General features: G+C 39.0%; 4 protein-coding genes across 4 annotated transcripts; 2 read left to right on the top strand and 2 right to left on the bottom strand.

The window, feature by feature from the left end:
• Positions 1–29768: 29768 nt before the first annotated feature.
• Positions 29769–30430, bottom strand: LOC141595042 (uncharacterized). Its single transcript, XM_074415015.1, has 2 exons — positions 30144–30430; positions 29769–30006 (listed from the first exon to the last, which is right to left on the bottom strand). Exons 1-2 carry the CDS (start codon positions 30428–30430, stop codon positions 29769–29771), a joined length of 525 nt encoding a protein of 174 aa, XP_074271116.1.
• Positions 30431–30502: 72 nt separating this feature from the next.
• Positions 30503–31171, bottom strand: LOC141595041 (uncharacterized). Its single transcript, XM_074415014.1, has one exon. The coding sequence runs from the start codon at positions 31169–31171 to the stop codon at positions 30503–30505; it is 669 nt and encodes a 222-aa protein (XP_074271115.1).
• Positions 31172–42614: 11443 nt separating this feature from the next.
• Positions 42615–44415, top strand: LOC141595040 (uncharacterized). The gene is made up of 2 exons (XM_074415012.1): positions 42615–43014; positions 43085–44415. Exons 1-2 carry the CDS (start codon positions 42615–42617, stop codon positions 44413–44415), a joined length of 1731 nt encoding a protein of 576 aa, XP_074271113.1.
• Positions 44416–56866: 12451 nt separating this feature from the next.
• Positions 56867–57202, top strand: LOC141595039 (indole-3-acetic acid-amido synthetase GH3.2-like). The gene has a single exon (XM_074415011.1). The coding sequence runs from the start codon at positions 56867–56869 to the stop codon at positions 57200–57202; it is 336 nt and encodes a 111-aa protein (XP_074271112.1).
• The last annotated feature ends 14887 nt before the right edge of the window (positions 57203–72089 follow it).

The following is a 72089-nucleotide window of genomic DNA, read 5'->3' as shown; positions in this document are numbered from 1 at the left end:
AACTTTGGTATTCTGCAACCGCCACGGGAAGGGAACCGTGATTGGTATCTCGAGTCCCTTGTTTCTCGCTTCCAAAGTGTCTTCCGGTGCAAGTTCAATATCCTTTGGACGCTTCTTACCTCTCGAACGAGGTCTTTCTGGTAATTCTTCGCTTAAACGAGCACTAGCAGGCTCTCGTATAAGCTTTCCATCATCAGTACTACTCGATCGACCAAGAATTCCACTCGATCGAGCAGTTCTTCCATCAACACCAGTCGATCGAGTAACATTTCCACTCGATCGACCAACCTCAGTTTCCTGTTCACTCGATCGAGCAGGATTTCCACTCGATCGAGGGCTTTCTTCACCGATTCCACTCGATCGAGCACTAGAAACTACTCGATCGACCTGATTCTTAGCTGACAGCTCGTTATCTTTACTAGAGTACTGTTCATCATCAGTTACAGCTTCCCTAGGGTCTGATTCCTTCACTTCTGGTCCCTCATAAGAAAGACCGCTTCTCAATTCTATCAGGGTTACCGTCTCGTGTGGATTCTTCTCATTTTGAGTCGGTAATTGACCCGGCTTTCTCGAGGATTGATTCGCAGCTAGTTGGGCAACTTGAGTCTCAAGTGCCTTATATGACGCGTTTTGCTATTGATTTTGTTGATCATTCAGCTGCAATTGCTTTGAGATGGACTGCATCATAGTCTCCAACTCGCTCAATTCACTCACTCCACCAGAAGATGAACCGTGGTTAGGAGGATTGAAAGACGGAGGCTTCTGATAGCCTTGTTGATTCTTATGTGGTGGGATATACGGTTGCTGCTGCTGATTCGGAGGAGGAGTAGGATTGAGCACGTTTTGGCTTGTCCACCTCAAATTGGGATGGACATTTGGCTCGTAATGAGTGTTGTTCTGCCTGTAATGTTGAAAGGCAGCACATTGCTCATAAGGACTAGGACAATAATCTGAAACATGTCCCTCTCCCCCACATCTTGTACAAACGAAAGGACCGTCTGTCATAGCATTAACCTGGTACATCCCTCCTTTGAGAGCTCCTCCTAACTCATATTTATCGAATCTTGCAGTGAGAGCTTCAAGTGCGGCGACAGAAGAAGATTCAGCAGCTCTTCTTTGATTTCCTCGCGAGTTCCCATATTCGGCCTTATGAGTGGCCAAATCGTCTATGATCTTCCACCCCTTGGTTGCTCCCAAGTTGTCAGCAAATCGGCCATTGGCTGCAGCATCTAAAATAGCCCTCTGATCATCATATAAACCATTGTAAAAATGGTTGCACAAGCTCCACTTTTCGAAACCGTGGTGCGGTATGGTCTGAACTAGCTTCTTAAATCGAAGCCATGCCTCGTGAAAGTTCTCGTCAGGTCCTTGTTTAAAATTCGTTATCTGAGCTCTAATGGCTATAGTTCTCGATGCAGAAAAATACTTCTTATAGAATGCTAAAGCCAGTGAATTCCAGTCAGTTATACCGTGAGCAGCTCGGTCCAAATCCCTATACCACTCCCTTGCAGCATCGCGGAGTGAGAAGATGAACATGGTCTCTTTTATCTGATCTGGTGTCACGCCAGTGGGAGGAGGTATGAAGCAGCAGTAATCAATAAAGGTCTCCATATGCTGAGCTGCATCTTCCTTTGCAGCTCCCCCGAAATGATTTCTCTTGATCATGCTGATATAAGCAGGTTTGGGTTCGAATTTTCTTGCCTCCCCTGGCAAGACAAATCCCTTATAGAGATTCTCAGCCGTAGGCTCAGAGTGACTAGCAATGGTTGCTTCTTCGGCCATTTCGGGAAAATCTGGGAAAGTAACTGTTTCAACTGATGAATTGGAAACTTGAGAAAACGGCGGGTTTTCCTCGAAAAGCTCGTTCTCGTAAAAACTAGAACGAGAACTAGACTCTTCCTCGAACGGTTGGTCTTGGAATAATCTCCTCTTTGCGTGCAGGGATCTTTCAATCTCGGGATTGAATGGTAGTAGTGGACCACCCTGCGACCTGCGCATAAGAAGAAACTACAGACAAAATATAAGAATAGTCTAAGGAACGATGTTCCTTAAACTGAGAAGGAGTAAAAATAAAACAGCTAATAAATTGAACAATTGCCTCCCCGGCAACGACGCCAAAATTTGACACGGCTATCGCAACCCTATCAAAGATAAAACCTAACGGTCTCAACTAAAATGTAGCAGAGGCAGTCGAGTATCGAATCCACAGGGAGGTAATGTAATTATAACTGTCTATTTCTAATCCTACGGTAACAATTGGGGTTTATTTGAATTTTGGTTTCTAAACTACGAGATTAAAGGGAAGAGAAATAAAGTAGAGAGCAGTAAAGACAGGAAAAACGATTTTAACTATCAAGAAGAGAGGGACATGTCGGGAATTCGGTTCACTACGGTAGTCCTGTGACTCAGCTGTAAATGATTCAGACGAACTAGGTGTGAGACGGATGTTAAAAGGTCCTTTCGGTCCACTTTCTATCCTAAAATACCACTAACTTAACTTTCGTCCTCATTAGGGTAGTCTACTGTTTATAGTAGGCTATTTAGTCCAATCTTTCGATCCAGGATTAATTTTAGCCAGATTAAAGGTGACATAGAAGCATGCACTCAACTAGGTCGGTAATTACAGTTAAATTGCTATAGTGACAGAGTCTCATAATTAATTCGTCTAATTCATTCACTACATCGTCACATTTCTACCGCAGATCCCCTAATCCCAACATGAAAGGGGTTTAGCTACTCATATCGGTGATTAAACTAACAGCAGACAAATTTCCAGCAGAAAACATAATGAATAAACAATAAAACGCAATAATGAAAATTAGGGCAAAGGGAAAATAAGAACACAATTGAGAAATTAAAGCAACAAATGATTATTATTAAGTAAGGGAGAGAAAGGATTACAATCAGAGCGATTCCGGCGTAAAGAACAACCGAATCCGAGCAATAATAATCCGAAATAAAAGTAACAGTGGAGAAAGCAAAGTACGTAATAGGAGTTTCTACTGTGAAAGATAAAAGTCAGTTCTGATGATAGTAAAAAGGATGATTAATAACCTAGTAAATCATAGGTTAAATAGCAAAACAAACAAAGAGTTTGTGCGGAAATAAATAAAACATGGACTGATTAAAGCCTACAATGACGAACCCACTCGATCGAGTGGATTAAACCACTCGAACGAGCAACTTCTCAGCAAAGGTTACTCGATCGACCATCAGGTTACTCGATCGAGGACTTGTCTTGGTGCAGCTTACTCGATCGACTGGGAAACCTCTCGATCGAGCAACAGGGGGTATAGAAACCACTCGATCGACTGGTAAACTCCTCGATCGAGTGACTATGCCTTCATTCCAGCTCACGTCTTCACCTAAGTGCCTCGTAATGCGTGCCACGACGCTTCCAAATGCAGTATCTCTCTGGAACAATCCCGTCTCCTCTAAATGCATGCAAAAAGGACAGAAAGGAGTATGGTTCCACTACTTTCGCAATCATTCCTACAAAAAGGACAAAATACACCAAAGTAGCCAATTCGGGGCAAAATACCATAAAAACAGTATAGAAATGCATAGAAATACGTGCTGAAATAGGCTAAAAAGACTATACATTAGGCACGTATCAAAAGCTTCGTTTATTTTATTAGTTTGCTGGGTTAAACGGGTTAAATGGGGTAAAAATGACCTGCTAAAAGAAAAAATTGGTTAAACAAGTCGGGTTGTGTTATAGAATATTTAAATGGGTTGGGTTATGGTTGAGACAAATGACCCATTTATGTAATCTGGTCGGGTTGGGGTTGGGGTAGTGGTGACACGTTTGTAGTTGACACGAACATGACACGACCCTATCTGTTTTCCAGGTCTAATATTATTCCTTAATGAGGGTATGTAATAGATTCGGGAGGTGAATAATTACTCCCATACAAAACATGGAAAACGCACACCCCCCCACCCAAGAAAGCTCTAAGTTGTATGTTATGCTATCATACACCTTTAATCCCCCTTCCCCTTACTAATAAGAGACTAAAAATTCTCAATAATTTTCCCTTCAAAAGGAATCATATACCTTTAATCCCCCTCCCCGTTACTAGTAAAAGAATATCCCTCCAAAAGAAATCAACTAAATAAGGAAACAAGACCGTGTTTATAAGAAAATTGAATATGTCAATCTCCATTTTATTCCTCGATCAACTACTTATTGGTCTCTTTATAAGGTAAACATTTTATTATTTGTTATTATGGTTTTACTTAGGGAATATATACGTTAATAAACTAATTAAAGAAAGACTGGTGAAAATCATTATCATTATCATTATATATATTAATCTTCTAAGATCTACTGTCACATGACATTCTAATATTTCAGCGATGCTTATAGGCATTTTGTAATTTTGAGTAATTTGAACATTGCACATATCACGGAAAAATAAAGGAAAATTTAACATAACACTTAGATCAATTATAGAAGCAATATAAAGCATATCATTATATACCAAAATTAAATTATGATTATCAATCAATCCCTAAATTCACGAATATTTCAAGTTCAGATAACCAATTGAAAAAATAGACTATAAACTACTTTACTATACGTCTATAGGTATATGATATTCTTTTAAGCAAAATTATGGAATATATTTATATAAGTAAAATTACAGAATATATGATTCTAAAATTAATTTATAACCGAAATTACGGAATATATTTTAAATTCCTATATTGATGGTACTCTTCCCAAAAACAAACATACTCTTTTTTTTTGAAAGAAAAGATCAATTCATTAATAAATAGTTATACGACATCTACAACATGTGTCAAATTTGACCAGATACAATTCGACTAAAACCAAATAAAATAAAATCTCGTTCAAAGAAAGATCTGTAAACTTGGACTGCTCCAAAGCACGTCTTCTATCATATCGTCGCAAACAGCTTTTCACAAAAGGATCATAGAATCTTAAGCCGTGATGAAAGGCGATTTCATCTGAACAAATTGAGTGCTACCAACAAATCGACATACAACATATGTAATACCATATAACAATCCATTACGAAAATGATCTTCTGCATCTTCACCATATGAGGAACGACCAAGGCGCTCTTATCTATATTTCCAATAGAACTAAAACCTAGAAATACAAAGACTGAAAAAATTCCGAAAATTAAGGCGGACAAACGGATCTCACCAAAAGGGAGACTTTTATTAATTAGTTCATAAAGTCTCATACTAAGAATTGATAAATAAAGCTATTTTGGGGGCTTATTATTGGTCAATAGTCGATAGAAGCCCCATATTTATGGAGGCTAAGTTTTTTTTAGAGAGAAGAGATGAAGAAAGAGAGCTTAGTAGATGGTGTATTGATGATGCCCAATTTCACAAATCCAAAAAAAAAAAAACGTACTCTTAACCATGTTAAATCAAAAACTACAGTAATCGTAAAAAAAAAAATACCTCATCAGCTATTGTGGTTGTCAGTAAATATTAAGTTAAGACGGTCTTATACTGTAAGACGACTCTATAATGTGGAAAGACAACTTATTTGTTAGCATTAAATGAATAGTTTTTTTTATTAAAAATGGACATTCTCATGGTGTGAGACCCTCTTATTTTATATTTTTTTTAACTCATTAAATAAAAAGACAATTTTTTTATTATTTAGTAATAAAACTGAACGTTTTTTATTAACAAAAATGGACAGTTTCATAGTTGAGGTTGTCTTAACCTATAATTTATGAATACATATTATTATTATTATTATTATTATTATTATTATTATTATTATTATTATTATTATTATTATTATTATTATTATTATTATTATTATTATTATTATTATTATTATTATTATTATTATTGTTATTGTTATTGTTATTGTTATTGTTATTGTTATTGTTATTGTTATTGTTATTGTTATTGTTATTGTTATTGTTATTGTTATTGTTATTGTTATTGTTATTGTTATTGTTATTGTTATTGTTATTGTTATTGTTATTGTTATTATTATTATTGTTGTTGTTGTTGTTGTTATTGTTATTGTTATTGTTATTGTTATTGTTACTACTACTACTACTACTACTACTACTACTACTACTACTACTACTACTATTATTATTTTCCGATGATTTTCCCGATAATTATTTACACCACTTAAGTGTGGTTATATATCCTTTATGTTGTCTATATATATATCTGATCTCAAATAGGTTGGGTGGGTCGGATCATACAGGTCGGGTATAGTGGATTCGAATACGAGTCTAGTAATACAGGTTATGGGTCGGGTTGTTAGGGGCAAAGTGCGGGTCAACAATTAGTATCTACGCCTTTTATAGATCGGAAAATATTTTTTAAAAATAAAGTATAATTAATATTAATATTTTAATTATATTCAATGTTTAGTTTTTTAATTACTTTTTCAAATATATTATATATAATAAATATTAATATTTTGATAAAAACTATTTTTATTTATCTTTAACTTAACGGGTCGACGTGTTCGTATCGGGTTTCATTTAAATTAACGGGTCATTTCGGGCTCTAGATCGAACGGGTTACTGCTCGAGATTTTCGGGTATAACCCTGGAAAAAATGGATGAGATCGGACCGGGTCGAAATTTGACAAGTCTATATCTTAGTCATGTCTTAAACTCATAACTTATTATTTAGCTAAAATAATATGGATACGAATTGTACAAATAATCAACTCTAATTTGTTGTGTTTCTAATATCGACTTTCGTATAACTTTAACTTTACTAACAATATATGGAGTATTAGCTTAAAGATAATCATCTAACCACAGATTATTGTTTTGGTAAAAATTTACCGATTATTGATTTAATTTAGTGAGTTATAGTGAGTAATCTACGGCCAACGATGATATGAATAAAACGGATTTAGCGATCGTATGAACGACGAATAAAAAGATTGACACACAAGGTTTTGGTGACGCGGAAAACCCGATGTGGGAACAACCGCGGGGGGAGTCGAAATCCCACCAATTTGGCACTATAATCGAGGAAATATTAGGCAAGTAAGGAAATACAATGATTAATTTGTTAGAGAAATATTGCTAAATGGAGATGGGTTGTCGATTGAGAGTATGTTGAAGTATGGAATAATCCTCTTCAATATGACGTTCCCCTCTTTATATAGTTGTTGTTGCTAGGGTTGAATTCCCATTTTTTCCTGCCTCTGCTCCTTGATTCCTGCGTCTGCTCCTGTAAAGTAGGGGGTAGTTGCTTGATAATAGGAGGTGGTTGGTTGACTTCTTCTTACGTACGTGGGCTTTTTTTATAAAATATCTTATATGTGTTTGTTTGCTCTGACTAATCCAACGGCCCCTATGCTTACACGTAATCAGTCCACTTACTTTTGTCTTGTCCATTCGTGTGTTGCCACGTCGCCTTTGATAAAAAGTGTATTTTTTTATCCCTAACAATTGCCCCCAAATTTCCGTCTCAATATATTTTAGGCGGGAATTTCTTCTTCGAGGCGCTAAAAACGGACGGGATTTGGCAGTGCTGTCGACTTTAAACTTCCCCTCAATTAATCTTCTCTTACCGTAACTTTATGTCCCCAACTACCTATAATTGCTGCTAGGAATTCCTGCCTCTGAACAAGCTTTTGCCCCCAGATTTTTTCAAACCCAAGGCTACACTTGCTGTGGTTCTGGCTCTGACGGAGAAGAAACGTGCTGAAGATGCTTCCAAGCCAGCCGGGAAGAGAAAAAGTTGTCCATGCCTCTTCTTCTGGTATCCGTGCAAAAAGGAGATTTGCCTCTGGTTCAACCAAGGAGCAAGTTCCCATTGAGGTCACTCCTCTTGATACGAAGCCTCTTATTCCTGGATATGTTCCACCTCGTGGCTTTACCTATGCTTCTACGCATCCCCTGCTTCTGAATCCAACCCTGCTTCTGAGTCTTCTGTCTCTGGGTCCCCTGCTCATGGGGGTCCCTCCGAAGTAGCACTCATATTCCCAGGAGATTTTGGCTGGTCGAGAGCTACACGAGACCTGAGTCTGCTTGGTCGGTTGTTGTTTCCTTCTCCTAGGTCTGCTGAGAAAAGAAAGGCAGATTCTGGTTCTGCATATGGATCCAACGCCAGAAAGAGGGCATACTCCTGATTCGACCACATAGTCTATTCCCATTGGGATTACTCCATTTGCAGTCATGCCCCCAAACCCTGGGTCTGCTCCACCATTTGGCTCTGTTTCTGCTTCTAGGACGTTTCCTGTTTCTGGGTCTAACACTGTACCTGGATCCTCCGCTGTTGGTGAATGATGGATCCAGCTGGTGGATGCTAGGTCCATCCTCCCCCTGACTCTATTGTTCTGCGTCTGGTCGGCATATGTACTTCTAGTGCTGAGAACCTCTGTCAAAACTTGCTTACGCAGTTTATATGCAGCTGGTACCTGAGAAATGTTAGTAATGCAACCTAGGTGTATGCGATGACCTTCTAATGCATGATCTAGTGATCTAACCAATGTAGACACGTTATGAACTAATATGTCGGGAATGCAATGTTTATCAATGTGTCGTGAGAATGATCACGTTTGAGCGTGTGTTGCGAGTGTCGCAGGTGTTCTATCATTTGCTTTGTATCTTGCCGTTTCTGGCGTACTTTTGATTTGTGCATGCACGTTTTACGATGTATGTTTGGCCGTCGCTGTTTGATTGCTGGTTAAGGGGTCTAGTACGCCCACTCGTTCAGAGAAGCCAGGCTTGCGTGGGTGCTAATGCAGCGCGGGAGACTGGTTGTCCCGGTTGTACGTGCTTAGCCACGGACACACGCCTTCTGTAGTAAATGCAAGTTCCACCAGATTTATTTAAAAGAGCATTTTAAATAGACATAATTTTTACACTAATTTTGTGAAAGATAATTCATATACTTTGTTAGGCCTGGAAATCCGCAGACCTTCCTGATCAGTATCTCATGTGACACCCTCATTTTTAGCGTTAAATAAACACGTAAATTCTACAGAAAAACTGACAGGATATGTTTGTAATTGGTTCAACTAGACAAAACCTGTAATTTTAAAAACTTTTCAAAACCATTCACAAACACTTCCAAATGAAGAGTGCCAAAACCTGCAAATGCTAACCAACTAATTTACATAACCCAACTAAAGTTGCGAGAATATAGAGATACAAACCCAAGTAAAAGAGGGAGACATATGTCCCTTCAAAATATATACACAACAAAATGTCAATCGCATTTTATACAAACACGAAAGCCACAATTCAGTGGGGACTAACTTCGAGTCCTCCCAGCCACGAAATGTCATATTTAATGTAACATGTAATGTAACATGTAAACAACATCATAAATTAATTAACTATCGAGTATTCTAACATGTGAACACTAAACTGACCAAATTAAACTATCATGTGAAACATATAACAAGCAGTAATCCAAACTTTATCAATTGTAACCGGCTTACATCTCACCTATTACAATTCATAAAATCACCATACAAGAAAGGGCAATATATCAAAGACAGGCATAAGTTCTTAGTACGGTCAATAGTCACTCTGTAACTCGAGTCTATACCACGAGGTAGGGAAGGTAATCGAACCGGTATCTTGGCTCAGAGGTTCTATCAAAACATGGCCAAGACACAACACAACCCTAGCCTAAAATCAAGAGACCTAGACATGCGGATACACACCACCGAACCCAAGACCCACAATTTTTCTAAAACAAAGTGAGTACCCTAAGGAGTCCACCAAAGGGTTGGCTAGTACTTAAGCTGACCACTTACTCTCAAAATAAGTAACGAGGTCATGCCCCAACTTGGATATAAACCCACCAAGTTAGGAACACAAAGGCTATTAAGCAGTGAACATATACTCGTCAAAGACTATAAAGACCTATCTATGACAAACACAACAACCTGCAAGAAGTATTCAATACCAATTCCATTTCTAGCAATATTAACAATATTAAAGGTTTTAGGGAATCTAGGGCCGTTTCTACAATATAAGAAACTACTCAAATCAACCCATATGTGAAATAAAAACATAATAAATGGCCTAAAACAAGAATAAGGCCGATTATCCAATTCATACAAAATTTCATCCAACCGAATTTTTACCCGCAAGTCTGCGACAGTGCACGGGTTAAATTGCGGTGACCAATCACACAATTGATCGACATCGATTGATCAAAGGGACTAAGGCTCAGTTTTCGGCATAATCATCCAAACATTACAATTATCGCTATAAAATTCATTTTGAGCCTATTCATTACAATTTCATTTTATAACCTATCCTAACATGTGTCAACTACCAAAATAAGCATAACTTCACCATCAAAATTTTATTTACTACTACCACTATTCATTTCATAAGATTACCCATATGTTACTTATACTAACTAATACATTAATGAACCCGAAACGACAAATAATGCATGAAAAACCGCGAATCAAGCAACGGGCCAACCCGGGCCAACCCCAAGGCAGCCGTGGGCCTGCCTGGGCCTGCTGGCCGCCACCCCCACAACCTCCGTTTCTCCATTTTTATTCATTTTAACACCGGTTTAAGCATTACTTAATCGTACCCAATTCATTTCCATTCTAATATGTGAACTTAAACTAACATAAGACATGAATTAGACATGAAATTAACCCATATTATCATGTGAAATAAACCACTCAATTAACAATCACAAAATCACACAAAAAGCAAAGAATGTGACGATTATTCGTCGAGTAACTCGAAATATGTTACCTTTAGCAACAAAATGAGCAATTAGCACCATGAACACCAAACCCTAATCTGCCAACTAACCACTATCTTCAACTATATACGACTCTCCAAACTCGTCTTCTAAATCTTCACCTAAATAAACAATAAAAACACAACAATAAGCACAAAAATCGAAATTATACCCAAAATCAGCCAAAATCGACATAATTAAAACTGAAATTAAAACATACTAGGATGTAGATCTTAAAGAGAGGATTCCGAAAATATAAATTTTGCGAAAATCGGATTAGAAATGAGGAAGTTATGATGAAATTACGATTGTAAGATAATTTTCTTTTTTTTTCTTTGTGGATGTCGGTCAAGGGATCAAAAGAAGAACAAAGAAGTGCTAGGAAGAAAATGGAAAGGAGGAAAGGGGAGGGTGCCGTGGGAAAGGAAAAGAAAGGAGCGGGTTTTAGGCGGGATTTCATGAGTCGGTTTTGCCTCGTTACGACGATAATTAAAACCGTTTGTCAAATGCAAATTCCGACAAGACCAAAGTTCTTAAACACGAGATTACAAGAAGATTGAGTACTCATACGACCCATTTCCAAAATCGTTTGCCCAATTTTCAAAAGAGTTGTCATTTTTCCCGATATGCCCTTATTTCGAAATAAAAAGTTTTTACACGGTTTAAACTATTTTTAAACATTTCGAAACTATCAAAATAAATACTTTTCTTCAAAATATAATAAAATTATATTTCTTTGAATTATTATTACTTCAAATACATTAATATTAAATTCAACTTGATTAATAAATTACTTCCGCGATATAATAATGGTCCGAAATTACGGGGTGTTACAATCACCCCTCCTTTTAAAAAGTTTCGTCCTCGAAACTTAGAGGGAGAAATTATAGTAAACAACATCTTAATAATATAATCACAAGAAAAATATAGGTATCTTTTCAATGAAACGGTGATACTTTCGTTGATCAGACAAGAACATCCACATTCATATCAAGATATAAAAATATTTCTACACCAATAAATGAGAAAACCCATTATTGGGACGTCTCCAATAACGAGATTTAATACTCATTAATGTTAAAACCATTAAAAAATCCTAAAAGCATTTTCAAAATTTTAGTTTAAAGTTCTATAATAAGAATAATATCTTTACTAATTATGATTAAATACGGCTTAGTAACGCGGAAAAAGAGTAAGAAAAAGGAATACCTTACGAGAATGATTCAGGATATTTAGCTAACATAGAAGCTTCAGTCTCCCAAGTCTCTTCTTCGACATTTCCACAACGCCAAAGAACACGGACTAAAGGTACAACTTTGCTCCTATGTTGCTTGTTGGCTTTTTCAAGAATCTGAATTGGCCTTTCTTCAACCGCCAAGTTAGGCTCCAATTCAAGAATCTCTTCTTGGATGATATGGCTAGGGTCACTAATGTACTTCCTCAACTGAGAAACATGGAAGACATTGTGAACCTTGCTCAGATTTGGGGGCAATTCTAAACGATAAGCAGCAGGACCAATCTTTTCAATCACCCGGAAAGGTCCAATATATTTAGGGCTCAGCTTCCCTTTTACGCCAAACCGTTTCACCCCTTTCATAGGTGACACTTTAAGGAATACTTGATCATCAACCTCAAAAGAAAGTGGTCGACGACGGACATCAGCATATGATTTTTGACGGTCATGAGCGGCTTTCATCCGCTCCCGAATGATTTTAACCTGTTCAATGGATTCGGTCACCAAATCAGGTCCTAACGTTGGAACATTTTGGGTTTGATCCCAACAGACTGGAGTACGGCATTTTCTACCGTACAGAGCTTCATATGGTGCCATTTTAATGGAGGCTTGATAGCTGTTGTTGTAAGAGAACTCAACCTGAGGTAAACATTTCTCCCAGGAAGTTTGGAAATCTAAGGCACAGGCACGAAGAAGATCCTCTAAAGTTTGAATTGTTCTCTCAGTTTTACCATCAGTGGCGGCGTGAAAAGCAGTGCTCATCAATAGTTTACTACCCAAGGCCTCCTGTAATGCAGTCCAGAAACGAGAACAAAACCGAGGATCTCGATCTGAAACTATATCTTTAGGAACCCCATGATAGCGCACTACTTCATTCACATAGGCACCAGCTAGAACTTCTAATCTCCAGGTCTCTTTGATGGGAATAAACCGAGCACACTTAGTCAATCGGTCAACAACCACCCAAACAGCATTCTTCCCAGTGGAAGTCCTGGGTAAAGCCATCACAAAATCCATGGAAATAGACTCCCATTTCCAAAGAGGAACATCCAAGGGTTGAAGCAAACCCCTGGGCTTTTGATGCTCTATCTTTACTTTCTGGCAGGTGAGGCATTTAATGACATACTCCATAACTTCAATCTTCATCCTAGGCCACCAGAATTGTAATATCAAATCTTTGTACATTTTGGTAGCTCCCGGATGAACGGAGTAAGGAGAGAGGTGTGCTTCATCAAGAATTCTTTTTCTCAAATCGGCTGCACTCGGAACATAGATTCTACCATGCTAACGAAGATACCCATCATCATAAATCTTACAATCCTTAGCTTGCCCAAGTTGAATTTTAGCTCGAATGGATTTGAAAGTAGGATCATCAGGAAGACAAGCACGGATCTCACGGTAGAAGTCAGGTTCGGCTGACATGGCATCAAGATGATTAGAGCCCCTTTTTACAAGGCTTATTCCTAATTTTTGAAGTTCTAAAGCAAGTTCAGGAGGTAATTCCTGAAAAGAATTCAAATAATGACAGGATTTTCTGCTAAGAGCATCAGCCACCACATTAGCTTTTCCTTCGTGATAAATTAGATCGGCATCATAGTCATTCACCAATTCTAACCATCTTCTTTGTCTCATGTTCAGCTCATTTTGGGTAAAGAGATATTTCAGGCTTTTGTGGTCGGTGTAGATGTTGCAATGGACTCTAATGGGGTAGTGTCTCCAAATCTTCAAAGCATGCACCACCGCAGCTAATTCAAGATCATGAGTCGGGTAGTTAACTTCATGAACTCTAAGCTGTCCAGAGGCATACGCAATGACTTTCCCTTTTTGCATCAAGACACAACCTATACCATGCCTAGAAGCATCACAGTAAACATCAAAGTCCACTCCTTCTTCAGGTAAGGTCAACACCGGAGCGGTAGTCAACCTCTTTTTCAATTTCTGGAAAGCATTTTCACACTCCTCAGACCACACAAATTTAGACTCTTTCTTCAGCAACTGAGTCATCGGCCTGGCAATCTTTGAAAAATCCTTCACAAACCGCCGATAATAACCCGCCAAGCCAAGGAAACTACGGATTTCAGAAACATTGGTCGGACTTTTCCAATTAACAACGGCTTCAATTTTGGCAGGATCTACCATAACGCCCTCTTTCGAAACGACGTGCCCAAGGAAAGTCACTTTAGGTAACCAGAATTCACATTTAGAGAATTTAGCATACCATTTTTCACGGCGCAGAATCTCTAAAATAACACGAAGGTGTTTGGCATGATTTTTTTCAGATTTAGAATAGATCAGGATGTCATCAATGAACACTACAACGCACTTGTCAGGTGTTCTCTGAAAGTACGGTTCATCTGATCCATGAATACTGCTGGAGCATTGGTCAATCCGAATGGCATCACCGTAAACTCGAAATGACCATATCTCGTACTGAAAGCGGTTTTAAGAATGTCAGCTTCTCGGACTGGAATTTGATGATAGCGCGAACGAAGGTCAATTTTAGAAAAAGTAGAAGCACCTCGGAGTTGGTCGAAAAGATCATCAATTCTAGGAAGAGGATATTTATTCTTGATAGTAACCCGGTTAAGTTCACGATAATCTATGCATAACCGCATAGATCCATCCTTCTTTCTTAAAAAGAGAACAGGAGCACCCCAAGGTGAAGAGCTAGGTCGGATAAAACCTTTGGCAATCAAATCATCCATTGAGCCTTGACTCTTTCATTTCAGACGGTGCCACCTATAAGGAGCTTTAGCAATAGGGCGGTACTTAAATAAGATCAATAGTAAACTCAACTTCCCTTTCGGGAGGAATTCCGGTAGCTCATCGGGAAAAACATTGGGAAATTCACATACTACAGGAACATTCTCTTTAGGAGGCAGAGAGGAAGAATTTGAAGGAGTCACCATACACAAAAAGGCTTGATGACCCTTTTTCATCGCATTGACAAACTTCATAGCAGAAATTAATTTAGTACCGGTTTGTCTTTTAACCACTTGATAAGACACACGGTGACCTGAAGGGCTTGTAAGAATTATTTTTCGATCCCGACATTCAAAACAACGAGCATGATAAGTATGTAACCAATCCATGCCCAAAATGACATCAAATTCTTCAAGCGGAAATTGGAAAAGATTTGCTGGAAATATAGATCCCACAATAGAAATAGGGACTTCCGGATAGATCTTAGAACAGGAAAAGACATCACCAGAGGGTAAGGATATAGATGTGCTTTCTTCATGTGATGATTCAAGTGATAACTTATCGGAGAGTTTCATTGAAATAAAAGATAAAGAGGCACCCGTATCAAATAGTACCAAACAGGGAACATCAAAAATAGAAAATGTACCAAGAATGATATCGGGGTGTGCCTCACCGCTCGGCTCATGACATAAATCCGGCCTTTCGGCCTCACTGGGGCAGCAGGAGTAGTAAGAGCCGTCACCTTCTTCTCCGGGAAAACATTGGCCTTGTGGCCCGGTTTGTTGCAAGAAAAACATATGATAGGATCAACGAAGCATCTACCAGGATGTGCTGGTTTCTTGCAGTTATAGCACACTCGGTCTTTAGCACCTTTATTGTTGTTAAAAGCTGAAGATTGACCACCCCGGTTAACTTGCACAGTAGAAACAAATCTCCTCTTGTTCGGGTCAGAGGGAGAGGAGATGAACCTGGGTGAAGGAGTATAGGGCCTAGAAGATGGATATAAAGGCCTCTTGCCAAGATTGGAACTGGTTGCACGAGCTTCATTTTCAATGTCTTTCAGGGAATTCTCAGCCCATAAAGCATCATTGTAAATTGAAACAAAGCTGGTGGAGTCCCGTCGGACCATACTTTTGATTTTAGGAGAGAGCTTTTCAAGATAAAAGAAGGCTTTTTCATTGTCATCCTTCACCAATCTAGTTGCATAATGAGCCAACTCGTTGTATTTATCGGTGAAGGCCTGAACAGGAAGGCTTCCTTGCTTTAATTCCATGAACCCCTTCAACTTCTGCTGATTAAGTTCTTGCGGATAGAATCGGGCCTCCACTAATTCCTTGAAACGTTCCCAATCAAATCCCGGTTCAGATGAAACGGTAGGCCCAGTCATGGACCACCATCGATCTGCTTCTCGTACTAGGAAGTGAGATGCCAGCTTCACTTTATGTTCTTTCTTAACATCATACAATGTAAAGCTTTTCTCTAACTCCCGAAACCACCCCGTAAGAGCAACTGGATCAATCTCTCCACCATAAGTGGGAGTGTTGATTCGGGTTAATTGATTAGCCACCCAAGTATAGGTGTCTGGAGTACCCTCAGGAGGCGGGGGAGGAGGAGGAGCTTGTTGATTCTGCTGATTTTGTTGGTTTTGGAGAATTTGAGTAAGAACTAGTAAAATAGCATCATCAACTCTTCTTGGCGGAGCCATCTTTCAAAAAAGAAAATTTAATTAGTACCTAACAATTAGCAATCACAAACAGACTACCACATAAAATCCTAGATCTACCTATCCTACCCATCTCTCAAATTTATTATTTAAAGGTCAAGTGATTTTAAGTGGGGTGCACAAACGTGCGTCGGGAGTAACAAGCTCTGATACCAACTGTGACACCCTCATTTTTAGCGTTAAATAAACACGTAAATTCTACAGAAAAACTGACAGGATATGTTTGTAATTGGTTCAACTAGACAAAACCTGTAATTTTAAAAACTTTTCTAAACCATTCACAAACACTTCCAAATGAAGAGTGCCAAAACCTGCAAATGCTAACCAACTAATTTACATAACCCAACTAAAGTTGCGAGAATATAGAGATACAAACCCAAGTAAAAGAGGGAGACATATGTCCCTTCAAAATATATACACAACAAAATGTTTAAAGGTTTACTACAAAATATAGTCAAACTAAGTCCAAGGTTCTTTTGCTCACTAGCTCGTCTGTGTACCCCATCTAAACATCTTCAACCTGTCAATCGCATTTTATACAAACACAAAAGCCACAATTCAGTGGGGAGTAACTTCGAGTCCTCCCAGCCACGAAATGTCATATTTAATGTAACATGTAATGTAACATGTAAACGCCATCATAAATTAATTAACTATCGAGTATTCTAACATGTGAACACTAAACTGACCAAATTAAACTATCATGTGAAACATATAACAAGCAGTAATCCAAACTTTATCAATTGTAACCGGCTTACATCTCACCTATTACAATTCATAAAATCACCATACAAGAAAGGGCAATATATCAAAGACAGGCATAAGTTCTTAGTACGGTCAATAGTCACTCTGTAACTCGAGTCTATACCACGAGGTAGGGAAGGTAATCGAACCGGTATCTTGGCTCAGAGGTTATATCAAAACATGGCCAAGACACAACACAACCCTAGCCTAAAATCTGCGCAGACCTAGACATGCGGATACACACCACCGCACCCAAGACCCACAATTTTTCTAAAACAAAGTGAGTACCCTAAGGAGTCCACCAAAGGGTTGGCTAGTACTTAAGCTGACCACTTACTCTCAAAATAAGTAACGAGGTCATGCCCCAACTTGGATATAAACCCACCAAGTCAGGAAAACAAAGGCTATTAAGCAGTGAACATATACTCGTCAAAGACTATAAAGACCTATCTATGACAAACACAACAACCTGCAAGAAGTATTCAATACCAATTCCATTTCTAGCAATATTAACAATATTAAAGGTTTCAGGGAATCTAGGGCCGTTTCTACAATATAAGAAACTACTCAAATCAACCCATATGTGAAATAAAAACATAATAAATGGCCTAAAACAAGAATAAGGCCGATTATCCAATTCATACAAAATTTCATCCAACCGAATTTTTACCCGCAACCCCAGTCCTGCGACAGGTACGGGTTAAATTGCGGCTGACCAATCATACAATTGACTGACATCGATTCAGTCAAAGGGACTAAGGCTCAGTTTTCGGCATAATCATCCAAACATTACAATTATCGCTATAAAATTCATTTTGAGCCTATTCATTACAATTTCATTTTATAACCTATCCTAACATGTGTCAACTACCAAAATAAGCATAACTTCACCATCAAAATTTTATTTACTACTACCACTATTCATTTCATAAGATTACCCATATGTTACTTATACTAACTAATACATTAATGAACCCGAAACGACAAATAATGCATGAAAAACCGCGAATCAAGCAACGGGCCAACCCGGGCCAACCCCAAGGCAGCCGTGGGCCTGCCTGGGCCTGCCGGGCCTACTGGCCGCCACCCCCACAACCTCCGTTTCTCCATTTTTATTCATTTTAACACCGGTTTAAGCATTACTTAATCGTACCCAATTCATTTCCATTCTAATATGTGAACTTAAACTAACATAAGACATGAATTAGACATGAAATTAACCCATATTATCATGTGAAATAAACCAGTCAATTAACAATCACAAAATCACACAAAAAGCAAAGAATGTGACGATTATTCGTCGAGTAACTCGAAATATGTTACCTTTAGCAACAAAATGAGCAATTAGCACCTTGAACACCAAACCCTAATCTGCCAACTAACCACTATCTTCAACTATATACGAGTCTCCAAACTCGTCTTCTAAATCTTCACCTAAATAAACAATAAAAACACAACAATAAGCACAAAAATCGAAATTATACCCAAAATCAGCCAAAATCGACATAATTAAAACTGAAATTAAAACATACTAGGATTTAGATCTTGAAGAGAGGATTCCGAAAATATAAATTTTGCGAAAATCGGACTAGAAATGAGGAAGTTATGATGAAATTACGATTGTAAGATAATTTTCTTTTTTTTTCTTTGTGGATGTCGGTCAAGGGATCAAAAGAAGAACAAAGAAGTGCTAGGAAGAAAATGGAAAGGAGGAAAGGGGAGGGTGCCGTGGGAAAGGAAAAGAAAGGAGCGGGTTTTAGGCGGGATTTCATGAGTCGGTTTTGGCTCGTTACGACGATAATTAAAACCGTTTGTCAAATGCAAATTCCGACAAGACCAAAGTTCTTAAACACGAGATTACAAGAAGATTGAGTACTCATACGACCCATTTCCAAAATCGTTTGCCCAATTTTCAAAAGAGTTGTCATTTTTCCCGATATGCCCTTATTTTGAAATAAAAAGTTTTTACACGGTTTAAACTATTTTTAAACATTTCGAAACTATCAAAATAAATACTTTTCTTCAAAATATAATAAAATTATATTTCTTTGAATTATTATTACTTCAAATACATTAATATTAAATTCAACTTGATTAATAAATTACTTCCGCGATATAATAATGGTCCGAAATTACGGGGTGTTACATCTCATCTAAACCTTACTGCCAGGCTGTCAGGATGTCAGGCTATCAGGGCACACGAAGATAGGCGCCAAGCCATGGAGAGGACAACGGTCAAAATATCATGACGATATTGGACCATAAACGCGTATTATAAAAGGATTATATACGCAACATTGAATGAGAAGATCTCGTAGTAAATGCAGTAATTAAGGGAGGAATATTAGCAATTATTACAAGCAATAATGGAGAATAATCCGCATTCAATACCATATCAGGCAACCGTTGAAGATTAGAGCTTATATAAGGAACACTTTGAAGACAATCACATACACAAGAAGAAGCATACACTAGCATACGCAATACATAGAGAAATATAAGCATTGTTATTATCATACAATTATTCTCCCAAATTACATAGTGAAATCCTGTCCTGGCTTGGTGCCCGTGGTTTTTTCCCATTCAAGGGTTTTCCACGTACAAAATTTTTTGTTTCATTGTCGTTATTGTTATTTACAGCTTTATATTTAACCCTGACGACCTGACCGATAGACCACCTAGAGCTAGTTAACCTTACACAACTCTACCCTGACCTGATTTCGTCTTGCGCAAAATCTACACAAAATAATTAGCGCCCACCGTGGGGGCATCTAGCTCTTTAAATCCTTTTTTCTTATCCTACAAAAATTCAAAAATCCTACAAAAATGGCCCCACCCACCATTGAAGAACGATTGAATGCAGCTCTCCAAAAAATCGTTGAGTTGGAAAGCCTGAAAGAAAAAGTAGCCAAACTGAAGCAGAAATCCTGCAATTAAAAGAATCTAAATCAGCTCTAAAGCAAAAATTAGAAAAAACTCAAGGGGCAGGCTCTAGATTCCAACCAGGAACCCCATTTGCATCAATCATTAAAAATATTGATTTTTCCAGTTTTGGGAGCCCAAGTATTCCTAAACCCATTAATGTTGATGGTGATGATGAACCAAAAGATGATAAAGAGAAACCTGATGAATCTGCAGCAGCCATCATGATGGTAGTGGTTCAGGAGATCAAGAAACTCAATAAAAAATTCGATAAGATACCTGGAGTACCCGCCAGCATGAAAGAAGCTGCCCCTGACAGCTATGTTGATTCGCCTTTCATAGACGAAATAGCAAAAGTAGACCTACCAAAGAAGTTCACAATTCCATCCATGAGGGTCTATGATGGAACCACGGATCCACAAAATCACGTGGCTCCTTACAAGCAGAAAATGCTGGCTGCATCTATTCCCAGCGAATTTAGACAAGTTTGCATATGCAAGGGATTTGGAACGGCCCTGACTGGCCCTGCTCTGCAATGGTACATCAACCTGCCAACTGGGAGCAACCATTCCTTTGCCAACCCGATCAACAGATTTCAACAGCGATTCAAGTAGCGGGGAGTTGGAGAAATGATCCAGTGACCTTTACCGAGTCACACAGAAGCCTGATGAAACTCTCAGGACATTTCTTGCAATATTCAATAACGAAAAAGTATCCATACCCAGGTGTGACGTTGGAACAGCAGTGGAGGCATTCAGACAGGGGTTACTACCATATAACGACTTGTATAGCGAGCTCACTAAGTATCCCTGCCACACCTTCGAGGACGTTCCGGCCAAGACTCTTGCTTTCATCAGGCTAGAAGAAGATAAAAGCTATAAACTTGGATCACCCAGTAGACCAAAGGATCATGAAAGAAGCAGTAGGAAGAGCAACAAAGGAAACAACTATAGACCTACTCCATATTCCAGGCCAGATCAGTCAGAAGTTAACCTGGCTCATGAGTATCAAGGTAAGGTTAAAGTTTATTCACCTATTTCCGAACATAACTTCAGTGTTGATATTGCAGGATTAATCCAGAGACTTGACAACATAGGATCAGCTGTCAGATGGCCCAGGAAGTCAGAAAATCCAAATCCCAGAAGAGATAATTCTAAATGGTGCGAATTTCACATGGATATTGGACACACCACGGATGATTGTTTCACCCTGAGGAAGGAAGTGGCCTACCTGCTAAAATCTGGATACTTGAAAGACCTGATCAAGACAAAAGGCAGGAACGTAAACCAGAATAAAGAGAATCAGGAGCATAAGCAGGATCGTAGTCTCCCTCCACCACCACCAATCTATGAAGTAAAATTCATATCCGGCGGATCAGAAATTTGTGGCCTGACAAGTTCAGCGGCAAAGAAGATAGCCAGGACACCAAGGACTGTATCACCCTGCAAGCCGGATCATATCCCAACAATCACTTTCAATGATTGTGACTTGGTGGGCATCCCTGATGTTCATCATGATGGCCTGGTAATTTCTATGCAGATTGGAACAGCCACAGTAAGAAGGATCCTGGTAGACGGAGGCAGCTCAGTGAACCTGATCATGCTTGACGTAATGAAAGTTATGAAGATCAACGAGGACCAAATCATTAAGAAATCCAGCGTCCTAGTAGGATTCAGTAGCGAAACCAGGAGCACCCTAGGAGAAATCCACCTACCAACGAACCTACGTGGAAGGAGTCGCATCTTATGAGAAATTTGGAGTCCTTGACTGCATGTCATCCTACAACGCTATCTTGGGCAGACCCTGGATTCATAATGTCAAGGTCGTACCATCAACCTATCACCAGTGTATCAAGATACCAACAGACTGGGGCATAGCCACAATCAAAGGGGATCACAAGATAGCCCAGGAATGCTACACAGTAGCCTTGAAGCCTTCCAAGGCAGGTAAGTCCCTGGCATAGCAATTATAGTACCCTGTCAGGAGTACCTATGTGGCACCTCCCAAAATGGAAACAGATCAGGTAATCCTAGACCCTGAGTACCCTGACATGTATGTTTTAATAGGATCTGACGCACCAGATAGTCTGCACAGGATCTGACGCACCAGATAGGATCTTTTAAGCCAGTACAACAGAAAAGGCGGAAATTTGCAGCCGAAAGAAATACCATTATTAACGAGGAATTAGAAAAACTCTTGGATATGGGGATGATCAGGGAAGTAATGTACCCTGAGTGGCTGGCTAACGTAGTTTTTGTGCAGAAAAAGAATGGAAAGTGGCGAGTCTGTGCAGACTACACTGACCTGAATAAAGCCTGTCCTAAAGATCCATTCCTCATGCCTCATATTGATGCCATGGTAGATGCCACAGCAGGCCGCGAGATGCTGACATTCATGGATGCTTCCAGTAGATTCAATCAAATAAAGATGCACCATGCTGACCAGGAGAGTACTGCATTCATTACAGACCGAGGCATATACTATTACACTACCATGCCTTTCGGCCTGAAGAATGCAGGGGCAACGTACCAGCGCCTGCTCAACATGATGTTTAAAGACCAAATAGGTGAAATCATGGAAGTATACATAGACGACATGGTGGTGAAATCCAAAAATGCAGAAGATCATGTGAAACATCTAGAAATAGCATTTGAGATATTGGAAAAATACAACATGAAGCTAAACCCTGCAAAATGCCACTTTGGAGTCTCTGCAGGCAAATTCCTTGGATATATGGTCACAAAAAGAGGCATAGAAGCTAGCCCTGAACAGATAAAGGCTATCCTGGAACTACAGTCACCCAAGTCTGTCAAGGATATCCAGAAATTGATAGGCCGGGTAGCTGCCCTGAACCGTTTCATATCGAGGTCCTCTGAAAGATGCAAAACATTTTATAACCTCCTCAGGAAGAATAAACAGTTCCAATGGACGGATGAATATGAGACAGCTTTTCAGGATCTAAAATCCCACTTATCATCTCCACCCTTAATGGCTAAACCAGAGAAGGGAGAGCCTTTGTCAGTATACCTATATGTCACTAACACAGCAGTCAGCGCAGTCCTAGTGAAAGAACAGGACGGTCAGCAAAATCCAGTCTACTATGTAAGTAAAAGCCTGCTAGATGCTGAGTTGAGGTATGGACTACTTGAAAAATATGTCTTAGCTTTAATTATGTCATGTACTAAATTGCGACCTTATTTTGAAAGTCACCCCATTATAGTCAGGACCAATTTACCCATAAAATATGTCCTACGTAAGCCTGAACTTTCAGGCAGGATGGCCAAATGGTCAGTACAGATTAGTACATACGACATCTCCTTTGAACCCAGGGCAACGATCAAATCGCATGCCCTAGCAGACTTTGTGGCTGACTTTAGCCCTAACCTGAAACCAGACCTGATAAAAGAGGTCAACCAACTAGAAAATAAAACCCCAGACCAAGAATGGACCCTATTCATAGATGGGGCATCCAACGCCAGAGGGACAGGGTTAAGACTAGTACTTAAATCGCCCCAGGGAGATATGATAGCACAGGCTGTAAGCTGTGAGTTCAAAGCTACGAACAACGAAGCAGAATATCAAGCCCTGATAGCAGGCTTAAAGGTATGTCTAGACCTCGGTGTTCAAAACCTAAAGGTAAAAACTGATTCACTCCTAATTGCTAATCCAATAAAGAGAATTTATACGGCCAAGGATGCAAAAATGATTTCGTATTTAGAATATGCAAAAAACCTTACCGCTAAATTTGCTTTATTTGACATAGATCAAATATCAAGAGACACGAACACCCGGTGATGCTCGCCAGCCCTAGGTTCGAATTTCACCCCCACTGTTTTCGACAAAATACCAATTGTACACTTATTAGAGCCAGCCATCAGCATACCTGAACAAGTCAGTCCTGCCAATCAGGACAATAACTCTTGGACTAAACCCTATTATGATTGGCTTCTCCTAGGAATACTGCCTCAGGGCAGACATGAGGCAAGGGCTTTTAAAATTAGAGCTTCAACTTATGCTATCATCAATAACACTCTGTTCAAGAGATCGCAGGCTGGACCCTACCTGAGATGCTTGGAGCCTGACGAAGCCAAACTAGTACTTCAAGAAATACACGATGGACACTGTGGCAACCAAAAGGAGGAAAGAGCCTGGCAAACAAAGTTCTCGTGACAAAGCACTCGGCCTACACCGAGGGCCGATCGCCGGAATACTCTTCAAAATGCGAAGCCTGCCAAATTCATGCACCAATCATACATCAGCCATCTGAACTCCTTCATTCAATCTCCGCACCCTGGCCATTCATAAAGTGGGGCATGGATAATGTGGGAAAACTACTCGTAGCTCCAGGACAAAAAGTATTCATGTTGGCTATGACTGATTACTTCTCCAAATGGATTGAGGCTGACTCTTTCAGGCAAGTAACTGAAAAAGAAGTAATATCCTTCATCAGGACAAACATCATTTGCAGGTATGGAGTCCCATCAGGAATAGTATGTGATAATGGAATTCAATTTGTGGGGAAAAGGACCCAAGCATTTTGCCAAGAATGGAATATCAACCTGGTAACATCAACCCTTGGATATCCAAAAGCTAATGGCCAGACTGAATCAAGCAATAAGGTAGTCATAAGCTGCCTCAAAAAGAAGCTGAGAAGAAGACGAGGCAGATGGGCTGAAGAACTTCCATTAGTACTATGGGCAGACAGGACAACTCCAAAAACTGCGACATGCCAAACACCTTACTCCCTGGTGTATGGCTGTGAAGCTGTCAATCCTGCAGAAGTACAGATGCCAACATTAAGGTACAGCCTGAACAATGTTGAAGCAAACAAAGACCTAATGCAAGATAACCTGGTCCTAACAGAAGAATTAAGAGACGCTGCCAAGATCAGGATGGCATCATATCAACAAGCAGTCGCCAGGACTTACAATAAAAACGTCGGGATCGTAGTCTTTAAAGAAGGAGACCTTGTCCTACGCAAGGTATTTCCAAAAAAAAAAAGAAAAATCAGCAGGCGAACTGGCTCCCACATGGGAAGGCCCTTACTTAATCGATTCAATTATTGGACAAGGAGCATACAGGCTCCAAACGCTAGAAGAGGAAATGATCCCGAGATCCTGGAATGTAACTCATTTAAAATTATTCCATATGTAAAGATCAGATCAAGCTACAATCAAGGTATAAATTCAATCACTACTCAACCTGACGTGCTACTTGATGAACTACATGTTTTACATGCCTTGTCTGTAATTTATATCTGTTCAACTAACCAATTTATTTACTTCTTGAATCCTGAACAATTATACATGATAAAAGATTATATGCATAAATATTCAGGATTGAGGGCTACTCTACTATATATTTCTGAATAAAAAAACTTGCACTTGACTGTGCCTAACGAGTTGGTAACCGCCACCAGATACAGTAAATATCAGGACCAATCAGGCATGAAATAATTGTCGTGACCTGACTAGGTTTACTGCCACGGATTACAACCGGCTGGACGCAGCAAGACAGGTGCAAGGGTGTTCTCTCCCAAACACTTAGTCAAAAATGCCCTCTTAACAGGCCGAATACCAAGCCCTCCAGCTAGGCTGGGGACATAAGTCCTCCTGGCAGGCCGGTTTTCCCACCCCTTCAACCATTATAGCAAAAAACTATACTTGGTTGAATTACTCATGAATAACAGAATAAAACGAAAATGATGTGCAGGTTATCCAAACAAAATGTTTGACAGGCCCAACAGGATGAAACTCACAAATCCAAGCAAAGTCAAAAGCAAAATCAGCCAGAAGAAGGCCACCATGCCTATATTAATAAAAACCCTTACCCCCTGGGGCAAAGGCGCTAAAATATTCATAAAATCCAGGGATAGTCTCCCTAACCCAAGACAAAAAAAGAAAATAAAATATTGTTTGTCCAGGGACATCCCCCCTGGATAAGCCAAATACCAATTAAATTTCCGCTCTCCTCGTAAAAAACTCAAAGATCAACATCCCGCTCCCTACTCTTAGCAGGATCAAAGATCAACATCCCGCTCCCCGGAGAGTCGACCTCCTGTTCATTTTTCATATTATGCAGTCGGGATACTTTGAAGCAAAAAATTCATCTCAGCCAGGGTTCCACTTCGCCCTGGCCTCAACAGGCTCTGACATAGCAGCTGCCCTTCCCTTGATATAGAAGTAGAGGGAAGCATCATCTAGCTTGAACTCCAAGTCATCCCTCTCTTGGGTGAGCTCCTCATTTCTGTCCAAAGCTTCCTGCAAAGGCCACTTACTCGAAACTTCCTCAGTCTTAGCAGCATCTCTCTCAGCCTGCACCCTCACTAAGTCAGCAGCTTTAGCAGCCAGGTCAGCTCGTGCGAAATCCAGCTCAGACTTCGGCCTATCATAATCTGATCTCATCAGATCAATCCTGGCTACCAAAGAAGTAGCATGATAGGCATTATGGAGACAGGTCGCAGCACCCTGACCAAAAACAGAGAGAAAAGTATAAGTAATATACCCCAATAATAAAAATTGGTCAAACAAAACACACATAAAAATTGTTCCAGCCTACCTCCCTTTGACAGCCAAGGCACGCCAAGAGGTCGATGAATGATCCACCGAGGCAACTGCCTGAGTAGCAGTCTCAATAGGGTCAAGGGTGAGCATGACATCTGATCTAGAAGCAGGATAATCCTTGATCTTCACCCTAGCAGCCTCCATATTGTCCACCCTGGCTCTCACTTCCCTGACCGGGGCAGAAATATCAACATCTTCAATTTTCCTTTTTTGGGCTGCTGAACTTGTTTCAAAGCAGGGCAAGCAGTACTGTGATGACCGTGGCAAAGATCGGATTGTTCAGTCAAATCAATAACAGGCTCAACATCCCCGCTTCCCTAGGAACCTTCCTCCTTGATCTTAGCCAGCCTGGCTGAAATATCAGCCATACCAAACCTGGCAAGGCGAGTAGATGACCTGGTGGCTACAACATGAAATACTATATTAGCAATATAAACCAAACATTATCAGGAAGCCAAAGTAAAAAGAAAAGAAAGACTAAGATAGACTTACTGCCTGAGGTAGTGGCACTAACAGCCCCAGAAGGTTTAGCGCCCTGGCAGCACCGTCAGCCTTCAAGCAGCGAGGACGGTGACCAACCCCACAACAGAGAGGCCAAGACCTCTCCAAAGGAGGAATAGCAAGGAAAGCAGAAATATTGGGAGTGGGATACTCAGTTTCAGTAACCCAATCATCAACTGCACACGTGAGAGGTATGACTTATTATAAATTCCATTTTATTTTTCACTAAAAAGTAAAACATGCAGGGCAAAAAGAAAAACCAAAAGACTCACCAGCAACGCAAGCCTCATGATTTAAATACGCCAAGTCAGGACCCACAGAATTGGTCCTGACAAACATGTACCCAGCAGCCCAGCCTTTATCATGGCCGCTGTATAGGTTGCTCAAAAGAGGAGTAGTAGAAGCCCTGACCTTAAAACTTATACGCCCAGGACTATTTGTTTTAACGGCATAACAAGCCTTCAAATCGTCAAGAGAAAAAGAAATATTGTGTTTTTTTACAGAGATTCTCAACGAAACACACAAACTTCCACACCATAGGCATCAACTGATAAGATGGAACACCGATCTCCTTAATAACCTCAACCATAAGAGGAGAAAAAGGAAGCTTACAACCTGCCCTGAAAGCCCAATCATGAATACAGAACCAACCAGAACAAGCCCAGTCGGCCCTGATAGGAGAATTCTCAGGGATCCAGAATTCAGCATCAGCAGGGATGATCCCCTTATCCTTCAAAATCTTCTCAAACTCAGGCTTCAAACGATTTACAAGAGACTGATCCTCATTCAAAGCCTTCGTAGGCTTGAATTGAAAATCACCATGGAATATTGAGATCATCTCCAATGGAGAATCACTCGACTTACTGATCGTGGAAGGTGGAGCAGCAGAAGAAGTAGGCAGATTTTCAGAAGAAATTTCCGCAAGATTCTGAGGAGGAGGGATTACAGGAACCGCTGCCCTGATAGACTTCTTTTTTGCAGCCATTATTTGAAAGATTATGAAGAATTGATCGAAGATTGAAGAAGTTGGGAATTAAGAGAACTGAAGAGAAAGATTATTAGGAGAGAAATAAGAAGAATTGCTTTGGTGAGTTCAACTTAATGAAGCACGCAGGTATTTATAGTGGAGAAGATTAGGGTTTCAAACGCAAAGGAAGTGGATAATCATTAAGGAAGTTGCAGTAAATCTTACACACGTCATAAACTGCAGTAAAATAGCCGTTACAGGAAACTGACTGAGCAGAACTTAACCGTTAGGTAATCTTCCTAAACATAAAGTTATCTCCGCATTTTTTCGTCCTGGCACACTGCAAATAAGGAGATAAGGGGCAATTGTTAGGCCTCAAAATCCGCAGACCTTCCTGATCAGTATCTCATCTAAACCTGACTGCCAGGCTGTCAGGATGTCAGGCTATCAGGGCACACGAAGATAGGCGCCAAGCCATGGAGAGGACAACGGTCAAAATATCAGGACGATATTGGACCATAAACGCGTATTATAAAAGGATTATATACGCAGCATTGAATGAGAAGATCTCGCAGTAAATGTAGTAATTAAGGGGGGAATATTAGCAATTATTACAGGCAATAATGGAGAATAATCGGCATTCAATACCATATCAGGCAGCCGTTCAAGATTAGAGCTTATATAAGTAACACTTTGAAGACAATCACATACACAAGAAGAAGCATACACTAGCATACGCAATACATAGAGAAATATAAGCATTGTTATTGTCATACAATTATTCTCCCAAATTACATAGTGAAATCCTCTTCTGGCTTGGTGCCCGTGGTTTTTTCCCATTCAAGGGTTTTCCACGTACAAAATTCTTTGTTTCATTGTCGTTATTGTTATTTACAGCTTTATATTTAACCCTGACGACCTTACCGATAGACCATCTAGAGCTAGTTAACCTTACACAACTCTACCCTGACCTGATTTCGCCTTGCGCAAAATCTACACAAAACATACTTGAAGTGTTAACATGATAAATGTTTGCAAATAAAGTTTCTAAAACGAAAGACCCTTTGCATTCCATAATATATGTAAGTAAAAATCTTCAGAGTCAGAAAATATTTAAATCAAAATATATATCGGAATATTTTTCAGAACCAGGAAAATTTTTCAGAACCAGAAATTGTTGAAAGGTAAAGATATGCAAGAAAACATATATGAGAAAATGTTGGAGGTTAATCAAATTTCCAGGGCCAAAGAATATTTAAGGCAAAATCTAGAACCTGGCGGAGTTGCATCTGGTAGGCTGAGTACCTGGTTGTTGACCGTGCTGGTCGCTTAGGTGAAACACTTTTTCAAGTGAATGATGTTCCAGGATCGGCGAACCATTTGTCCTTCCATAGTCATGACTCATGAGTCGGTATGCTCCGTTTCCAACTATGTTTTCTACTTGGTATGGCCCCTCCCAGTTATAGGCAAATTTCCCTGCTTGCCGGTTCTTGGTATTCTGGAAGACTTTTCTCAGGACCAGATCTCCTACCTGCAGGGTTCTTACCTTCACATTCTTGTTATAGCTCCTGTCCACCATCTTTCGGTATGAAGCCATCTTAATCTGAGCGCTGGTTCTGAGCTCGTCTACCGTGTCCAGACTGCTTGCCCTTTCCACCTGATTCCGGTCTTCTGTTATGCATCCATACATATGGGTTGGGACCTTCACCTCGGATGGAATGACTGCTTCTGCTCCAAACACCAGGCTGAAGGGAGTTTGTCATGTTGTAACCTTGGGTGTGGCTCTGTCAGCCCAGAGAACCAGAGGCAGCTCTTCTGCCCATTTTCCCCTCTCTCCTCCAGCTTCTTTTTTAGGTTTTCCACGATAATCTTATTGCTGGATTCGGCTTGTCCGTTGGACTGGGGGTTCCTGAGAGTAGATTTCTTCAATGAGATGTTCCACCTGAGAGGATGACTCTGCTTCTATCCATTGGAGAAGTAGTCCGTCATGACGAGCATATAGACTTTTTTTCCTGGTGCCTTGGGTAATGGTCCCACAATGTCCATTCCCCACTTCATGAAGGGCCAGGGTGAAATGACCTGATGCAGAGGCTCTGCTGGCTGGTGGCTGACGTGAGCATGTCTCTGACAAGCATCGCATTTTTTGCGAACTCCATGGCATCTTTGCGCATTGTAGGCAAGAAATACCCCTGCCTCAGTGCCTTGTTGGACAAGCTCCTGCCCCCTGCATGGTTTCCACATTCTCCACTGTGGAGACCATGCAAAATAGCCTGAGATTCTTCCCGATCCAGGCTTCTGAGGTAGGGTCCAGCGAGGTATTTCCTGAACAAGACACCATCAATTAGTATGAATCTGGATGCTTTCATTCTGAAGCTCATTACCTCCTTTTTATCTGCTGGCAGGATGTTGTTCTACAGCCAGTCCGGGTATGTTTTCCTCTAGTCCGGAGTATCTTCTTCACTACTGGTGCTGCACAACACTTCCGCTTCCTGTTCAGGTTTCATTATCGCTGGCTCCAACACGTGGACAGTTGGTATTGTGGACATGGCTCCTGCTGTGAAGGTTGCCCCCAAGGTGGCTAGCGTATCTGCTTCTGCATTCTGGTCTCTGGGGATTTGTTTGATGTTGAACGTGACAAATCTGAGGGTCAACTCCTTTTCTAGGTCTAGGTATGCCATCATTCTGGAGTCCCTGGCTTCATAAGAGTCATTTACATGGTTAACTATAAGTTTAGAGTCACTGCAAACCTTAAGGTGTCTGATTTTCAGATCTAGAGCCAGCTTTAGACCCAGGATCAATGCCTCATACTCTGATTCGTTGTTTGTGGCCTTCAATTCACATCGTACAGCCTGGACTGTAAGATCTCCCTGGGGCGACTTGAGGACCAACCCTACTCCTGCTCCTCTTGCGTCGAAGGCTCCGTCCACATGCAACTCCCACACTTGATCTCCTTTATCTTCCTCGAGGTTCAGGATGTCTTGTTCTACCTGGGTTTGAAGAGCCGGGCAGAAGTCGGACACAAAATCTGCCAGAGCCTGAGACTTTATTGCTGTATAAGGTTCGAATTTAAATTCATAACCGCTCAGGTGCACGGACCACTTAGCCATCCTTCCTGACAATTCCGGTTTTCGTATGATAGTCTTAACAGAATAATTAGTTATCATGGAAATTGTATGAGATTCAAAATAAAGACGCAATTTATAAGATGCGGTAACTAGTGCAAGGGTGAGTTTTTCCAGCGATGTGTACATGTTCTCTGTAGGAAGCAGAGACTTAGTGATGTAATATACTGGATGATGTGATCCCTCCTACTCTCGTACTAGTACCGCACTTACTGCTGCTTCTGTGACTGACAGATACAGGAATAATGGTTCTCCTGGTTCTGGCTTTGATAGGAGTGGAGGGGTGCTGAGATAGTGTTTTAACTCCTGTAATGCTTTTCTCATGTTCCTTTGTCCACTCAAATCTTTGAATCTTCCCTTGGGGGTAGGTCTATGTCGTCCTTCCCTTCTGTGCTTCCAGACACCTTATTCTCGCTTCTGTTGTAGGGTCCTGATCTTTCGCTCCTCTTTTCCACTAGGGCTTTCCTGGATTCTGGTTCTGAATCGTAAGTGCCTCTTATGGGTGCATAGTCTTCCTCCAGCCTCATGACAGCAATCGCCTTTGATTGTACCTCCTCAAAGGTAGTGCATGGATGCATGGTCAGGTCCTTGTATAGCTCTGAATCCTGATGCAGTCCTCGGCGGAAGGCTTGTATAGCGGTTTCTATATCGCACCTCGGAATTGACACCTTCTCCTTGTTGAAACTGTTCAAGTAATCACGGGTAGATTCCTCAAACCCTTGCACTATCCGATAGAGGTCGCTGGTCTGCTTCTCTGGTTTTCTGCTGCTGGCGAACTGCTGATTGAATGCATTAACTAGGTCGGCGAAGTTGGCTATACTTTTGTTGGGCAGGCCGACGAACCACTGCAGGGCTGCTCCAGACAAGGTTGATCCGAATCCTTTGCACATACAAGCTTCCTTTAGGGGCCCTGTCGCGGTTATCACCATCATTTTCTGCTTGTAGTGGTTGACGTGATCAAGTGGATCTGTGGTTCTGTCGTAGAGCGTTATGGCTGGCGGTACACATCCTTTAGGAACACCGACGAGGGCTATGTCGTCCACGAAAGGTGAGTCTGCGTATCTGTCTCGTGCTACTTTCTCTAACGGACGTGCTACGCCCGGTATCCTGTACATCAGTTCCCTCAGCTCTTGGTACTGCTGCTCCAGCGAACTACCTGCTCCTGCAAGAGGGTTAGAAACAGGCGGGAAGGAACCAGCAGGTGTACCTCCTAGCCAGGGCACTCCAGAAAATTGGCCAGACGCTGGATGACTGGTCACTGTTGTTGCACTGATTATGGATCCAGGCTGCCATCCTGGTGTTTGTTGTAGGCTTCCGATCCAGGCTCCACTGGTGAACTGGCTGTAGGATGGAACTGCTGCATTGATGACAGATCCAGATTGCCATCCTGATGTCTGGTGTGCGGGAGTACCTGAAAAGGGCGGAAGGTCAGATCCTGACGGAGTGTTAAACAAAGCATTACCTGGTGTCTGCTGCAGGCTGGACGGGTTATCGAACGACAAGCATCCCAATCCTCTAGGCTCAATTGGTTCACTGGATGCTACTCCTGCAAGGTCTATTTTGGTGACTAGTTCCGACGGAATTGATCGACTCGATCCTCCACCGCTGGTTCGGTTCGGGGCCTCAGGTGCTGATGTTGGTTTTTTCTGGACTACTGTCACGATCTGAGCAATCAGGTTCTGGTTGTCCTTCCTTAGATCCTCGACGGCCGGACGCAGAGTGTCCATCCCCTGAATCATCACCTGCATTGGATCAAGCATTGGAGGTCCTCTGCTTCTGAGAACTTCTGCACCTGATCCCTCTTGGGTCAGGGATCTGGATACAGCTTCACCTCTGCTGGGGCTACTTTCCCTGCTGGATCTGGATTGGCTGGGTGCGACTGTTGCCTTGGGTATCTGCGGTGGTTTCAGAGGCAGAGGCGGAGGCATAGTTCTGGGTGACATGCTGACGGGGATCATCTGACTGGATGCTGGAGGTGCACTTACTGATCCTGTGGATGCAGGAATAGGTCCTTCTCCAGAAGACAGAGCTGACATGCTCCGGCTGCTGGATGGATTCTGACTGGTTCCGGACATGATGACGACTGGTTCGGTCTTGTGAGATTTGGTTATAGAAAATGATCACTATGCCCCACGGTGGGCGCCAAACTGTTTTGGTAAAAATTTACCGATTATTGATTTAATTTAGTGAGTGATAGTGAGTAATCTACGGCCAACGATGATATGAATAAAAAGGATTTAGCGATCGTATGAACGACGAATAAAAAGATTGAAACGCAAGGTTCTGGTGACGCGGAAATCCCGATGTGGGAACAACCGCGGGGGGAGTCGAAATCCCACCAATTTGGCACTATAATCGAGGGAATATTAGGCAAGTAAGGAAATACAATGATTAATTTGTTAGAGAAATATTGATAAATGGAGATGGGTTGTCGAGTGAGAGTATGTTGAAGTATGGAATAATCCTCTTCAATATGACGTTCCCCTCTTTATATAGTTGTTGTTGCTAGGGTTGAATTCACATTTTTTTCCTGCCTCTGCTCCTTGATTCCTGCGTCTGCTCCTGTAAAGTAGGGGGTAGTTGCTTGATAATAGGAGGTGGTTGGTTGACTTCTTCTTACGTGGGCTTTGTTTATAAAATATCTTATATGTGTTTGTTTGCTTTGACTAATCCAACGGCCCCTATGCTTACACGTCATCGATCCTCTTACTTTTGTCTTGTCCATTCGTGTGTTGCCACGTCGCCTTTGATAAAAAGTGTATTTTTTTATTCCTAACAAGTATAAAACAACCCGTGACTTTCACGGATTTTAAACTAGTATATTATTAAAAAGTGATGTACAAGCCCATATTTACTATAAGTAGTGAAATATTCTCAACAATCTTTCATTAATTAGCTTATTAACGTATTAGGTGTGCCCTTAAAGCTCAAATTAGATCACTGTTCTCTAAGCATGTATGATAGACATTCAAAATTGAAAAAGTAGAAAAGGAAAATGAAAATGACAATTAATTTGCTAAACTAACTCGGGTGTTACTTAAAGTAAGTATCATCAGGTGACGCCCTCTCATTTTCCTTACTCAAAATCTCGGAAGAGAAAGTTTAATTTCTCCGTACCCCTTTTGAGTATCTTCCGTACCCTATTTATTGTTAATGGTGAATTAAAATAGGGAAAATGCACACGGTACCCTTTAGGTTTGCCATTTTGCACGATATACTCAAAATTTTTTTTCCGGAAAACTTTAAGAAGTCATAACTCGTGTTTAAGAGATCGGAATGTGACGGTTTTTTCCAAATCAATCATCTTTTCGAGAACTACGATTTGGAAAAACAAATTGTCATATTTGGATCCCGTGGCTAGAAGTTTTTGTATGTCAAAGTTTTTTGACCGAACAAACTTTGAGTAACCATATCTCTTGGTAACGAATTCCAAAATCGAATTTTTTTTTTTTCCAAATCGTAATTCTCGAAAAGGCGATCGCTTTGGATAAAAACCCTGTCACATTCCGATCTCTTAAACACGAGTTATGACCTCTTAAAGTTTTTCGGATCAAAATTTTGGGTATATCGTGCAAAATAACAAATATCAAGGGCACCAGGTGCATTTTTCCATTAAAATAACTCTTTCATTTGGTACCAATTATCAAAAAAAAAAAAAAAAGAACACTTTAACGTTGAGAATAGCTCTTTATATTAGTATCACTATTTTATGTTATACGTACTTATTTTATGACTTGTTGTACCATATTCACATCAATTATAATCGGTGTCAGGGACCTACTGCCTTCCTTATTAATTAGGAATTAGGATGAAATTGGTCCACTGTAATTACACATGTAACTAGAGCCGGCAAATAGTGAAACGACGTGAAAACACGACACGAAATTAACGGGATTAGGTTGATGTTTAATAACCCATTTATACAAGTGAGTCAACACGAATATGACCTGATATTTAATTGGATTGGGTTTGGGTTGAGCTCTCTATATACGAAGGCGACACGAATGACATGTTTACTAAATTAATCCTAATTTTTCTAATCCTCCATCACATAAATATAGGTAAACTTTCCAAATATGGACATGACATGAAAACACGATATGAACCCGACACGAAATTAACGGGGTAGGGTTGAGGCGTTATGACCCATTTATGTAAGTGGGTCGACACGAAAACGACACAAGAGTAATTGGGTCGGGTTTTGGTTGGAGGATTTGTGACCCGTTTAAATATGACACGAACATAAATCCAATACGATCCGATCTGTTTGCCAAGTTGTTAGGCCCAAAATCTAGATATGGGCTAATCTGGGGCAGCAGGTCTGGAAACATTGTGGGACGCATGGTACCAGGGAGCCAGCGTGACAGCGTCAGCATGGCAGCATGGAACGTGGGCTTTAATCCGCGTAGAAGAAGTATATGAGGACTCCATCACTTGCCATATCCGGGGAAGCAAAGTCCTACTCCGCGCCAAATTAGGAATACTTGGGAAAGAAGTAAGAAACCCTAGATGAATGAGCTCTACTATATAAGGGGCTTAAAGACAAGACATAAAGATCATCAGAAAATACAAGAAATATACCCTAGCATTCATAGCAAACGCACGAACTGTATTTTCTCCTGAATTATACTGAAAATCTTGGTGGGATTCCGTCTCCCCCTGCGGTTGTTTCCCAAGTTGGGTTTTCCGCGTCACCAAAATTGCTTGTGTTCTTTATTTACATCGCACTTACAGGTTAACATACAACAAACAATCAAATCATAATACGGACCTAACGCTAAGACCACTTTAACCCTAAATTGGTAGAAATTTACCAAAACAGTTTGGCGCCCACCGTCGGGCATAGTGGTCGTCTTCGTTTGTGACACCCCGCGATAAAGCGGAAAAATATAACTAATAAATTAATGCGGAAATTAGTGAGATTTTAAGAACTTTTAAATTACTAGTTAAAGATTAGCACGCGGGTGCCAAAAACGAAATGAAACAAATACTACAATAGACATTAATAGGTCATTACAACCCAAGTCTAGAAAGCGGGGAAAAGATATCCCACGAATAAACAGATAAAAGGTTTCTAAATTAGAAACTAAGGTCCAAGGGTTTAGTTCTCGCTAGCCCACACGTCTTCCCCACGTAAGCATCTTCAAAACCTGTCATTCATGTAAACATGAACGCCACAGTCAGTGGGGAGTAACTCAAGGTTCTCCCAGCCACAATATGTCGAAATGCAGATAACAAACAACACTTAATCAAACATATTAATCATGCAACATATCCTAACAATAAGGAATAAGGAAATATAATGAACAATCATGGTGAAACAGGCATAATACTTTCTTAGTAGAATAGGCATGGTGCATGAGGATGAATATGCAATCAAGGAAATAGAATCACCAAGTCAACCCACTCATGTGGACATGACTCAACAAGTGTAAGACATATACTTAGTATGAACTCAAACAAGACAAACCCTCTAGACTCCAACCTCTTGGTAGGACGACGATCATAATACGGTCCTAGTCTAAACCTGGCCAGACTCTCGGGATGGACGACACCCGGTCGACACACGATACCAAATCGTATCCAAGACTCGAAACATGGAACACCTAACCGTGCCCGAAAGTCGAGTAACCCCAAATCGGAACCTTGTCACCTAACCGTGACCCCCGGTCCGAAGAGGCGGAAGGAAAAATAGCCCAACTCGGAAACAATGGCACCTAACCGTGACCCAATGTCCGAGGGCAAATAAATAAGGAATGTCAAGTAGTCACACAATGTAAAATGTCACACTTGAGTCACAATAGGAGTAAGAATGATCATGCAAACATCATATGATACGGGACCCTTAATGTCACATTCATACTCATGGCTTGCATCTCACCATGAGTACAGATGGGAACATTAATCCCAACGATCATATCGCAACTAGAGGGCTTATAGCTCACCCCTAGTATCCGATAGGACCAAGACTCTCACAACAGAACAATACAAGGCATTATCAAGAATATGACTCTTACAAGTACTTATAATAATTATCTCATACTCGTATTATATTAATGAATGTTCCATTTTATAATCTAACATGCCGGTTAAATAAAATATAATGAGTGATCATGAATAATTTACGTTATATGAATTACGAGCCAAAACGTAGACAACCACAAACGGGCCAGTCCTAAGACCGTACCATCTTATAAAATCAACCCAATACCATGAGGTATGAACAAGTCCAATATAGGGCACAACAAATATCAAACAAAAAGAGGAAGGGAAACAAAGTGGGTAACCAAGTACCACAAAACATGACCCAATAATAAAATAGAGGCAAGCCCAATTAGCTTAACAAGTTAAGCCCAAATAGATGAGTATGACAAGTCCAATTAAATTAGTATGTAAATGAATGATATTTAACGGGTTACGATATATATATATAAACCATGAGACGGGAATTAATAATATTTCATATAAACTAAACTAGTGCCCAACCATTTATAACCACGACTCACGAGTTAAGACCAGTAGACATAAGACGGTCATATACCCACTAATTATACAACACATACTAATTATCCTATTAACACCCAAAACAACCGAACTCAGCCACAACCACCTTAACCACCCGTGACATCCCAAAACAGCCCACCGAAATGCCATTACGCGACTGCCCACAACCTGCACATCAACCCCAAAATCCGAGCTAGCACCTACCTCGACACCCCACCCGCAACCATCCTTAAAACAGCTCCACCCGACCTCCGTTACCACCGTCCCAAAACAGTCCAAAACAGAGCCATGAACACATAAAGACGAGCCAAGGAAAACCCAAATTCGAGACAACTTTATACCCAAATTTCATTTGGAAACAGGACGGAAGCTACCAGTGCACGCACACCCAGACCCGCTTCACATACCCGCCCAACACAGTCCAAACATCCACCAAACACGCCACTAAAGCCGACCTAAAACTAACCCACATAACAGACCGCCCAACACCTTCCTTCGACTGAAAAACAGAACACGAGACGACCCCAAAACGACTACTGAGACGGAAACGAGCATGAATGAAACACAAATGACAACCATTTAATTCGCTCAACTATACTCGAGAATTGTCGGGTAAAATGGTTCACTGAAACAACAGAAACTAGCCCATTTCAACCACCATTCGAGACGGGAATCATCATAACAAATGCGAAACAACATAAAGACTCAAACTTTACTAAACAAGAACGTATCAAAATGACGCCTAAGACGGAAATTCCGACAATTGTCGAGTAACCTATCACCGTTACCTTTATCCTCGCAAATTCCAGAGCAAAACGTCCAAAACACGAGCCTATCATCAGTCTTCAACTAAAAAGGAAGAAAAACGAGTAACATGGGTCACAAAACCGGGTTTGTAATAAGGTGCCCATTTCGAAAATTCAACAAGAATAAGACTTTCTTACCTAGAAATGAGGAGGAAGAAGAGAGGAAGCCAATGGTGCAAGAATCATTAAATTTGGTTGAGAAATGAGGGAGATAACGGAGGTTGAAGGAGGCGGAAATGGTGGTTGGCGTTTGATTGTTGCTGCTGCTGCGTTTTTTTTGTTGTTGTTGCTGTTTTACGCAGAAAGGAAGAAGAAGGGAAATGGGGGGTGGGTCATATCGATGGTACTACTACCAACTACACTATATATAATAATAATAATAGGAGATATTTTGAATGTGTTGTTGGTTTTTAATTGGTCTAGATTAAAGTAGGTACAACATGAAATGTGACGGTCTAAAGTTTAGACAGAAATTAAGACGGAGATTATGATTATTACAGTCATTATTATTATCCGACCAAAAATACGTATACATATATTATTATATAAATTGTGCCTTAAAAATATAATTTAATCGTACGTATTTTTATAAAAATGAGCTTTTATATAATACGTTTATAAAAATCTTGTTTGACATAAAATTAATTAAATTGAACAATTCAAAAATATTTAATAAAGTAATTCAAATGGCTTAATAAATTTTAAATGTCAAAATGGGAAATTCGCGGGTGTTACATCGTTAGCCAGTCTACTCAGCAAGCATAACATGTCCGGACACAAAGAAACCAACTCAGGCAGCACCAGCGGTGCCCCAGCAACGCGGGTACCGTCGCCCTCGGTAGCAACACAGATACCATCTCCCTCGGCAACAGCAACACGCACAACCTCGGTTCAAACCACAAGTACCACCCAGATTCCGACGGTCAACCAAAGTCAAAGTTCCCATGTAGCAGCAAGCCTATCTTCGGAGAAAGTCCAGACCAGAGATCCAGGAGTCGTCCAGGGACGGCAGGGAGTCCCACAGCCCGAGAGGGGAGCACAATCTAGGCAGCAGGCTCAGGCTCCTCCGAGTCCCACGAGCATCATGATAAGCGGATTGGACACATTGGCAAGGACAATCCGGACAATGCAAAACGAGAATAGAAGCATGAGATCCCAGATGGAAGAGGACAACAACCTCCTCCGAGCACAGATCAACGAGTTAAGAAGCCACGCCGCTAATTCAGCCTCCTGGATGCAAGAAGACAGATCCGGAAGGCCACCAGGAGAAAGTGGGGACCGGAGGCAGACACAGGTATTACCACGCGAAGTGGCACTCAGGCTGGACATGGACGCAACACCGCAGCCAAAAAGAGGCCTGGTCCCAACAGGACTGGGGGCATTGACGCCAGATAAGGAGCCAGCGCGCCAAGAGCCTACACCCACATCAGATGTAGAGGGACGCCAGAGGAGTACGGCTGCAGCTGCGGTCCCAATTATCAGGACGCAAGTTACGAATCAAGTTGAGTATACCTGGGAAAGCGCCCCGGCGGCAGCAGCGTCGCAGATGCACCAAACAGCAGTCTTAGAACAGCAAAACTTCGTACGAAGAGCAGAACATCAGTCACAGGAGCATCCGCGACCCACCGGGAGAGAGACATACATAGAACAAAATGCGGGAACTACGAAGCCTCCCGGAGGGTCCCGTGAATGCCTCTCGCCTATGGAGATGGTCGCACCGAAAGCTACGCCGACTCACCGTTTCATCGACAATATAGCTACAGTGGCCTTACCAAAAGGATTTAGCGTCCCAACGATGACCCTCTTCGATGGAACCACAGACCCCTGCGATCACATTAGTCAATTCAAGCAGAAAATGATGGTTACCACTGCCACGGGAGCCTCAAATGAGGCATGTATGTGTAAAGGATTTGGTTCGACCCTAACCGGAGCAGCATTGCAGTGGTTCGTCGGCTTGCCTAATGGGACCATATCTTCATTCGCCAATTTGGTCAACGCGTTCAATCAGCAGTTCTCCAGCAGCCGGAGAACACCTAAGCAGCCAAGTGATCTATACAGGATCGTTCAGGAAATAGGTGAGTCAATCAAAGATTACGTCACCAGGTTAAATGCAGAAAAAGTCTCAATACGAGGCTGTGATATGTCCACTGCCATCAACGCCTTCAGGCAGGGCTTGGATAAGGAATCAAACCTCTACAAAGAATTAACGATGTATCCTTGTGAGAGATTCAAAGAAGTCCAGCAGAGAGCTACAGCGGCGTTAAGGTTGGAAGAAGACATACATGCTAGAAAGGGAATAGCAAACTTCGACAAACCAAGCAGGAAATTCACAAGAGAAAAGAAAGACGAACGAGCTAAGCCATACAGCAGACCCAATATCAGCAGAATAGCAGAAAAAACTCAGCAAATTGACGACCCTCCGCATCCTCCTAAGCTATCTGAATACGGATTCAACACGGGAATGGAGGGGTTGCTGAAAGCACTCAGAAGCCTAGGTGATCAGGTGAGGTGGCCAAAGCCTCCTGCTCAGGATCGACCCAACGACGACAGAGACAGCAGCAAGAGCTGCGAATGGCATCAGGACATAGGTCACAGGACAGAAGATTGCTACAGATTACGAAAGGAGGTAAAGTTCCAGGTACGCAAGGGAAACTTGGACCACCTGTTATCACGTGGGGGCAAGCAGGATAGGAGAGAAGCAGCAAATCAGGTGCTCCCTTCTGCTCCACCCATATGCACGAAAATTATTAACGTGATAACAGGCGGATCTGAGCTATCAGGTTTGACATATTCCGCCGCTAAGAGGAAAGCCACCGGAAGTAAAGGGGATCATCCAGAAACTTCATACAGAGTAAGCCAGAGCAATTTACCCCCGGTAACTTTCGACGAGACTGACATAGAAAGCGGTGCAGAGCAACACGACGATGCCCTAACTATAACGTTATCCATTGGCAATTGCACCGTACGAAAAGCATTAGTGGATAGAAGGAGTTCTGTGAATCTCATCATGCTCGAAACCCTCAAAACCATGGATTTTGATAAACAGAACCTGATAAAGAAATATGTGCCCCTGGTGGGATTCAGTGGCGAGACTGTGCATTCAGTAGGTGAGATAACCATCCCAACATATATTGAAGGAGTGAATAAACTAGTAAGACACCTAGTCATTGAGGGTCCAACCACCTACAACGTGATACTGGGAAGACAATGGCTGCATCAGATGAAGGCGGTGCCCTCAACATATCATCAGTGTCTCAAGTTCCCAACACCATGGGGTACGGTCACAGTAAAAGGAGATCGAGAGGAATCCAGAAACTGCTACGCTCAAGCCCTCAAGGCTACAACCAAGCTCCCCTCATAGCAATTACAGGACCGGGGCACCTCGACAGAATACAAGGAACCTCCCTCAAAGGAACTGGACCAGATACACCTGGACGAGGAACACCCGGATAGGACAGTATTGATTGGGGCAACTTGCAGTGAAGAGCTGCGCAGTCAGCTGATTCAATTTCTGAAAACCAACATGGACTGCTTTGCTTGGTCCCACAATGATATGGTAGGTATAGACCCATCCGTTATTTCGCATAAGTTAAGCGTGAACCCAAGCTGCACCCCGGTACAGCAGAAGAGAAGAAAATTTGCGGCAGAACAAAATGAAGTCATTAACAAAGAAGTAGACAGTCTCTTGGCAACAGGTAAAATTAGAGAAGTTAGCTACCCTGAGTGGCTTTCTAATGTGGTAGTTGTGCCCAAGAAAAACGGCAAATGGAGGGTGTGCGTAGACTTCACAGATTTAAACAAAGCTTGTCCCAAGGACCCCTTTTCCACTGCCACATATCGATGCAATGGTGGACGCTACTGCGGGACACGAGGTACTCACTTTCCTCGACGCCTGGAGCGGTTACAATCAGATCAAGATGCATCTGCAAGATCAAGAGAAAACGGCATTCATGTCGGAAAGAGGCATATATTGTTACAAGGTCATGCCCTTTGGCCTAAAGAACGCCGGATCCACTTACCAACGGTTGGTAAATAAAATGTTCAAACAGCAAATAGGAAAGACCATGGAAGTATACATAGACGACATGGTAGTGAAGTCCAGAAAAGCATAAGTGCACATGGAGCACTTGGCAGACACCTTCCAGACGTTAAGGGAGTTTAAAATTAAACTTAATCCGTCCAAGTGTTCATTTGGGGTATCCTCGGGAAAATTCTTAGGGTATATGGTGACCCAGAGAGGAATTGAAGCAAGCAAGGAACAGATAAAAGCAATACTCCAGCTGGAATCACCCCAGAAGCCAAAGGATGTGCAAAGGCTGGTAGGGAAGGTGGCGGCCCTAAACAGGTTCATATCAAGGGCTTCAGATAGGTGCAAGTTATTCTATGATATATTGAGGAAGAGTCAGAAATTCGAATGGACTGAGGAACTATCTAAGCACGCCACCGTTACTCGCAAAGCCGGAGCAAGGGGAGCCACTTTTCCTGTACCTGTCAGTCACGGAAGCGGCTATAAGTACGGTCTTAGTCAAAGAACAAGAAGGAGTGCAGCATCCCGTGTATTACATTAGCAATTCTCTGCTTCTTGCAGAGACCAGGTACACTTCTTTTGAAAAACTAGCGTTGGCTTTGGTTACTGCTTCCTATAAACTGCGGCCGTACTTTGAATCTCACACCATCCATGTAATAACCAACTACCCGCTAAAGACTATTATGAGGAAGCCTGAACTTTCGGGTAGAATGACTAAATGGTCAGTACATCTTAGTGGGTATGACTTACAATTCGAACCCAGAACAGCGATAAAATCCCAGGTCCTAGCAGATTTCGTCTCTGACTTCTGCCCTGCTACCCGTGGGGAGGAAGAAGAAGGAATGCTGGCGATAACAGGGAGTCAGGATGGTGAGATGTGGACCCTATACATTGACGGAGCCTCAAACGCCAGGGGGGGTGGTGTGGGGTTGGTCCTTCGGTCACCTAAAGGAGATATGATAGTACAAGCTATTAGGTGTGAGTTCAAGGCAACCAACAACGAGGCCGAGTATGAAGCGCTTATACTTGGGATGCAAATGGCGTCAGGGCTTAAGGTAAGGTACCTGAGGGTATATAGTGACTCCTTACTTGTGTTAAATCATGTAAACAACGAATACGTGGCACATGATTCAAAGATGATAGCCTATTTGAAGATAGCCACAGAGCAAAAGTCAAAGTTTAGAACGTTCAAGATAACTCAGGTGCCGCGAGATCAGAACGTGGAAGCAAACGCCATGGAAACATTGGGGGCCACCTTCCAGCCTACAGAACTATCAAACATACCTATCACCCACGTGTTGACTCCAGCTATCCAGAAGGAGCCAGATCAGAATCAGGTGAAAGAGGATGTACACATGCAGTGTGCGCAGGAAGCCAGGACGCTGGTTTCCACAGTAGGACAGCAGGATGCAGATTGGAGGGTTCCATACCTAAATTGGCTAAGGGATGGGACACTCCCTGAAGACAGAAAGGAAGCACAAAGTTTTAGAATAAAAGCTTCCAGGTATATCATGATTGATAACATCCTCTTCGGAAAGTCACTGGCAGGACCATGCCTCAGGTGCTTGAGCAAAGAGGAGGCAGAAACAGTACTGCGGGATGTACACGGCGGAGAATGCGGGAACCATGCTGGAGGACTAAGTATGTCAAACAAAATCTTGAGACAGGGGTATTTCTGGCCCACCATGCGCGCAGATGCCATAAATCATTCCAAACGCTTTGAGCCATGTCAAAAGGCGGCTCCAGCAATCCACCAGCCAGTAGAACCAATGCATCCGATTATCTCTCCATGGCCATTCATGATGTGGGGCATGGACATAGTGGGCAAGCTGCCCAGGGCTCCAGGAAACAGAGTGTATATGCTAGTTATGACTGATTACTTCTCAAATTAGATTGAGGCAGAAGCAATGACAGAGGTAAAAGAACGGCAGGTGATCTCTTTCATCAAGCGCAACATCATAAGCAGATTTGGGATACTATCCGAAATCATATGCGACAATGGATCCCAGTTCATATCAGATAACACCGAGGACTTCTGTTCACGCTGGAACATAACACTAAGAAAATCAGCCCCCAGATATCCACAAACCAACGGCCAAGCCGAGTCTAGCAACAAAATCATTGTGGAGAACCTCAGAAAACGACTGGAAGAGTTGGGGGGAAAATGGGGAGATGAACTACCAATGGTACTCTGGTCAGACAGAACAACACCGAAAATGGCAACAAGCCAAACTCCGTTTAGCCTTGTATACGGAGCAGAGGCAGTGATACCCTCAGAAGTTCTGGTACCCATGCACAGATACGGCTGTCAGACGGCAGAGCAAAACAAGGTCGTAATGGCTAGGAGCCTGGATACGGTTGATGAGTTGCGAGAAAGCGCTTACATACGTATGGCATCGTATACACAATCCGTAGCAAGGACATATAACAAGAATGTCAAGATCAGGACCCTTGAAGTAGGGGACCTCGTACTCAGAAGGGTATTCGAAAATACCAAGAACCACAAAGCAGGCAAATTTGCCTACAAATGGGAAGGGTCATATCAGGTCGAAAGCATTATCAAGAATGGGGCATACAGGTTGATGACCATGCACGGTCAAATCCTGGATAAACCCTGGATAAACCCTGGAACATTCGTCACTTGAAACGGTACTTTGTCTGACAAAGTGCCAAAACTTTAGTGTACAAAGGACCTTTCAAAAGTCCGTGAAGCAAAAAAAAAAAAAAAAGGGGGTGGGGGTTAGTATATGCTTTAGGTGTTGGTGTGTTTCAGAAAACTTTTTTCTTTTAGTTTTTCTTTTTTGAAATCAAATAGAGTCGTTTTTAAACCAAGTAGTCCAGACTGTGGCTTCCTGGATCCAGGTGTTACCCTGGAACACCATGAGATAGCACCAGGTAATTTGCACTACTTTGGACTTTATAATGCTTCTACGAAGAAAGGCTTTGGTACTAATGTTGGTTACTTGTCAAATAAGGAACACTTTGAGGGTCCAGCCCCTGCCATGTGAGCCTGCGAAGACGTTTATCTTAAGTCAAGCCACATGGAGAGCATACGCCGAGGTAGCGCGCAGGGTACGGCATACTAAGACCACCCATACCTTAACGTTAACTCAGTAATTCCATAGTTATGTCGTAGATCAAAAGGTGCACGCACGGATTTCAAACGTATGGAACCACAAGGAACGCAACATTCCTTGTTAGTCAGAAACATTCAATGAAGGTATGCTCCAGTCAGCTAACCCTAGTGATAAGATATTTTACGTCATGGGTAAAATATGTTATCAATAAACCGGTCGCCAGGAACAGGGGCTGTGCACCTGGAACCAGGTCAGCCACCTGGGTACACCTATGTGGAATTAAAGCTCCAGAAATCAATGGCAAAAAACGCAAGTATAATAAAAGGAGGGCCTAAAAACCTGGGCCCAGAGCTACTTTAAGTTAAGGCACCTGCTACCTTTAGCAGGCGCCATCAGAGTTTAAAGCCTGCATACCAGCAGGCACAAAACTAGCCAAAACAAGAAAAAACGAAAAAGAGTTTTTTACAAACTTGCGCCACACAGGGCCAAGTCCCCAGACAACTTAAAATTTAAGAGAGGTAAATCCTCTCAACAACTGCATCCTGACCAGTGCTCTGCTCCCCGTGCTCCATCTGCTTCTCTGTTGCAGGTTCCAGAACAACCTCAAGAGTTGCAGCAGCACCCTCACCGGTCTGCTCCGCCAGAATCTCCTCTACAGTCCCGGAGATGGCCCCAGAGATATCCATGGCGGTAAAATCAGGCTCCGGGTTAGCAGCCTCAGCTTCAGAAGGGAACAGGGCGCTCAGATCCATACCATTGGGAAATGCACGGGCAAACTCGGCCAGCTCCTCCTCCAGGTTCCAGGATGTGTGCCTCCCCTCGGTATAAGCACGGATGCAATCAATCCGCCCCTCAAAAGCATTGTAGGCTCCCACGTTTTTGGCTAGCTCAGCCATCTCTTCAGCACGGGCCTCTGCCTTTGTCAGCCCAGAAGTCAGAACGCAATTAGCCTCTTGGGTCCTCGTCAGTTGGTCTTTAGCTGCTTCCTTCTCCATTAAGGCCGCGTGGAGCTGCTCCCTCAACTTAGCACAGGTAGTTGTGAGCTCCTTGTTCTTCCCCACGGAAGCCAGACACTCAACCTTGGCCCTCTGCAGCATCTTGTGAAGATAGAGGGATGATTGAAGAGCCTGCAATAAAGAAAACCGTTAGTCAGGGAAGCACAGGGGCAAAGAAAGAAAGGAGACAGTGAAAGAAGACTCACAAGGAAGCAGTGTTCAGCAGCTAGGTCAGTCATCTCCTGGGGGCAGTCGAGTCAAATGCCCTGGAGCAAGCTGGAGTCAGGAGCCTCTCCAGTGCAGGCCAGTAGTTGGCATGATTAGCATCCCCAAAGTTAGCAGGGAGGCGCAGCAGCAGCTTATCGGCATGGACAGGGGACCCAGGCGCGCGCGATATTGGGGTCACTTCGATAGGTTCTGGAGCAGGCCTTGATGTGGATCTCCTTCTTGAGGAGGCAGGGGAGTTAAAGGAATCAGCAGTTCTTTTCCTGGCATGGCGCATCAGGATTTCAGAGGCAGACGGTTTAGCACTTCCTGCAGTGGCACCAGGACGCAAGAAATCAGAATGGAGAGCCAGTGGGTAAGGAAGCTTTTGAAGATTAAGAGAGGATGCTTACCAGAGGACTTGGTTTCTTCAGTAGCAGAATCGTCTAAACCAGAAAGCAGAAGGGGAAACAGTCTACGGTCTTCAGGGATAGAGAAAAGCTTGGAAACAGAAATAGTTTCGTCTTCAGATTTCTCAGGGTTCTTGAGTTCTGCGTCAAATCAAAGAGTAAGAACAGTGAGCGACAAGGGCAATCAAGAATAGACATGCAAATACACTTACTCTTGGCAAAAACCCAGTGCTCGAACAAGTAATCAGCGTGGATGGGAAGAGATTCAAGCTTGACATAGAAGAAATCCTCGTACCACCCATCGTCCTTCCCTTTAGCCGCCGAGTGAAGGAAGTTATCAGTCTTCTCCACTGACCTGAAGGTGTATTGGCCGTGCCCTAATGACCGACACTCAAACCTATGGGCAAGATCTGACAATCCAATCTCGGCGCCCAGACTGTTGATTAAAGCAACAGTAGACAAGAGGATCCTCCACGCATAAGGGGCAATTTGGACCATAGGGAGAGAGTTCAGGCGGATGAACTCTTGGATCATCAGGGGAAAGGGAAATTTAAGACCGAGGACGAAAGGGTAGGTGTACAAGCAGATCCACCCCGAACGAAAGGCGTCTGCTTTATGACCGGGTTTGGGTATGAAGATCACTACATCGTCACCTAGGCCAAGCAAAGCTTTGATCCTAGGGATGTCCTCTTGGGTTAGGTGAGAATCACCGGAATGTGGTCTTTTGAGGACTCCCTGCGAAGGGAAGTCCTCGTCCTCTATAAGGTCGATGGTGGCAGATGAAGATGACGTGAGACGTGTTTTGGCCATGACAAGTAAGGAGAGAGAAGCAAGAGTACCTGAAGAGACGGGAGGAGGCGGCGCTGACAGTGAAAGGACGTTGAAAAAGGAGGATTTGGGGAGACGGAAATTTGAAGATTTTGAGAAAATGAAATGATGATGAAAGAGAAATAAGGGGGCGGGTGAGATTAAATAGGAGAGGGTAGTTGGGGTTTTGGAAAATGTGAACTGAAATGGAGTACGCGAGAAGTCACTCAACGATACACTGCAATTTCCCGCTCAAATATTTAGGGTTGTGCTTTCGCGGAAAATTGGGGGCAAACTGTTAGGCCCAAAATCTGGATATGGGCTAACTGGGCAAAGCAGTGTCCTGGAAACATTGTGGGACGCAGGTATCGGGAGCCAGTGGTGACAGCACAAGATGGCAAAGCATGGAACGTGGGCTTTAATCCGCGTAGAAGAAGTATATGAGGACTCCATCACTTGCCATATCCGGGGAAGCAAAGTCCTACTCCGCGCCAAATTAGGAATACTTGGGAAAGAAGTAAGAAACCCTAGATGAATGAGCTCTACTATATAAGGGGCTTTAAGGCAAGACACAAAGATCATCAGAAAATACAAGAAATATACCCTAGCATTCATAGCAAACGCGCGAACTGTATTTTCTCCCGAATTATAGTGAAAATCTTGGTGGGATTCCGTCTCCCCCCGCGGTTGTTTCCCAAATTAGGTTTTCCGCGTCACCAAAATTGCTTGTGTTCTTTATTTACATCGCACTTACAGGTTAACATACAACAAATAATCAAATCATAATACGGACCTAATGCTAAGACCACTTTAACCCTAAATTGGTAGAAATTTACCAAAACACAAGTCTCTGTGTAACTTATTACTCACGAGCTTGTTTATACTATTACCACATCTACAAACTAAACTTACTGCTTATACATTCACCAATTTAATAATTTTAAATCAAGTTTAATTACTTATCACTAGTCTAGATCCCACGCAATAAAGCGCGGTACATATAGAAGTTTTAAATTTTAATATGTTACTTTTAAAATTTAAATTGACAGTTCATTAATTTTCATATTTCACCTCAATGTATTTTAATAAAAAAAATTTTTATACCTCAAAGTCAATGATTTCATTTTATAGATTTTATCAAATTATTACAATGAATTCTTTTTTTTTGTCGCAAAGTTAGTAATAACCGTTTATATACAGTATGCCTCAAATCATTTTCTGTTGATAGAGAAATGAAAGATTTAACCATTTGTAGTTTATAATTCGATACTTATTTTATTTTAATTTAATAGAAGGAGTATAATTTAAAATTTATTGAAACTATTATAATTTAATAAAAAGACTATTATTTTAAGGAGAGGACTTGTTTTATATAAGAAACATTTATTTCCATATTTGTGTCGGTGCACTTTGACGGAAATTTTTTTCAGAATGCCTATTCTTTTAGTAGATAGGGGATTAGGAGTACGTTAAATGTTAAGTTTGTTTCAACAACAAAATCGTAAATTTTTTTTCGTAAGTGATTGAATATTGAGGATTTTCATTCATATATAAAATCGATACAATAACTTGGTATTTATGCAAGAAGTAATAGAGTTAAAGCTAACCTAGACACAATATTAAGAAATTAGAAAATTACAAGAATAAGGTAATTATAAAGATACATGCCACATAGAATAAACTATATACAAAAGATGGAAATAGTGGAAATAAGGAAACACGTAATGTATCGCACACCCGCACTCAAGTTGTTACATTACATTAGTGTTGATCTCGAGCGAATGCACAATATTTTAGATTGTCATGTATAGAGAACTCAACAATTAGAGTTAATAATAGTATATAGTGAAATTTGAATTTTATTTTTAATTATCTACAATTGTTAATGTATAATACTAAAAATTGGAATAGTGCTAATTTTATTGACTCTGAATAAAATTGACCATGTAACTGTAACCATTTTTTATTAGATAAGTTTATGATAAAAAAAAAAGATTGTTAGTTTAATTTCAAAAAAGTATGCCTACTTTTATGCATTTAAAGCTTCAGATGAAACATATTACTCCCTCCGACCCAGACCAAAGGTAACAGTTACCTAAAATGGACGAACCATACCAAAGGTAACATACTATAAATGGCATGTTTTTGGACAATATAATGCTTATACCCTCCTCATATTTACACAAATATCATCATGTGGCCCACCCACTAACTCCTTATTTAACTCACCTAAACCCATTTAATTATATCACTACCCATGTGGCCCACCCACCAATCTTTTCATCTTTGCCCCTCCTTTTAACCTCTTTTCTTAAATAACCCATTTTTCACCATGTTACCTTTCGTCTGGGTCGGAGGGAGTATTATTTTTGTAATTTTTATTACGATATACGGAGTGAAAATTAAAACGGAGTAACAAATTTAAGGAATAATAAAGTGAAAAGAAAACACTGATTTTAATAAAATGAGTAAAATCTGCACATTTTTTAAATATAATATTTACGACTTTTAAGAAATATATATTGGACTAATGAGATAATAATGAATATAATACATTTTTAGCCCAATTATAAAAGTTGCGGTGTTTGATAAGATATTGTGACACATAAAGGACGAATATCAGGTCCAATACATCTACCTAGTATAAAAGCTAGGTTTTTTTAAGCCTGTTCATTGGTCCCTTCATTTTAGGGAAAAAGGAAGACTTTTCTATCTCTAAAAGTAGTGCTCCTTAATTTCAGGATCTTTAATTGTAACATTTCTATTTCTAACTTCATATTTCTACAATTACACAATTCATTCATTAAACGTTAAAAATTTACAAATAATACACTATCATTTTTTTTGGTACATAATACACTATCATTTATAATACTCTGTACATCAACTAGGATGATACCCCGTCACTTCTACTATTTCAATCTAACCATAATTACAAGACTCCTTTGAATAACATACTTTTGCATGGCTAACACTCTTAATCTTAATCTGACATCATTTTTTATCTTCAATTTTTTTTTGCCTTATTAATATTCTTTACTATCATCTTTAAACAACGATTATGAAGAATATTATTAACTACGAATTTTAAAAGAGAAATGTCATTGATATAACATTAACATAAAAATTATATCCTCTTCCTTTGCCATTTTTATAATTGTAAACTATTGTATAAAGTAAAATATTTAAGTTATATTTTATGACTCAATATAGTTATTTTTTATATTTTATACTCTCTCCTATTCGGAATAACTGTCCCATTTGGACAATGGCACGAAAATTAAGGAATGAAGTTAAAATAATGAAAAGTATTGTATAGGGGTAAAAATATAGGAGTTAAATAATGAAAAGTATTGAATATGATGGTTTAGGGGTGGTTGGGGTGGTAAATAAAGAAAAGAGCTAAGGGTAGGAAAGTCAAAAAACATGTCCAAATATGGCAAATGGGACAGTTATGTGAATAGACGGAAATGGCAAATGGGACAGTTATTCTGAATAGGAGGGAGTATTATTTATAAAGGATATTTTAATCAAACATCGCTACAAATAATGAGACGAAGAGTCACACAAAAATTAGCAAGTTCGTAAAATACGGATAAAAGACACTTAATATACCAATGACCACCTTAAATTTATTGTAAAAGTTGTTCATAATATGTGAGAATTAAAATTTTTAAAAACAAATGAATTGGAGAGAGTACATTATATGTATGTCGAATTTTTAAGAATCAAAAAATATGAAAGTTTTAAGAATAAAAAAATATCGGAAAATTCACGTGGTACCCTCGAACTTTTCCATTTTGCACGTGGTACCCAACTTTTTAAGTTTGTGTACATGATACCCTCCATATTTGATTTTCATGCACAACAGGCTTTTTTGTCGTTATAAAAAAAACTCAATTGCGCATAACTTATAGACCGGAATTCAGAATCAGCAAAAAAATTTTCCTAAAATGAATATCTCGTCATAATCTACAAATTGAGAAGAAAAAAATTGCCGACTGACATTTTAAAGGGTTTTTTTTAACGAAAATTTCAAATTAAACATATCTTCGATCTTAAATTTCCGAATTACCATTTTCGTTTTATCAATTTATAGATCCCGAAGAGGTAATCAGTTTGGAAAAAAAAATTAGTCAATTCCGATTTCTGGTTTATGATTTATGCTCAATTGAAAATTTTAAGAACGATAAAAAGGGCACGTTGTGCTTGAAAACCAAATCTCAAGGATATAATGTGCACAAACTTAAAAAGTTGGATACCACGTGCAAAATGACAAAGTTCAAGGGTATCACATAAATTTTCCGAAAAAATATTAACTCAGCCCTTAGTATATTAGTATAATCTGTAACATAATTTTATCATTAGTATAATCTGCAACATAATTTTATCCTTATATATTAAATTATATTACCTGAGAGTAATATTACGCAAACCCGTGCATTTTTTGCATGGGATTAAAACTAGTATCTAGATAAAGTTAGGGCCAATTTTTAGCTAAAAGTATTTCGGGCGGAATATTTTTATTTTTATTATTCTTTTACTATAGGGGGGATGACAGGAGGATCCAATGGAAGGAGAGGGGCCTCGATCGGAAGAAATTATAGTTACGTAAGTTCCGATGTGGTGCCGACAATGGCACGAAATTCGACCGCCGTCGATGAATAACGAGCCAACCTCGTTGTTTCTTGGACGCCTATGAAAAAGGATTCCAACCAAGATAGGTTATATATCCAGATGTAGAGACAAATTAGTCCTTGTTTCCCGCCTAATCGATATTAAGTTGATGAGGAGAGGACTGAAACAGTTGTAAACCAACATTACATGTACCATTAAGGTACCACAATAAACATTTGAGGGCGGCCCAATGAAGATCCGTGAGATCTTGCATAAACTGTGATAATTTATTGACGCTGAAAATGATGTCGGGTCCCGTAAGTCACAAGTACTGAACGCTACATGTAATAGCTCGTAGAGCCGCCATTACGAGTCAAAAAGGGGGACAGAACCATGGGACTGGGATAAGCTTGGCATCAAGCATTTTGAATTTGTCAAGAATGTCGTAAATGTATTTTGACCGGGTAAGTAACAAACCGGACACTCGTAAATGTATTTTGACTGGATAAGTAACAAACCAGACAAATTGGTCTAACTTCCATGCCTAAAAAATAGGAAAAAGTGCCCAAGTCTCTAAGCGAGAATTTTGAACCTTGAAAACCCGAAGACAGAAAAAAAAAATTATCGTGAAAATCATCGGAAAATAATAATAATAATAGTAGTAGTAGTAGTAGTAGTAGTAGTAGTAGTAGTAGTCGTCGTAGTAGTAGTAGTCGTAGTAGTAGTAATAACAACAACAACAACAACAACAACAACAACAACAACAACAACAACAACAACAACAACAACAACAACAACAACAATAATAATAATAATTAAAAAAAAATAATAATAATAATAATAATATGTATTCATAAATTATAGATCGATTAAGACAACCTTAACTATAAAACTGTCCATTTTTGTTAATAAAAAACGTTCAGTTTTATTATTAAATAATAAAAAAATTATCTTTTTATTTAATGAGTTAAAAAATACTCCCTCCAATTTCATTTATTGTTCCTCTTTCCCTTTCCATTCATTTTTCTTATTGTTCCCTCTTTCCTTTTTTGGATAACTTTGTGTGGTCCAAAATCAATTTGATGTGGGGTCATGTGTATTGTGTGGTCTAAATTGATTCCCTTATTTTTTATGCCAAAAAGAAACGGGAACATCAAATGAAATTGGGGGGAGTATAAAATAAGAGGGTCTCACACCATGAGAAGGTCCATTTTTAATTAAAAAAAAAAAAGACTATTCATTTAATGCTAACAAATAAGTTGTCTTTCCACATTATAGAGTCGTCTTACAGTATAAGACCGTCTTAACTTAATATTTACTGACAACCACAATAGCTGATGAGGTATTTTTTTTACCATTACTGTAGTTTTTTATTTAACATGGTTTAGAGTACTTTTTTTTTTTTTTTTTGGATTTGTGTAATTGGGCATCATCAATACACCATCTACCAAGCTCTCTTTCTTCATCTCTTCTCTCTAAAAAAAACTTAGCCTCCATAAATATGGGGCTTCTATCGACTATTGACCGATAGTAAGCCCCCAAAATAGCTTTATTTATCAATTCTTAGTATGAAACTTTATGAACTAATTAATAAAAGTCTCCATTTTGGTGAGATCTGTTTGTCCGCCTTTATTTTCGGAATTTTTTTCAGTATTTGTATTTCTAGGTTTTAGCTCTATTGGAAATATAGATAAGAGCGCCTTGGTCGTTCCTCATATGGTGAAGATGCAGAAGATCAGTTTCGTAATGGATCGTTATATGGTATTACATATGTTGTATGTCGATTTGTTGGTAGCACTCAATTTGGTCAGATGAAATCGCCTCTCATCACGGCTTAAGATTCTATGATCCTTTTGTGAAAAGCTGTTTGCGACGATATGATAGAGGACGTGCTTTGGAGCAGTTCAAGTTTATAGATCTTTCCTTGAACGAGATTTTATTTTATTTGGTTTTAGTCGAGTTGTATCTGGTCAAATTTGACACATGTTATAGATGTCGTATAACTATTTATTAATGAATTGATCCTTTTCTTTCAAAAAAAAAAGAGTATGTTTGTTTTTGGGAAGAGTACCATCAATATAGGAATTTAAAATATATTCCGTAATTTCGGTTATAAATTAATTTTAGAATCATATATTCCGTAATTTTGTTTGAAAGAATATCATATACCTATAGACGTATAGTAAAGTAGTTTATAATCTATTTTTTCAATTGATTATCTGAACTTGAACTATTCGTGAATTTAGGGATTGATTGATAATCATAATTTAATTTTGGTATATAATGATATGCTTTATATTGTTTCTATAATTGATCTAAGTGTTATGTTAAACTTTCCTTTATTTTTCCGTGATATGTGCAATTTTCAAATTACTCAAAATAACTCAAAATTCCAAAATGCCATGTAAGCATCGCTGAAATATTAGCATGTCATGTGGCAGTAGATCTTAGAAGATTAATATATATAATGATAATGATAATAATTTTCACCAGTCTTTCTTTAATTAGTTTATTAACGTATATATGCCCTAAGTAAAACCATAATAACAAATAATAAAATGTTTACCTTATAAAGAGACCAATAAGTAGTTGATCGAGGAATAAAATGGAGATTGACATATTCAATTTTCTTATAAACACGGTCTTGTTTCCTTATTTAGTTGATTTCTTTTGGAGGGATATTCTTTTACTAGTAAGGAGGGGGGGGGGGGGATTAAAGGTATATGATTCCTTTTGAAGGAAAAATTATTGAGAATTTTTAGTCTTTTATTAGTAAGGGGAAGGGGGATTAAAGGTGTATGATAGCATAACATACAACTTAGAGCTTGCTTGGACTTTGGGGGGGGGGGGGGGGGTGCGTATTCAATGTTTTGTATTAGAGTAATTATTCACCTCCCGAATCTATTACGTACCCTCATTAAGGAATAATATTAGACCTGGAAAACAGACCGGGTCGTGCCATGTTCGTGTTCGTGTCAACTACAAACGTGTCCCCACTACCCCAACCCCAACCCGACCAGATTACATAAACGGGTCATTTGTCTCAACCATAACCCAACCCATTTAAATTTTCTATAACACAACCCGACCTGTTTAACACATTTTTTCTTTTAGCAGGTCATTTTTAGCCCATTTAGCCCGTTTAACCCAACAAACTAATAAAATAAACGAAGCTTTATAGTCATATTAATTACCCCAGAAATGATGAATAAAAATGCTTATTTTTAAGTTGTTTGGTTGGATTATCGAATCAACCCCAATATATTAGGACACTTTTAAAAAAGGGTTGTACTTTTTCACATACAGATTTTACTGTTTCACATACGCCTTTTACGATATTACCCTTGTCATTTTTTCTTCTTCCTCATTCAATTGATTTTTTTTATCCCCTTACTTCACTTCCGGCAACTCGTCCTCCGTATGTGAAAAAGTAACTCCGTTAAATAAATGGGTTTTCGTGTTGGGTTCATGTCAAAAGAGCTCAACCCTAACCCGACCCGTTTAAGTTTTGTATCGTGTCCGTGTCAACCCATTTACTTAAATGGGTCAGAACGTCAACCATAACCCACTAATATCGTGTCGGATTCGTGTCGTGTTTTCGGACCGTGTCAATGATTGCCACCTCTAGGTAATACATTACCCACCCTTCCCCTGGGTAATGATTAAGGGAGTAAAACATGTACTTAGTAATCATTAATCCTATATGACAAATCTATCTTCAAAGAACTCATTACCCAAGTAATTAACTTCCCCAATAATTATCACCCAATTAAAATTTACCCTCTGATTATTCCGTGGATTTCAGACAAGTCCAAACCTAAGAATTTCTCCATATATAGTTGTTTTGTACGATAATAATTTTGTAATAAGATTATATAAAGCAGTAATCCAAAATATATGGCATTCACAAGGCATAATATATATCATGATAAATGGTAGAAGGGAATAATATTTCATAAATGTAAATATTTGTCGATTGTAGTTGTGTATCAATGGTCATTATAGTGAAACGAAGACCTTCGTAACTTATTAGGAAACTAGATATATCACGTATCCTCTATATTTATCTAATTTCGATATGTCGATATTACCACAATATATCCACACTTGAAATATTTGGTATTAACTTTATATATTACTAATGTTTCCTAATTAACACAACGAGGTAGCTATAAAAGATTGAAATGTTTACTATACCACATAAAACATCCAAAGTTAACAATTACGATCCATATGGCAAGTAAGAAAGAACCGTATGTGGAAGGTGGTTCGGTGTCGGAAGACGCTGATCATGGTTATGAAGCGTCCGTGAAATTCCTAGAAGAAATAACGAGCAACTGTGATGAGGTCCAAGAAAAGGTGTTGGCCGAGATCCTTACTCAAAACGCAGAGACTGAGTACTTAAAACGACAAGGAATGTCGCATGGGAACGTTGATCGACTAACTTTTAAGACGAATATGCCAATTATCGCGTATGAGGACATCAAGCCGGATATCCTACGCTTATGTAATGAAGACCCGTCTCCAATCCTTTGTGCTAAACCTATTACGGAACTTTGGATGAGGTAAACCTACTTTTACGTACATGCATGCACACTAAAATGAAACAATCAATCAAATATAATATATATAAATATATATTTGAGGCTTTTTTCGAGCGACGTGATAGTCTCCAACTTTTTTAAGATACTTAATTAAATTTTAATTTTAAAATTAATTACTTACAATTTTTCTATTAGAATTAAGAAAAATTAATCATTTATAATTTTCCTATTAGAATTAGAAAATTATTTTTTAATATTTGTGCACTTATTAAACAATTTCAAATTTACACTATCTTTTCATAAATATTCCAAGTTTTAACAACCCACGCGATTGCACGGGACATAAGGTCAACTTAAATGGTTAGTAATACACTCAAAAGGGCCTCTAAATGATCTCAGGCAATCCAACCAATGCACACTAAAAGAGCAGACGGCTACATCCGTTTTGTGTCATGGGGAATCAGGAGGGGCGTAATAGATTGGGTTAACAAGTGTTTGAGGTTAGGTTTTAAGAGTGTTAGCAATAGACCAAGAAGAGCAAAGAAAATGAATAGAAGAAAGTCATTGTGGGTTCAAGGGGTTTAACACTGAGTTAACCAAAACCAACAAAAGATTAAGAAGAAAAGACCAGAGTAAATCAAGACAAGTTGAAGTGATTAAGGTTTTAAAAGAGTCTAAGATGAAGGTCAAATTAAAGGAGTAGAAGGTAAGAGGGAGCTGACAAAACGAGGGACAGACCCATACAATGTGGATGATGCTCTTAGAATGATGGTGACACATGCTAAAAAAGGCGAAACATGCAAACCTCGAGAAGAGAGACTAACGTTATGTGGGAGTATACCCCCACCAAGCAAGCTACAAGAAAAGAAAATTACGATGCTTGGTACATGTGGGATATAATCATTTAAGGTTGACCATGAAAAGAAGGGTAAGGCGAGGGTAAGAGCACTCTTTAGAATGAGAGAAGCCTAAGGAGAAACTTTTAAAATAGTACCGACAGTTGATATAACAGTCACAATAGGGTTAAAAAGAAATTGGGTAACAAGAATATTTTGATGATGAAAAAATAGCACATTTAACTCATTATCAGAAACGTTTCTAGAGACATTATTGATAATAATAAATATATAAACACATGGTTGAGATGAGGAGGATAGGTCCAAAAAGAAGGGATATAAGAGGTATAAGGGTATAATGGATGACTGCATCTATATTAGTTGTTTATCATACTTTAAATTTGAAAATCAAAAGAGAGGAGACGTGTACATATTGTATGTAACATATACAATGTTAAACGAATTAAAATACAAATGGATTGTCATCTTTTGTTTTGTTTTACCAATTAAACCTCTCCAAACTACTATCTAAGGGGAAAATGTGTTATCTTATTAGAGAGAATATTATGATTATATTGTTAGAGTAATATTAGGAAAGGATAGATTACGAAATATTACTCCAACAATATTGTCGATTAGTTTAGCATTAACTGCTATCTAAGCATTATTTATTGTTAATCAAATATATTAGCATTAAAATTGATCTATAGTCTCCTTTACAAAATAAAGGCTAAAGCATCCTTACATATTTTACATTTATTTAGACAATTATATTAGAATCCGTGCAACGCACGGACATCACACTAATATTTTCTTATATATTTGACACAATCAAATTAATCTATGAGTTTTATCTTCTCTCTCTTTTTTTACTACTATCATCGTGCACCTCAACTTAATTAGTTAAACATGATGATATTTAATTCAAGGCTTAATTTGTTCACTAATCTTATCTTTATTAATACTAAAAAAATGTTGATCATAAAAATGTTACTCCATATTAAGTACGGACATTTTATTAACAATAAATAAATGTTGCACTTAACACTAAGCAAATACAGAGTAATATACTATTGATCATTATAGATAATTTGATTTATCGAAGATCAATTACCTAAAAAAGTTGTATATTACTAATATCTGGTATATAAAACTTATATACCAATAGCATAAATTAATAGACTATACAACAAGTTGTATACATCTGGTTGTATAGATTTAGAGCTTTATAATAAAGAATTTGAGCTTCTTTATATATTTTACGGGCTTTATTGGAAAGAATCTGAGCGCATTTATAAAAATTTTATACTCAATATATTATAATGAAACTCAAAAATAATACATATAAGTTCAATTAGATTTTAATTTTGATCCCTAAAAAATTAAAATGTAACTCAAAATTTTTCAAACAGCTCGAAAAGATTGTATATAAGCTCAATTAGATTTATATTGGATGTTGCATGCTCATATACATCTGGATATATAGTCTTTTTTGTGCAATAGCATTTGAACTAAAAAATATTTGTGAAATGAAATCAAAAATTATTATTACTGAACAAAAATTAACCTTTGACTCTTTGAAACATACCTACACAGTTACATAGATCTCTTTTTCTATATTAGATTACTCGACTTCACCAACTAAAATAAAAATCATAATGGGGAAGATGGTTATGAATTTGAGTTTTGGTAAATCGGATTAGAATGCGAGGTGAGTTGAGTTGGTTGATAAGCTTTAGGATTTTTGATTATGAATTTGTAGCTTTATGGAGATGAGCGAGAGAAAAAATATATGGATATGAAGAGGCGAGATAAGGGATGTGAGACTCCGAGAGGGATAGAAAATTACTCGGTTAACGAGGCAATCATACAGGCGAGAGATATAGGCTCAGTTGAGTGCAAAAATAGTTGATTTATGATTCTCTATTTATTTAGAACTTTTCTTAAATAAAAAACTAAAATTCAGACCGTGTGTGGGATATCCACGTCCGAGCCCAAGCTTTGACGCAAATCACTCATGTCACGGGTCACAAGTCTGAGTCAGAGGATACGGCTGGTCACAGGTCACGCGTTTAGCAACGGGTTCAGATTAGAATTTCGAGTTAGGGTCCCAATACGTAAACTTCTTACACCAAACAAAATCAACTAAACTTACTTCACAAGTTTTTTAGACAAAAGAAAAAGACATGGAAAAATCCAATTGATACAAATCAATGTAAAAATCTGAAAGGAGTTATGTAAATGATCAATTTATCCTTTAAAAATATTTCCGATATAAAAAGGTAAACAATTGAATGAGGCCCTATAAATAGAATAAGTAAACAAAGGATCGGGATGCAGAAGTAATAAATAAATATTTTGATAATAATAAATTGAAAAGGCAAACCCGTGCAAATTGCATGGGTTTAAAACTAGTTAATCGGAAGGGGCGTCATTTTAGACAATACAAATCAAAATTGCAAAACAAAAAATGTACAGTCATATTTATACGAAATCATATAAAGTACCAATACTAAGAATTACGAGTATAATTTACAATGTAGTTGGCGTCTAAAAGAGTTGCTTAGCTAATTAAATTCTCAAACCGTACCAAGCCTTATGAGTATAATTTCTCAAAAGAGTTGATTAGTACCAAAAAAAAACAAATGTATACATATGTCATGTACAATAACCAATGAATAATTAATAAAAAAACTAGTTCTATTGCCCGTGAAATTCATGGGTCTTTTTTTATTCGTGGCATTCTTAGTGCCGTGAGTGGTGTTAACAATTAACATCATAATAACAAATATACCAGAAAGACATCGATAATAGATTAAAATATGTGCGTAATCCTATTGATTTTACCCGAATCTGTAACCAAGTCTACTCAATGATTTTACAAAGCGTCTTGCTTGTGACGGGCTAATCCCGTCACAAGCTGAAGACCTCTCACAAAAAGGGAAAGGGGATATGTAATACCCCGTATTTTATATAATCGATTAAACGGATATTATTATATATTAGTATTATACATTTCATATTGGTTGCATCGTAATATCGTGAATGTTATTAAGTCGGGTTTATATCGTATATGTTGAGTCGGGCTACATCACATTTTGTCTTTTGGGTCAAGAATTACCCATCTACATTTACCCAACGACCATACCCATTTAACCCATTTGCCCTACCCGGAACATGTAACCACCATTTACCCTAAACCTAATCTAAGAGCCGCTCTCCCTCTCCCCTCTTTTCATTTTATCATTCATAAAACCATTTCTAAACCTAGAGAAAGGGAGAGGAAGAAGAATTGTCGAGCATTTCATTTGATTGAAGATTTCTCAGCGATTCCAACCTAATTCGATTTCCCTGTTTGTAAGTCGATTTCATTCCATTGTTTATACTGTTTTAAAGTGTTCTTCTTCAAAAAGTTTGAAAAGAGAGTCCTATTTATTTGATGTCTAGTTTATGCATATAAAATATCGTAGTCAAATTATTTATGGTTTGTCCTAGGTGATTTATTTATGAACATGTCGCTGAAAAGTCCGCGAATCTGATTTGGTTGTGGAAAATGATTTGAAACCCTAATTTTTATGTCGATTCAGTTATGGGGCTTCTTCATACATCATCTTTGTATAGTCTAGATGATAATAGGATTTGGAATTTCTGCAAAATAATGTTTTAAACTCGTTTTATGAATCAATACTTTTTATGCGACGGTTTCTGTCCGTTTTTGGAAATAAGTCTGGAAACTCTTGATACCTTTGGAATTTGAGAAAAACACGTTATATATAATTTGTAGCTAAGACTCATGGGGTTCCAATCCAATTGGCCTTGTATCAATTTGATTTTTCTGGAATTAGTTATGTATTTTATTCCGAGTCTGTCATGTGCTGGAAAATCAGGAAAAAATCGTGTTTGTTCTTTAAGTTGATATTCCTATTAAGTTATGATGAGTCTAGGTTATGTGCATGATTATTTGATTGAGTAGGTGGTAATTATACATAATTATGTTATGTAGGTGATGGATATGTGAAGGATCATAATTGATTGCTTGTGTGCTTGGATTGCGAAAAGGTAGGGAAATACACTTGACTTATTATCGTTGTTGTTGAATTGTGTTGACTTGTTTGTGTTTCATATGACCAAACTGTGAACGTTGACGTGATTCGTGGTTGTTGATTCATGTTATGATTCATATCCTGGAATGTGCTTGGCTGAGTTGATCGTATTGAGTATATTATCACAACATTGATAGAACCTGGCATGATTCTATGATTTACCAGTTCAATGATATACATATTGTGTTGCATTAATTTCTTGAGCATTCATATGCATTGGAGATGGAGGATGTTGTGGTGACGTGGTGTGGTGATGATGATGTTGTGATAAGGCCCAGGCGGGTTCCGCAGACTTGCCCGGGTGTCCTCAACTGGAAGTGGCGGATCGGCTACGATCGATATATAGTCTGTCGGGATCGGTATGGTGGGCGTTCCGGGTTATGAGATATGAGTTGAGATGGAGGTGGAGGTGACGGAGGAGCATGCATATCATATTTTGTTGTTTCATTGTATTCCCTACTCAACCTCGTGGTTGACCCTGTGTATTCGTGAACACTTGTGATGACCCAAATATTGGCGAGCAGACTTGACAGGTTTATGAGATAGGATGGGAGCTTGATGGGCGTGAGACACTGGATCAGAAGACTTAGTAGCTAGATCATCATTTATAAGACTTTCACTTTTATTTATGTTAGTTCTTTGTAATTTGATGTAAATGAGGTTTTGTAAAAAGTTAAGTTAAAGAAATTACGTAATTTGCCTTGGAGTTTAATTTGTTATTCACTACCTCGGGAAACCGAGATGGTAACAGTCTGGTTTATTAGGGAATGTCTTGCTAGAGGCTCCTTTATAAATCGGGGTGTTACAAAGTGGTATCAGAGCGAACGATCCTCAGGCCTAAACCAATGAACCCAATGAACGTAGGATGTGTCTAAATAAAATGAACCCCCCGGGAATAAACGTTAGGAGCTCACGGTGCGGTTAAGAAGGCGCCCTTAATGCGTGCTCTTTTGCCCTCTCAGTTTTGAACCAGGTAACCCGAGATAAATTGAGTGAATGGGGTAGTTAGAAGGAAAACCTTGGATATAATCGAGTTGATGTATATCTTGAGACCCATATATTCTAACCATTCTGCAGGACAACGTTACGGTAAGTATTTTGTATGAATGATGACGTGATCATATGATGTTGTGGAGATGAGAAATAAATTTTCGTGTTCAGGTTAATAATCAATGAAGTGTTGGATTGTGGTAATCGTGAGCGTAGAAATAATTGCGAATTGATGATATTTATCTGGATGGATGGTGAATGACGTTTTAATAGTGCTATTATGTCTATTGATATGCGGTTATGTGATCCCGAATCCATGCTAGTATAGTATTGTGATAGTAATCAGAAACACTATTGAATTGCATGTTTCTAGTCATAGTAATCGTGATTTAGATGTAAGGAGTAGATCGAGATGCGAAGGGATTCTATGGGATAGATTTTTACGTAAGTACAAAGTGTGAGATTTAAGTTGGGATGGGTTAGTATACATAGTATGTTCATAAGGGCTTGTAACATAGTAAAGAATGACCTAGTTCTGAGACTCGTTTTGTTTGAGTTTACTCTTTAATTGACTTTACTGCCATTTCTTTTCTGTTTATTGCCTATGGATGAAAATTTTATGGGAGATAGCCTCTGGAGTTAGTGTTCATTTGGCGTTGGTTTCATGCTTATAGGATATACGGATTAGGAGTAATAAATATTTTAGTGGGCTATGGCCAGGAAGTTCCTGTGCAGTGATGTTTTGACCAACGATTTTGTAAAAATCCTAATTTAAATTTTATTAATAATTTTAGCATAATTCCAACTCCATCGATCAGAAGATTCGTATATGTTTTCAAATTGATAATCCAAGAAAATTCTTGATGTCTCTATATTAAATGGTAAGTTTTGCAAACTGACCCAAGTTTTGGACCAATTGCTGTCACATACTTGTTTGGACCAACTGAGTTGTAAAATCCTTTAAAAATTGAATTCTTGAGCTTTGGACCTCATTCTTTTTCTCACGAACTATTAACTCTATGTATGTTATAAAAAGTAATATAACTCAAGCTTTCGTTGAACGGTTATTTATTCGTGATTTTTGGAAGTTACAACGTGAATGATAACTTTTAAAATGTGAATTCTATGTTGAGTTTTCATACAGTTGTTCGATTATTTCATGAGCCTTATTAATGTGAAATTATAGTGCCCTTATATGATGATAGTAGCACACATATTCATTGGTTATGTATCTTAACAAGTGAAAAAAAAAAATTTAAAGTTTAGTTTATAACATTGTTGGCATGATAGTATGTGTGAAATTGAATAGCTTAATCTGATCCTTAATCGAGGGTGAAATATTTTATACGAGTCCAGTTGTTGCATATTTTATATATGTTTGGCATGTTGTAATATCTCTGGTGTGTTCATCATATTTGTATAATGGTCGGATATATATAAATATAAAACTATATTGTCATATCTTGGTAAAGTTGGTGGCGTTAAATGTTAACTTGATTGTTCTAATATATTCGCGTGAATATTTATAATAATTATGTTTAAATGTTTACACATGGATGGTAGTAATGAGTATGTCTAAATGTTCACACATGTAGGATGTCATCTGAGTTCTCATGTCTTTTATGTGAGTCTGTGTGCCTATAGTTATACTTATTACTTTCATTGCATTAATTTATTTCAGTTGAACCTAAACTTATGATATGATAATAAAATAGTGTTGTTGTTCCTTATTGGATATGTTCATAGTTGTATTGTCATGAAATGCTAAGGTGATTGTTGCAATTGTCACGATATCTGAAATATAGTTGATATAGTTACGATATAGTTACGATATTTGAAATATATTCTCGAACCGTCAAATTATAATGAGATAACCCTTTCATGATTCACATGTCATGCGTATGTTTAAATGATAGTCGTTATAGTTACGTTTAATTGAGCCGCGAGTTGCCTATTTGTTCAAACCGTGCAAACCAGAGAACTTGTTCACCTTACTAATCTTTTGTCATAGATAATGTTTTACAAGTTAAATGATGGTATATGTACATGTTTAAGTTGTTTATGCGATATCTTTTATTTTTGCTGAAAATGAATTATACTGAGTTGATGGATACAATTGAATGGTATGGTTGCTAAAATGTTAAATATATGTGTGATATGGAAGTAATTTTGTTGTTATTATGAATCATATAACTATTAATACTCAATTGTAATTTCAGTTGTTTGACTTCTACATTATTAAGTTAATTACTCATGACGCATACGATCGATGGTTCCGTAAGGAGTTTAACTGGGAATTTTATAGTGTGCCTCCGATCTAAACTAATAATCTTCTTATATTGACTATATGGTTAGACTCTTGTCTAGTTCTTATGACGTGATAAATCGTTTTAAAATTTAACATGTAATTGAGTTGGTACTTATACTTTGTGTGACCATGCAACCTGTGATAAATAGATCTATAATAAAGAGGTAAAAATTTGATTGAACACAGTTAATTTGTAGTTACTTGCTTTACTTTATGGTACGAATCGTATGCTTTGATGAGACGTCACCAGGGAATGTGTACTATCTAAAAGGTCTCCGATTAAATGCTGTAGTCGTGTTAGCCGTGAATATAACTGAGTAAAGAAGTGCAACTAAAATCCCGATGTTGAGGTAATAGTCGTTCATTAGTAAAGATAGGACTGAAATGAATAAGATGAACCGTAAATTACGATATATGAGTCGACACCTAAGCTTGTATGGTTTGAAGGAATTGAATTAAGTTTATCTGATTTTGAGTTTTAGTAGTGTCGTAAATGGATTCTATGGACGGCTCTGTTATAAGATTTATGTTAAGAAGGTTATTCACCGTCGAAGATGAAAGTAAAAGTTTTGAAAATGAAGTTAAATTTTGTCGTGTGAGTATAAATTGAATGAGATTTCAGCCGATTAATCCGGTTGTATGGTTTCATGATATTTGCTAGTCCTGGAGGAATGAAGCTAGAACGGAGTCACAAATAATGGGTTAATTTAGTCATGTTGTTCGTTCATGTAGTGAATTGGTGGGTTGTGGTTAGTTACGAATGTCAAAACGGAAATGTAATGTGGTGATTTAAGTGAGTTGTGTGTTAACATGGTATGTTGATATTAGCATGATATGTAATGAATATTTGTAAAATTGGTGTAGTTAAATACATTTAATCTTTTATGTCATTGTGTTGGGTGCAATTTAAATATATTTAACACCAAGAACAAAATTTTATGTATGATAGTCTTGTATGTTAACTTTCCAATATCGCTGTTTACTCGCTTGATTGACTCGACCAATAAGTTTGTAAAATTTGCCAATCAATGTGCGTTCGTCATTCGTGAATAAATCCCAAACCCTTTGTTATGAGGATTAAAAATATTTCTAGGATGATAAGTCTTTAAACCTGGTTGTCTTCATTTTATGGGTGATTTCGTGTCTTGACCTAAATCATGCAGTTATGTAAAGGAAAGTCGATGGACCTATTAGGTTACAAATTTTCATAAATCGATTTATTAAGTTTTGACCCTAATTCTTTTCTTATGTTGATTGATTCCCTATGTTTCTAAGGTATGAGATTACAATGATTAGTGAAATGAATAACTACTAATGATTTTTACTAGTAACCTTGTAAAGCATTGTTCCATTCATAATTTGATTATTCACATGAATAAATGTTACCAATATTTCTTGGAAAATATGTTATTTGACATGAACCATATGTGAGCACCTAAGCATCTTCATCTTTGTAACTTGAGTAGTAATGTATAAATTAGATTGACAAGCAGATTCTGTGAATGTTATTGCATGTATTGATTGATATGAAGAGTGTTTAGATTAATACTGAAATGTCTTAAGTTATTCAACGTGGCTTTTGCTCCGATCCGTGGCGATGTGCTGTAGCAGCAGTAACTGTAGCTTCCTTGAGAGAGCTTGTATATTGATTGTCTTTAGTAGGGATTAGTTAACTTGAGCGTGAGTTGTGAATCTTTTATGCTCTTTGAGTTGTTAGCAGTAGTTTGAGAACTTTTGTTATAATAATGAAGGTTACGGGGACGTAACCATGTTTAAGGAGGGTATGATTGTAAAATCTTTATACTTTCCTGTGTGATTTCTTAGTTTTGCTATATTGGTTATGCGTTGTGTGGGTTATGTTGAAGTGTTACATGATGTGTTTCTGTTATGGTTAAACTTCGGGGACGAAGTTTATTTTAAGGAGGGTGGAATGTAATACTGCGTTTAATATTCAATTTGGTGGGTGCCTTACATACTTTTGTATATGCGTTTCATAATTCGTTTGCGTTGGTTGGTAGAGAGGGTAAACTTCGGGACGAAGTTTCTTTTAAGGAGGGTAGACTGTAATACCCCGTATTTTATATAATCGATTAAACGGATATTATTATATATTAGTATTATACATTTCATATTGGTTGCATCGTAATATCGTGAATGTTATTAAGTCGGGTTTATATCGTATATGTTGAGTCGGGCTACATCACATTTTGTCTTTTGGGTCAAGAATTACCCATCTACATTTACCCAACGACCATACCCATTTAACCCATTTGCCCTACCCGGAACATGTAACCACCATTTACCCTAAACCTAATCTAAGAGCCGCTCTCCCTCTCCCCTCTTTTCATTTTATCATTCATAAAACCATTTATAAACCTAGAGAAAGGGAGAGGAAGAAGAATTGTCGAGCCTTTCATTTGATTGAAGATTTCTCACCGATTCCAACCTAATTCGATTTCCCTGTTTGTAAGTCGATTTCATTCCATTGTTTATACTATTTTAAAGTGTTCTTCTTCAAAAAGTTTGAAAAGATAGTCCTATTTATTTGATGTCTAGTTTATGCATATAAAATATCGTAGTCAAATTATTTATGGTTTGTCCTAGGTGATTTATTTATGAACATGTCGCTGAAAAGTCCGCGAATCTGATTTGGTTGTGGAAAATGAATTGAAACCCTAATTTTTATGTCGATTCAGTTATGGGGCTTCTTCATAAATCATCTTTGTATAGTCTAGATGATAATAGGATTTGGAATTTCTGCAAAATAATGTTTTAAACTCGTTTTATGAATCAATACTTTTTATGCGACGGTTTCTGTCCGTTTTTGGAAATAAGTCTGGAAACTCTTGATACGTTTGGAATTTGAGAAAAACACGTTAGATATAATTTGTAGCTAAGACTCATGGGGTTCCAATCCAATTGGCCCTGTATCAATTTGATTTTTCTGGAATTAGTTATGTATTTTATTCCGAGTCTGTCATGTGCTGGAAAATCAGGAAAAAATCGTGTTTGTTCTTTAAGTTGATATTCCTATTAAGTTATGATGAGTCTAGGTTATGTGCATGATTATTTGATTGAGTAGGTGGTAATTATACATAATTATGTTATGTAGGTGATGGATATGTGAAGGATCATAATTGATTGCTTGTGTGCTTGGATTGCGAAAAGGTAGGGAAATACACTTGACTTATTATCGTTGTTGTTGAATTGTGTTGACTTGTTTGTGTTTCATATGACCAAACTGTGAACGTTGACGTGATTCGTGGTTGTTGATTCATGTTATGATTCATATCCTGGAATATGCTTGGCTGAGTTGATCGTATTGAGTATATTATCACAACATTCTAGAAGGCATGATTCTATGATTTACCAGTTCAATGATATACATATTGTGTTGCATTAATTTCTTGAGCATTCATATGCATTGGAGATGGAGGATGTTGTGGTGACGTGGTGTGGTGATGATGATGTTGTGATAAGGCCCGGCGCGGGTTCTCAGACTTGCCCTGGTGTCCTCAACGGTGGAATGCAGATCGGCTACGGTCGATATATAGTCTGCCGGGGATCGGTATGGCTGGGCGTTCCGGGTTATGAGATATGAGTTGAGATGGAGGTGGAGGTGACGGAGGAGCATACATATCATATTTTGTTGTTTCATTGTATTCCCTACTCAACCTCGTGGTTGACCCTGTGTATTCGTGAACACTTGTGATGACCCAAATATTGGCGAGCAGACTTGACAGGTTTATGAGATAGGATGGGAGCTTGATGGGCGTGAGACACTGGATCAGAAGACTTAGTAGCTAGATCATCATTTATAAGACTTTCACTTTTATTTATGTTAGTTCTTTGTAATTTGATGTAAATGAGGTTTTGTAAAAAGTTAAGTTAAAGAAATTACGTAATTTGCCTTGGAGTTTAATTTGTTATTCACTACCTCGGAAAACCGAGATGGTAACAGTCCGGTTTATTAGGGAATGTCTTGCTAGAGGCTCCTTTATAAATCGGGGTGTTACAGGATAAGGTGGGGCACCCCCCATGTGCTTCCCACTCACCTCTCCATGTGTATTTTGTGAGAGGAAACGGTATCCGTCACAATCTTGTGACGGATATCGCCCGTCTTCAATGAGATTTTGTGATGATTTTATCTCATTTTTTACTTCATTGTTCGGATATCGGCCGTCTTCAATGAGATATGTGCTTATGAATTCTTCTTGTGAGTCACCAAATCGGTTTGCAATACAGGTAAGAAATAATGAAAAATTACAATCTTACGCTCCTAAATTTCTCCGCCCACTTGTTTTGTTTACATACATTTCTTATAATCTAACAAAGTAGTCCTCCAACTGTCAAAAACCAAAGTAGTCCTCCACCTACAAGAAAGGCTTTAGATCATACCAATCCTATTTATGCTATATTTGAAGAGTTAAGAACGATTAACACCTAAGAGGGGGAGGGGGTGAATTAGGTGTACCTTTTAAAATTTTATTCTTAACTTGGTTAATTAATTAACTAAAGTAAAGAATGTTTGAAGTACAATACTTGAGAGACTTAATTAAATGTAAGTTCACAAAAAGGTACAGCAGTTCTATGTCACGGTATAGGTGACTGTGACACAGAACTTGATTAGGTACATGCGAGAAATAGCAAAGTGGAAGAACGTAAAAGTAAATGAACAAACAAACGACATTTTAAAAAATTGGTTCAGCCTCTACTCCGAGGCCTACGTCCAACCGTTATTTTATTGCTTGTTTAGAAATTTACTCAAACTTACTAAACCCCTTACAATGAAAATAACTCGCCAACCTACTCCGGTTGCACTCAAACTTAAAGCTACTCCGCTTCAAGAGTTTATGGGTTCTATCTCAAGGTGTTACAGAATCTTGAATCTCAAGAGTTCACTAAATGAACATGGAGATTACAATGAAGATCTAACACGAGAATCATGGAACAAAGTCATCGTGTCACAGTACAGCGAACTGATACTTGGAGGTTTTTACAGCTTTTTCGAAAACAATTTTGAAGACTTAAAATCAGAAAAACGTTTTGCAAACACTTGAAGAACAAAGCTTTAAATGCACAAATGATTTGCAAGGTTTTTACAATAAATGCTTTGGAAGTCTTAAGAAATAAATGTGACTAAGACACTCTATTTATAGTGGATTTAGTCTTAGGTAAGTACACTTTGAAAAATTAAATCCAATATTAAAATGATAGCTTTGAGTGATGGTAAGTGTTAGACTTGTAGGCTTGGGGCTTAAGAAATAAGAAAACTTAAGCTTCCACACTCAACATGTGACAATTTACCGAAATGGCAAAAAGCCTTTCTTACTTTAGAAGTTTGACAAGTCTTCTTTGCCATTTTGGTAAAAGGTGTTTGCACAAATCTAGAGGCTTAGTCAAGTGGGCTTGTGACTCAAAATTTCAGATTATTTTCAAGCTTTTGATAATTCAAATGTTTAAGGTTTAAAGTTTGCAAAGTTTTGACACTTAAAAACATTTGGTCGAAATTCCTCCTCCGTATGATAGTATCAGAAACCACAGTACAGCGTACTGTTGCATGGTTTTGCCATTACTTGACTTAATTGAGAATGTTACACTTACTCTTACATATGTCGACTAAGGCTTGGAAAATATCATTGTCTTGACTTCCTTGATTAGCTTGATCATCTTGAATCATTGTTGAAAGTCCATTTGATTGCTTCATTCACTAATTATTTCAACTAAGAGCAAACAATCAAATAACAAGGGGACTTGGCATCATCAATCCAATGTGTTCTAACAATATTACTCCGTGGTCTCTAAATTTATTTTTGTAAGGGATGCCAGTATGCCACAATAGAGTCACTTGGAGCTCCTCCCAACAAATTCCACGGTGAGTTTTCTTTTTTCGAGACTTAAAACAGATATACCCGTCTTAAATAAGAATTTTTGTTGTTCTAATGGCGCCCATCGACCAGTGGGGAGTTTCTGATGTTAACCGACTTCAAATTGGGACAGTACTCCAAGGCGAATCCGTAATCCATCGCTCTCGTTTCCTAGATCCTTATCCATAACCGTAATTTCGGCCTCATTCTTACTATAAACCCCTTCCCACGGGATCGTGCTTAACAACGTAAGACAACGCTTCGAAACACCAGCACATGTATTCCTCTCTTCGTTACCAGGTAAGCACCTAACCATCTCATGTAGGCACTCATCTAGGAGAGAATTGACCCGCTTTCTCGACTCCACAATCTCTTCCCTAGCGACCAAAGGGTCATTGACTCGAGCCCTCTTACAAGCGAATAAAACATCCACAGGGCTGTTGTGGAAACCTATAAGATGAAGAAAGGTGATATTTCTCATTAATAATAAACGTAATACAAGCCAATGCATATATACAACTGCATAAGGATCTCCTACTTATCTTCATTCCTAATTCTACTCCTATTTGTTAGCAACTAATCTTTTCTATCACACAAAATATACACATGCTAATAATATTAAGGAATATCCTTAATATTATTCTTTACACTCCCCCTCAAGTTGGAGCTCTAGGCACTCCGAGACCCAACTTGAATTGCAAATGGTCGAATAGCTCTCCTCCTAGTGCCTTCGTAAAGAGATCCGCTATCTGTTCATGCATCGTTTTGATCACCTTCGAAACAATGTATTGTCTAACGAAATGGCAAT

Source organism: Silene latifolia, chromosome 8 (genome assembly GCF_048544455.1).
Source record: "Silene latifolia isolate original U9 population chromosome 8, ASM4854445v1, whole genome shotgun sequence".
Lineage (NCBI taxonomy): Eukaryota > Viridiplantae > Streptophyta > Magnoliopsida > Caryophyllales > Caryophyllaceae > Silene > Silene latifolia.
The sequence above is the reverse complement of the archived record's forward strand: the minus strand, read 5'-3'. Positions and strand labels throughout refer to the sequence as shown.

Coding starts and splice junctions, on each gene's coding strand:
- LOC141595042 (XM_074415015.1), bottom strand. CDS start 30,430: ATGAAAGCATCCAGATTCATACTAATTGATGGTGTCTTGTTCAGGAAA. Junction 30,007..30,143: donor CAGCAGAGCCTCTGCATCAG/GTCATTTCACCC, acceptor TCATCCTCTCAG/GTGGAACATCTCATTGAAGA.
- LOC141595041 (XM_074415014.1), bottom strand. CDS start 31,171: ATGGCTAAGTGGTCCGTGCACCTGAGCGGTTATGAATTTAAATTCGAA.
- LOC141595040 (XM_074415012.1), top strand. CDS start 42,615: ATGGAGCACTTGGCAGACACCTTCCAGACGTTAAGGGAGTTTAAAATT. Junction 43,015..43,084: donor CGGAAGCGGCTATAAGTACG/GTCTTAGTCAAA, acceptor TGCTTCTTGCAG/AGACCAGGTACACTTCTTTT.
- LOC141595039 (XM_074415011.1), top strand. CDS start 56,867: ATGGCAAGTAAGAAAGAACCGTATGTGGAAGGTGGTTCGGTGTCGGAA.